The sequence below is a fragment of the Pimephales promelas genome, chromosome 8 (genome assembly GCF_988280905.1).
Source record: "Pimephales promelas chromosome 8, fPimPro1.hap1.1, whole genome shotgun sequence".
NCBI classification, from domain to species: domain Eukaryota; kingdom Metazoa; phylum Chordata; class Actinopteri; order Cypriniformes; family Leuciscidae; genus Pimephales; species Pimephales promelas.
In genome coordinates, this window is record NC_142776.1 from 32,576,471 (window position 1) to 32,648,072 (window position 71,602).

General features: G+C 39.7%; 1 protein-coding gene and 2 pseudogenes across 1 annotated transcript; all 3 read right to left on the reverse strand.

Moving 5' to 3' along the window:
• Window positions 1-2,219: 2,219 nt before the first annotated feature.
• igfn1.4 (immunoglobulin like and fibronectin type III domain containing 1, tandem duplicate 4) lies at window positions 2,220-10,720 on the reverse strand. The gene is made up of 22 exons (XM_089134620.1): window positions 10,684-10,720; window positions 10,096-10,218; window positions 9,741-9,880; window positions 9,504-9,603; window positions 9,321-9,362; window positions 9,178-9,229; window positions 8,893-9,082; window positions 8,569-8,682; window positions 8,286-8,454; window positions 7,909-8,181; window positions 7,455-7,814; window positions 7,200-7,324; window positions 6,986-7,127; window positions 6,572-6,865; window positions 6,185-6,484; window positions 4,918-5,097; window positions 4,599-4,727; window positions 4,435-4,514; window positions 4,164-4,356; window positions 3,407-3,700; window positions 3,000-3,320; window positions 2,220-2,224 (listed from the first exon to the last, which is right to left on the reverse strand). Exons 1-22 carry the CDS (start codon window positions 10,718-10,720, stop codon window positions 2,220-2,222), a joined length of 3,663 nt encoding a protein of 1,220 aa, XP_088990746.1.
• Window positions 10,721-15,521: 4,801 nt separating this feature from the next.
• On the reverse strand, window positions 15,522-24,375 carry LOC148978122 (immunoglobulin-like and fibronectin type III domain-containing protein 1; annotated as a pseudogene).
• A 1,317-nt stretch (window positions 24,376-25,692) lies between these two features.
• On the reverse strand, window positions 25,693-27,638 carry LOC148978123 (immunoglobulin-like and fibronectin type III domain-containing protein 1; annotated as a pseudogene).
• Window positions 27,639-71,602: the final 43,964 nt, after the last annotated feature.

Sequence of the window (71,602 nt, forward strand, 5' to 3'; positions counted from 1 at the left end):
GCTTTCCAAAAGGTTTTATCGTAGTTTTTGTCCAACTCCACAAAACTATGAGGATTTTCATTTGTGAGGATTATCATGAACAAATAGTGTAAAAATCATAAAGTATTGTTGGTCGGTAAACTTTCATGCAATTATCCAAAAGCCAATGGAAAAATCTTATTGGGGTTTTCTTATCAAGGGAACCAGTGTGACCAGTGTAAATATATCATTGCAGCACTATCAATATCAGAAAATATTTTACCAATATTCATGGTAAAAATTTGCTTTACATCTCTCTTTTTTAAAATATATATTATCATTAATCTTCCGGAGACATAACTTCTCTGCCTTGTCTTTGTTTTATTGTTGTCTTGTCCTTTTTTTCTGTTTTTTTTTTGTCCCGGTCCAGCAGTGTTTGCACTGCAGCAAAGCTTTCCTCATTATTTTATTTTCAAATATTATTATTATTATTACATACATCATACATAAAGAAATAGGAACATACAAACAATTCTTCCTATCTCACATTTACCTCAACATTTTTTTTTTTGGTTAACTTAAGTGAGGGGCCAAAGCACAACAGCAAATGCACTGGTTTGATGGAAGGTCATAGAAGCAAGTACATTGTGCGTGGGTGCTGTCTTGTTTTCACTGGATGATGAGAACACTCCACTCATGCACACAGAATACCGGTATCCAGCAGGTGTTGTTGCTTTATAGGAGCAATGACGACGAGGCAGTGTTGATTTCAGGTGAGCGTATCACAAACTGTCAGTCAGTCAGTCAGTAGCAACTGTTGGAGACTGCGCTAACGTACATTGTTCTAGCCCTGTCTAATGAACATTCCTTAATGCGAAAGTTCACTTAAAATGATAGTCATCATTATTGACAACAAATGAAAGTCATACAGTATTTGCTTATGTTGTTCCAAACTATGCATTTTTCTCCCTGTGAAACATGCAAACATTTTATTTTTTGACAAATATCATGCCAAATTTTATTAATGATAGCAAAGGAGGACTCACTTCTACGACAGAGTCCTATGTTTGTGGGTCTCTTTTAGAGTATAACAGCCAGTCTTCATTCACTTACATTATGCTAAAAAAAAGTCGCCCGGATATTCTTTAAAATACCCATATGGAAGAACACCAGTCATTGAAGGGTCACATACAAATCTGAGTTAGTCCCTCCTACAAATTCAGTATAGTTGTAGTAGCCTATGTAAATGTAAGCCCAAACAGTAGGCAATATATGTAACAGGCTGTTGTATTTGTTATTGTTCACGTAACAATATTGTTTTGTTTATTTAATGTATTCATTGAATTATATTTGAAAAAAATCTCAGAATACTGAAAATAAATGGGTTATATTTTTTATTTGGTTAAACTTGCATTCTGGATTATGCTCTACACACTTGCTTTTTAACAGTAGTTTCAGTTTCAACTGCTAAGAAGTCAGGGGTGCCTACTGACATTGGCGTTGTTCATGTAAGGAACCATGCTGAGACTGGAATTGAGTGCTGGGTCATTCCGGATCAACTCTACCTTAGGTCCCCAGCTCAAATTTTTAATTTTATGGTGAATGGCATGCATACTGTATTTGAAGAAGAAAGGAAAAAATATGAAATGTCATGAATGGATATTTTTGAGTAATCTACTATTTTGTTGACTTTTCACCAAATATTTGGAGCCAAATTACTGGGAGGATAAAAATGTATTTAGAAAATGGCATTATATTTTATTTTTACACAGAGACAGGTCGATTAGTAAAATCAGTTGACTTTAGTCATCTTTGTTGCATTATACGGTATGCCAAATTTGGTTGATTTGACATGGAATGACCAAACTGTAATTTGAACCAGAAGGAAGTGGAATATGTGTGCGATTTAAATGTCTGTGAAGCTTTTTCAACCATGTTCAAGAATATTGTCTAGTATAGTTCACTGGTTCAACTGGACTGTATTGAAGATGATTAGCCTACAATTTCAAAGAATAATGGTAGAAACTGTGCTTATCAGAAAATGTATTTGCATATTTAGAAGTCCATAAATACATTCTAATGGCTTATATTTTTAGTTGTACACATTGTGGTATAGTAGCAAATTGTGTGTTCTCAATTACAGTCCATCACAGCTATGTTCATTTACTGTATATGCATGCACTGCTCTAGCTTAAAATGTATGCATGAAATTAGTTGTGGCAGAAGCATATCAAAAATTGCCACGTCCAGCAGAATGAAGATCAATCTGAAATATAGAGAAGAGAAAAGATGAAAGAAGATTAATTTATGAAGAAAATGAATGACTACAACCTAGTCTATGCAAACAAGATTGGTTGATTTAAAAGTTTTTCAGTTTTGTCTTAAACCTTGGTTTCTTTGTAAAAGCTGAATAGAAAATCACATCTGTTCAAGTAATTTGATTTTCATGTGTAATGAGTTGACCATGGCTCTCCATCTACTTTTTCAGAGGGCTTAATTATGCAAATGAGAGTACATTTTTTTGAGTAATTATCAGATTGTAATATTTTCATTTTCAAAACTGAAACCGTTTATGCAAGTATAGTTACTCAAGCTTAATGTTTTGCTGTTGCATTTCAAAATATGTCAGATTGGAATTGATAATGCAATGCAACATCAGCATTCTTAATTTTGTCAAAAGGGACAGTACAGTTATCTGTCTCCTAAGATTGTTTTTTTTTTTAATTACAGACCACTGAGTGCTTCTGAATTCACCATAGAGATTTGCACAGAAAGCGCTCTAATGCATTAAGCGGTGCAGCTAATTTGTCTAAATCAATCTATGACCACATAAAAATGATTGACGGTCCATATTTGCCCCACAGGTCACATTTTGATGGGCTCTAGAATAGGCTAAAGACCAATCTGCCCATTTGCATTACGTAACCATGTTCTAAATTATTAGCAATGTGACTCGATCACAAAGGACAAACCGGTATGTAAATCAGGTGACTCTGGTAAACACTTCTCAAGCCTCGAAGTGATCACTGCACCTGCCATACCTTTCACGTTTAACATTGAAGAACATTCTGCCTTGCCAAATGAGTTGACTGCCACCACTTTGTACTCGCCACTATCTTCAGGACGAACTCTGAGGATGTACATAGAGCAGACACCAAATGCATTTGTGATGTAGTAGTTTTTGTCAGAGTTGATGCAAATCCCGTCATGGTACCATGCAATATATGGGCTGGGGCAGCCGCGTACTGCACAAGTCATGAAGCACTGGTATCCTTTTGGTGGAGTGTGGTATTTCAATGGAACCAGGATGGAAGGTGGCCTTTCTAAACTGATTACAGTCGGCACAGTTGAGGGTGCTACAACTAGTTGGTAAGAAGGAAAGAAAAGTTCTAAGTATTTAGCATTGTGCAATACAATAAGTTACATTAGTAGTGGTCCTGCTACCCACCTTTATTGCTGTTTACACCCCACGTTGGTGAATCTGAAGGATCAGAAATTCCCATATCATTTTTTGCATAGACTTTGAAGTGATATTCTTGACCTGGTTGAATGCCGGTAGTGTAGGTATTACAGAGTAGGTGGTCGGCTATTGTGCGCCAAATGCGTGAGTTGGAGTTATGTTCTTCCACCATGTAGTGCAGTCGGTCATCTCTCTCGTGGTCTGGAGACAGAGCCCACTTGATAATGACTTTACCATAAACCACCTGTTCTAGCTCCACTGGGCCTGGAGGCTTGGGTTCATCTGCAGCCGCATAAAGAGCAATATTATAGTGTTAGGAATATTTACTCAGTAGTTATTTTCACTTATGAGTAACTCTTTGTTTCTTTGACAATGCTCTTTTAGTCTCCCAGGATGTGGTCTCACCTAGGCATAAAGCATGCAAAGTTACTTTGGACCCTGCAATGAATGTTTGCAAAAGAAGATAAAGTTACACTACATTATTTCTGTTTTTGTTGAAATAATTTTCAATTCAATTCTCTTGCTGATTTTATAGACTGTGAAGTTTAGATCCTGTAAAGATGCTATCCAAATTTGCAGATTAGAGTTGAACTTGAATTTTTGTATGCACCACTTTAAGACTAAACCATTTACATATAGTTGCATTCCCATTAATATGAATGAAAGTAAAGCAAAATAAGAAAAAAAAAACAAAACTACTGTAATCACACCTTTTTATAGTTTACATAATGTAGGATGAAATTACCTGTTACTCTGACCTCTATGTCAAAACTGGCTTGCCCCATTGTGTTTTTAGCCACAATGGTGTAGACACCAGAATCGTCATACTTTGAGGAGGGCACGACAAGTGTGCACGTGCCATCAGAATGAATGATCTTGTTCCAGGGAGATACAGGTTCACCATTCTTAAGCCATGTAATGTCTGGTGGTGGAGTGGCCTGTGTGTCAAATATACATTTATGGAAGATGATGATTGACTACATAGAGGACTACATGCAAAAAGTGCACACTTTTACCTCATAATCAATTTTGATTCTGATAGAATATCCTGATCTCACAACCATAAAGTCTTCAGGATCTTTGAAACGGGGCTTCACTGGAAATTGGTCAAAATTAGTAAATATGTTTGCAATTATCTCAGAGATTATCTTGATTTCTTGATAAAATGTCTGTGTCTTACTGTTGGGGTTTTTAGCGCAGACGATCTCAGAGGGACCACTGTGTTCTCCAGCCCCAAACATATTAATGGCTGTTACTCTGAACTCGTACTCTGACCCCTCAGACACATCCTTCACTGCATACTTCAGAGCTGTAAAAAGTAGAGACCACTTAATTTATCTTATATTTTGAGGTCTTTAAACTTCAAGCAAGGGGCTTGCTAAAGGTTATTTATTGATTTGCCCTAGCAATTGTTTTCCAGACTCAAAATTTTTACAGTCTAGAATTGAAAGTCAGTGCTTTTCATTCAAGAAGGAACTTTGAAAAGACAAAGAAAATACCTTGAATGGGTTCACTAACTGGGTTCAGAGTCACCCATTGGTTTGTATCTTTCTTGCATTTCTCTAGCTGGTAGCCCAAGATTTTATTCCCTCCGTCTGTCTCTGGTGGAGTCCATGTTAGGTTAATACAGTTTTTGAACGCACTGACCACTTTCGGTGGGGATGGTGGACCAGGGAACACTGCCAACACATAGTAATATAGACATACATTTCAGATGATTTAAGTCCTTCTTAAAATCAGGGTTGCCAACTCTCACGCATCTTGCGTGACACTCACGCTTTCAGCATCAATCTCACGCACACGCAAGAAATGTCACGCCTAAATAGATTTTTCTCCCCTCTCATTCTGTTAATTTTCTGTTGATGACTTGACCAGCGTATTAATGACAGGAGAGGAGTTTAAGGCCCACAGCTGTAACATCTGCCTACCTGATTTGCTGAAGACCTGATACATCAGTTGCGTGTGAAAAGTTCAGAGAGAGTTCAGAGCACAGGTTCGGAGTCGGAGCCCACTGATGCATGTATGAAAGTTTTGATGAGGTAAGCAGATAATAAAATGGTGTGCCTTGTCACTAGTGACGTAGTCTTGCCTTATCAGTCTGTATGCCGAGAGTACAGACTTTAACTATAGCTGCAACTTGCAAACGTTGTCTGACGTGCGTTATGTGGACTAGCTAATTGCTCAATAAAAATAGTCTTATGGTACAAATTACGTTTTGGCAAATCGGACAGGGGCATTTTAAAATTTCCCAAATTATCAAAGGTTGTCCAGATTGTGTTGAGGCTGCCACACTCAAATGGGGATGCTGAGTGAACCTTTTCAGTTATTAAACAAGACTGACACCACAGACTGTCACTTGATGGCACCCTGTGATGGCATGTTCAGATCATTTTACTTTTTTGGGGGAGGCTTTGTAGGTTTTCTGGGGAGGTGGAATAACTATTACGTGTTCTTTTTGCTTTGAGATTTCTTATTGTTTAGATGTTGTTGTTTTGACATGTTATGTAATCACCTTTATCATTGCTTTTTTAAATAGTGCAATCAATAAATTAATTTAAAGTTTCCATTCTATCTTGGTTGTTGTTGCATAAATCAGGGTTTATACTAAGTAAACAAGGACTCACATTTTTAAAATTAGGGTTAGTGTTTCCAAAAAATTTCTCTGCGCACGTAATGAAATGTTACAGTCTCACTCCAGCCAAAGTCCCAAAGTTGGCAACCCTGTTCAATATGGAAAATTCAGCCGTAAAGACTTAAGGAGTTTACTTAATGAGCCAGCCATGATTTTTTCACTCTCCATCGCCTCACTGATGCCCTCAAGATTCTCAGCATAGATGCGATAGATGTACCTCTTGCCAAGGGACACACTTCTATCTCTGAAGGTTAGATGGTTAGTTGAAATATCCCCAATCTTTTTCCAGGTATTCTGCCCAACCTGTTGACGCTCAATTATGTAGTTTGTCACTGGTGAGCCACCGTCATCCTTCGGAGGATTCCATTTCAATTCAAGAACTGCAGATGTGCTTTCATTGACTTCTAGTGGGCCTCGTGGTGGACCTGGCTTGTCTGTCAGGGGCACAGATGTGTGTTACTTAAAATATAGTAACAGTATACAGTACCTTTAAAGAGGTCAATTGCAAATATCGTTCTCACCTAGTACAATAAGACTTGATAAAGCCTCAATAGAACCAAAAGAGTTTTTTAGCTGGATTTTGATTTGACCAGTATCCGTTCGCAGGCAGTCTTTCATTTGAAGACGACTGTGGTTTGATTCCTTCACCAATTTAACTGAACCCCCATCAAGAAGCTCAGAGCTTTTTTTAAACCATTTAATCTCCAATGAGGCTTGTGGAGGAAATGACATCTTAAAAGATGCACTCTGGCCTGCTTTCACTATCACGGGGTTAGAGAACTTTTGCAACGCGTCTGGGTCGAATTCTGGAAGATCTGGGAAAACAGAAGCAATATACAGCAGAAAACATTATTGCAATTTCCAAACTGACAGTAACTTCATTATGCTTTAGCCAAATGTAAAAAAAAAAAAAAAGAAAATTGAATTGTAATTACCTCCCACTCTCACCATGGCCTCTGTCTTGCAACCATTAACCTCAAAATGATATAGACCTGCATCAGAATCATTGCAGTTCTCTATAATGAGCTTATGTGTACAACCATCTTTAGAGATGACCACTCCATCTTTGGAAGTCAGCTGATGAAAAAAGATTTATGTCAAACTCTGTCAGTCATGTCAGTAATGTACTGCTACGACACACAAGCTTACCTTCTTTCCATCTTTATACCACACACCATCAATTTTGTCAGTATTTAGTTTACACACTAGCTCTGCAGGTTTGCCGCGGAGGGCATTTTTGTCTGATAATCCGCTTGCGAAGTGCACTTTATCATCTGGAACGAATGCATTTGAATGAATTATAATAACTTCACTTTGACTAAGTGGTAAGTTATTCATGGAAATTGAAGTATGAGCTATGTAAAAGGCTGACAGAGTTCTTGTACATTGTTGCCATGAACATACCTGTACCGTCTCCACCTGAACCAACTGCTGATCCATCTGCTCCCAAACCCATTCCAGAACCGTCTCCACTCTCCCCACTTCCTTCTGTACCCTCTCCTCCTCGTCCATACTTCCCTGTTGCATTTCCTCCACTTCCATTTCCCAAGCCAAGTCCTCCACGACCATCCCCTTCATCACCACGGCCATCGGTTCCATCATGGCCATCCTCTCCATCACCACTCCCATCCATAGCCTTGCCTCTCCCAGCTGCTTCATCTTTTTCTCTCTGCGCTCTTGCCTGTTCTTCTGCCAGACTTCTTGCAAGATCACCTGCTCCATCCTTTGCACCACCTTGACCTTTCCCCCTGGCATTAGGATCCTCTGATGTGGCATAGAGAAATGGTTAAACATTATTCTGATTCATATACAATACTACAAATGGTAGCTTGTTTCTTTGTTCCTCTTGAAGACTTACCATCAACAGAAAGGGTGGCCCTGGATGATTTAATCCCAGCAATAGCCGTGTACACACCCTTGTCCCCTTGGCTACAGTTCTTTACTACTAATCTGTGGCTGAGCTTGTCTTCAGAGACTGTGATATTGTACTTGTCTCCATGCTCAAGAGAAATGTCATTGGCACACCATGTGATTTGTGGTACAGGACCAGAAAAAACTCCCTCAAACACTGCATCCTGCCCCTCAACCACTTTAGCATCTTTTAGCATACCATCGAATTCCACATCAGGAACTGTGGGGAAATGATTAATGAAGCAGATATATGCTGAAAATGCTAAAAAAAAAAAAAAAAAAAAAAAAATTGAATAATAATCTAAAAATTAAATGCCTTCTTACTTGCTAAGCTTGTTGAGAAAATGTTGACATCATCAACATCCACTTGGTAAAGTCCACTATCATTTAAGTCAAGTTTGTTGATGCTAAACTTGTACTTATCACCAGTTTTCTTCATATTATGTTTAGATGAATCATCAGTGCCATTACCATAATCAATCATCTCACCGTTCTGGAAAAAGTAAAGAGTTTTAAATTATTATTATTATTATTTTTTTTTTTTTGCTGGATGACATTGTTCGTTGTTGATGTAAAACTTACTTAAATGAACTTGTGATGAACTTACTTTGTACAAATAGATTTTACTGTTTTGGTCCTTAAGCTTCATATCAAACTCAAATTCAGCTCTGCCACTTGTTGTCACTTCAATCTGCTTCATGTTGTCTACGTTTTGAACCACCTGTAAGGCATAAAAGAAATGGGATTTAAAAAGTAAATTGACCACATATTCTTTAAAAAACAACTAAAAATGATTATAGAAATTGACCAAAATCAATGTTGCATTTACAGACGTGTCTCAAGGCAGAGTTTCACTATCGAAATAAATAACGAGTTGAAATTAACTGACAACCCAGCATCAGCATCAGATGATTAAATTCTTGAAAAATACCTTTGCTTGTTCATCCTCCTTCTCCTTTTTCTTCAGATTAAGCTGTTTTAGCATCCAGCGAAAGTCTGTGATTCCAAATTCATGACAGATGCGCTCATAATCTGACTTTTTGGCACTTAGCATCAGTTCCCAGAATTTTGGATCAATCTCTCCCTCTTTCTTGGGTTTTTCTTTTCTCTTCGTGACAATACTAGATGGAAGATTTTAGAGAGTAAGCAGCTGTGCTTTTATAAGAGATATTTCTGATTCTGACAAAACAGGATTACTTATGTGTAAAACAATTACTTGGTTTTCTTAAGCATTTTCCGGAAGTCTTCAGGATCATTGTTTTGGCCATCTTAATTAAAAACAGAAGAAAATAGCATGCATTATCAATAAAAAATCTAAACAGAACACACTCTTTACATTCATTCATCATTTAGGATAACCTTTGTTTGAGGACGTGCTAGTTTTCTTTTTCTTGAATCCAACTAAAAGACAGAGAAAGTAATTAACACGGATTTACAGTGACTGCAGATTATACAACATATTCTAATTGCCTAGTTATGCACATTGACTGTGGTAATATTATTGAATGTTGTCATTTGTTTTAATGAAAATATGTTGCCTACCTGAAAATACACTCAGTGCAGCTGTGCACACTGCTTTCCCAAATGGATTTGTAGCAAAACATTTGTACGTGTCTGCTTGGTCTACTTGGGCATTTTGTATCTGTTTTTTTTTTTTTTTTTTCAACACAACAAATTAAAAAAGTTTTTAACGTATAATGACCCATCGGAATATACTGCACTGTTTGATAATGATGTAATTTCAGATCCAAATCTTTGGAGTTTGGTAGAGTATCTTACCTCTAGAGCATGCTCTCTACTCCTTTCATTATATCTTGTCTTATACGTTTCTGGATCAGACATGTCACCCTTGTTGCGAGCCCATGTTACAGTTGGTGTTGGTTCTCCACTTACCATTGCTTTAAAAATGGCCACCTTGCCTGCAATGGAGAAAGGCAACCCATTCATCATTTCTGAGTTTTATGCTTATGCATCTACTACCAAACTGCTCAACTAACACATAAATGTTCAATCTAATCCACAGTCTGAGCAGATAACAACTGAGCAGAGCAAATCATTTAAATACGGCATATATATATATATATATATATATATATATATATGCTTTTTAACTAGCAACATTTATTATTAATACCTTCTTGAACTGTCAAGGAGATTGGCTTCCTGGTGAAATCAGGTGTAGTTTTTCCACGTGGCAGTTCCTTGACGAACTGGGTGACCATAACCCCAGGCACTCTAGATCTCTTCTTGATCTCCACTTGAATCGTTAAATCATATGATTTATTAAACACACTGTATGTTTTGTATTTGTTTATAAGCCACCCATATACTAAACATGCAAATGTCATTCAAAATTGAACTGCCAGATACACTGCCTTTACAGTTAATTATTCATTTAACCACATGAGGGCAATGTTACCTTTTAAAGTTTGGACCAAAACAAATAAAGGGGTACAGATTACAGAATAAGAAAAAACGTTGAACCTACCTACCATAAATGTTGTAGGCTTGTGTATTTATTATATGAATGTCAAAAGTCAAGACTTGAAACTGCTCTAAAACTGGGTTGTTAACTTAGCAGCTGTTGAGGTTTTGAAGTACTAAAATCTTTAAAACACATGCAATATAGGCCTAGGCATTTTGTTCAGGAAATATTTAATTAACATTTTACATTACATGTAAATAATTGCATTTACAGTATTTTGATTCAAATATAGCTTACCCTGATCACCAGGAATCTCTTCTGCAGGCTGTGACATCTTCAGAATGATTTACCCTTGTTCCAGTATTGTTCCAGAGCTCACTTTATGAATTTATGCTGTAAAAGAAAATATATATAAATATATATAAAAATGATTTTCTGTAAAGAAATAATTTAAATATTTGTATGGCATTAGAACCAAGTTTGGCTTATATTTAGTAAAACAGTAAGGCTTAAAAATCAATCAGTGATTGGCCTTTAATCACGGGGGTACAGAGTCTAGAACACAATGATGATCCCAACCACTTGTACACTTATATTGATACAATGTACACACACTAACTAGAAGTTGTTATGAAACATCCAAGTGAAATGGCATAGAACTGCAAAGTGGAGCATGAATGTTTGTTTCTACTGAATAAGTTAAAGTTCCTGCATAACTATCTGAGGGTTCAGATAATTACTTTGCTGATGCACCAAAAGATTTCTTTGTTTGGTAAATCCTATCCTAAAGTATCATTTTTTTTGCATATATTCTTTTTTGCACTGTTTTCTATTCCTTCTGTGATAACAACAGTAATATTGTGAGTTTTTTGTTTTTCTCTAAATCTGCATATTTTTTCCTCAGAATCTTACTTTAGTTTATTTAAGTTTGTATGTGGTACTAAAGCACTGTCATGATTATCTCTAATGTAATCTTGCTGTTAGTGACTATCATTGATAAAACTGTACTCTCTCTCTCTCTCTCTCTCTCTCTCTCTCTCTCTCTCTCTCTCTCTCTCTCTCTCTCTCTCTCTCTCTCTCTCTCTCTCTCTCTCTCTCATTTTTTGTTTGCTCCTAATGGTCCTCAAAAAGATGCATGATGCTATGACCTTTAAAAAATGATCCAATAAAGATATATTAAGAATTTGATTGGATGCATATCGTTGCGTAATTCTAGACTGGTAAAAGACGTATTGGCATTCCAAGATTCACAGGATCCTCAGCAATGCTTTTACAAGGCCAAAGGGGAAAGAAACAGTTATCCACCATTTGACAGATGCATTATGTGAGCCTTAAAACTAGTCGGTCTGCCTAGCTCAAAAACAAAAAGTCTGACACAATCTTCTGGTGCTTTGTAACGGAAAAGAAGCACATTTGAATTGACTTTCTTCAGCAGCTGAAGCAATGGCCCTCCACTATAATGCTGGTGGGATATAGAGGATCTGGCTTTCTAACCTTAACCCTTTAGTCAGATTGCTCATCTTTCCTGAACATTTGTCAATCGATCTTGCGAGTTCTGGCGTCAAGCTGTAACAGTCTATCCAAAAGCCTCCCCTTTTCACTTTATCTCTCATTTGTCTCTCCAGCACACCAAGACAAATCATATCCAAACAAGATGCCTCTCGAGTGCAATTAAAATAATGCGTCTAGGTTTTTTTGTCGTTGAGATTTTATCTTAAGTTTTATTTAATTTTTTATTTGTTTTGCATCAGTCACCATTCTATATCATTGTAATTGTAAGTTCTGCCTAACTTTTTATGTCTTCCATGGAAGACAGTAAGTCATAGAGATTTGGAAGGATAGGAGGGTGAGTACATTGAGGTTTGGTTAACGTCCGGGCTCTTTCTTCCCTGGACTTCACTTAAACTCACTTTGTTTCACTTCATTCTAATGAAATAGTCCTAAATTATTTCTCAAATAGGTCATTTTGTTTGACAAATTAAAATAATATGTTTTAATAACGAATAATGCAGCGCTGTTTTAGGTCAAAACAATCATAGTAAAATATATTTGAGTGTTGAAAGTTATGTTGTAACGCTACTATGTGCATTTGCTCTGTGGCACTTTTTGTACACTGCAGCAAGCTAGATCGATATTAGAAATATATATCCAACATTTGACAGATAAATTCTAAATATATATTTATATATATTTCTTGACATACTGGGTGATCATAACCCCAGGCACTCTAGATCTCTTCTTGATCTCCACTTGAATGACACGGGCCATTACACTGGTTAAAATAGTTGATTTCTCTGGATTTAAACTTTATTGGAAACTTTTGGGATAATGTAAGTACACAAGTCAACTAAATAACATAGTGTTGTTTTGGATGTTTTAGTTCATTTAAGAGCTGGCATGGATGGGAGTGATTCTCATAGCAGTAATTAATGATGTATGGCAGTAGATGACCACTTACTTGTTAAATGTACATCTGACTTGCCATTGTGTTAATGATATTATGTGCTCAGGTTTGCTCCGAGTGAATGAAAATCATTAGTTTTGACCAAATTTGTTTCCATTATTTGTTCATAGTTCAAGGACTGAAGAAATTCATAACTAGGCGAACTGTGAATTTCTAATGGTGAATTATTCCTGATGTTGCATGTCAAAGAAAATGGAAACTCACCTTTAAAATCCCGCTGCTCCTTCAGCTTCTGCGTTAAGAACATTTGGTGGACTGAATGGAAGACTTCTATGCAGTTGAATCAATCAGCTGTCACATTAAAGCTTTTATTTGAGAAGCTGAGGTGGGGGGATGTCCAGCCCATGAAGCAGATATTCATATTCAAATATCATTTTACGATCCTGACTAAATGTGAAGTTAACTTTTATTGGTTTCTATTATGTCAGTCATTGCAAAACGGTTGTTTACCATCTTATTTTGATGTTTATCTTTTGAATTGAAGCTTATCTCAGTCTTGCTGTTGAAAGTGAAGCATTGTTTAACCAGATTAATAATGAACTCCATCCCAGCAGCCGACTTATTTTGCATTGCTGAAATATTTGAATTATGATTTCAGTTGAACCACAGAGAGAGATTATTTAGCATTAAAGTCATACATGTGTCCTAAATGTAGACACTTGCTCTATACTGGCCTTGCCATTTACAGTAGGATGACGATCTCTTGTAACATGACCGAACATATTGCATGTTTATTGGACAATTAAAATGTAACTTAAATGGCACTTAAAATAAAGACATTAGTTTTTGGTTAAGGTCTTATACGAACAAAGTTATTATGTGATTTTCGACTATTGCATTGCGATTTATGTAAATATGAAGCTTTTACAGATATAATTATTATATTCAGGGGCTTATATTGATATGAACGCTGGGTCTTGTAAAAAATATATATTTATGTGGCAGCATATTTCCCTCACAGCCCCGAGGGAAGGTTTCATTTTACATTGACAGGGATTTACCAAGCTTGACATGCCCAGACAGCTTGTCTCAAAGTCTGGAGCCAGGCAAATTGCAAGGACCAGTTAGCCTGGAGACATCTCTGGACTTCTGGAAACTGAGTACACAAACGTCACCCTACGACCTGAAACACCTCTCAGTACCACAAGGTATGCAGCAAGGTATTTGTTACATTATTTGTTTATTTTTTAGCAACGTCATTGATAACTTCATCACTTTTGTACAAAATCTATTGTACTAGACCCAGGGCAGGTGATATTTGTGGTGGTATGTTAATGTACTTGAATATTTTTTGGTATATAAAATGCATTTTGCATCATATCTTAAAGCTTTTGTTAAATAAAGGGGAAAACTGTAATGACCTGTGCTCAGATTTTCTTTCTTTGATGCTTTTTTTGTTGTTGAAAATCACCATGCAGAGAAGTTGGCAGAAAGCAGTTTATTTACATTAAGCACAGTTCACATTTGAGTCTTATAGCTATCACATAGATTCTGATTTTATCTAATAAAATGATAGATCTATATATCGTCCAGGCCGATACTGTAGTGCTTTTCACCATGCATATTCAAAGTAGCTTTACATAAAATAATTCACTGTATATTGGTTTGCAATACACAAGCTAGCTAAGGGTCAGCACTCTGAATTTCAATCTGTGAATAAATCAAAAAGAATTAAATCAGAATAAAAATTTAATTTATGAAGGCACTTTATTGTAGCAATAACATATTTAGCTGAGCATGTCAAGTGTGAAAATAATCATTACATCTAACATCCTTTTCACTCTTAGTTTGGTGAAACATCCTGCTCTGCCAAATGAGTTGACAGCTACCACTTTGTACTTGCCATTCTGGCCCAACTCGCATAATGTACGTAGAGCAGACGCCATATGCATTTGTGATGTAGTAGGTGTTGTTGGAGTTGATGCAGTTGCCATTGAGGGACCATGTGTGCAGGTCATGTACAACTGATATCAATGAGGTGGACTGAGGACTTTCAGTGGACCAAAATGGAAGTAGGCCTCTCAAAAGTGATTGTAGTTGCCTGGAAAGCGTGTCTAGTGGCATTAGAAATAAGAAAAAAATTACAAAAAAAATTATTTTGCCATTGTTTGCTAATTTATCATGCTGTCTCTAACCTTTAAGAGTTTTTTTTTTTTTTTCAAAATAGATGAAAAATTGAGTGTACTAGTCCTTCCTACTGTACTGCGACCAGATCATTGAATCAATGATTCGTTCAGAGTTTTGTAAATTAGGTAAACTGAGTAATCGAAAAGATCTATAGTAACTTAAAATAATTAATTATTCATGAGACATTTACTGTACTAATATGCACTAAGGAGATTTTAGTAGTTATTGTATGGCTTCAGAAGACTTGGAAAAAAAAACATACATGCATCATATAATGGCACGTTTACTGTACTTTACATCCTTGTTTAATCTTGAAAGCCTCGGGCCACATTTATTGTAATTACATCAAAATGAGCAACGAGTACAAATCTTGAAAATTTCTACTTTTGTGTTACACAGAAAAAAGACAATCATTCAGGTTTGGAATGACATGAGAAATGATGACAATTTTCTTTTTTGGTTAAATCGTTCCTTTCAATCAACAAATTATGGTGATTTACTGTGATGATAAAAAAAATGATATGACAATTGAATGAAATGAGCACTAATTAGTTCGCTTCTGCAACCCACCTCTCAGTTCATTAATACCCCTCATTGGTGATTTAGATGGATCAGAAATATTGTTTTTGGCATAGACTCTGAGTGTTTTTTTCAACTGGATTGGACAGAGGCAGTGCAGTGTTGCAAAACAGACGGTCGGCTTTGTACTCCAAGCACGTGTGTTGGAATCAGGTTCATCTACCAAGTAATACAGTCGATTGTCTTTCTCCTGGTCTGGAGATGGAGCCCATGTGATGATGATTTTATCATAAACAACCTGTTCCAGCTCCACTGGGCCTGGAGGCTTTGGTTCATCTGTAGAGAAAGAAAGGAAGCTTTCATGCTGCAGGGCTTGGCAAACTTGTGAGGCAATGAAAGTAATAAATTGGCCCATGAGTAATCAGGTAAAAACTGCACGCCTGAGGACCTGGTAGCCAGCAGTGGTCCATATTGGGCACATGTTTCATTTAGTCATTTAAACAGCCTCACAGAAATAAACTAATTAAGATGACTTGGCTGAACACAAATTTACAGGGGCACTGCATTTATGGAATTTACAGGATTGCTTGTTGACATGAGGTCATTGCCCCCGCTTAGAGCTGCTCCTGGATGCAGCAAGGCTTACATATTAGTGTGATAAACTGGACAGCATAGTTACATTCACTGTGGCTATTCATTTTGGCTTGCTTTTTTGTTCTTTTTTGTTTTTGATCAATCTATAAATTACAGGAACGTCTGTCTGTTAATCGAATATCTCTCGAACTGTTAGTCCGATGGATTTCAAACTTGACAGGTGTCTTGTTACAGGCACGAGTAAGTGAGATGAGTTTTACATTGTTTGGATTAGAAATGAAAAATATATTGTTATATATCTGTAGAAGTAGCACACATTGAAGTTGTGGTTTGTTTCATACTAAAAATTTATTTTTCATCCATTTTGTTCGGTTTGCTGGGTAAAAATGACAGTGATGAGCACTGCGTTTTATCCAAAGTTCAACATTTTTCAGCTCTCGGCGGCCAGTAAAAAACGCCAGGCGTTCGGTGATCGAGCGTGAATAAAACGCTTGTTTTATTCATGGTGTTTAAAAAACGCAGCGCTCCCATTGAAAACAATTGAAAACATATGCCAGGCGCGTGGAAAAACGCTTTGGTGGACACATGGCCTAAGTCAGCTGCACTTTTCTTCTGATGTAAAAAAGTATTCTTTTTAAAAATGTAGCAATTCTTTTTGGAAAAAGTAGTGATTCTTTTTGGAAAAAGTAGTGATTCTTTTTATAAAAAGTAGTGATTCTTTTTGGGAAAAGTAGCGAATCTTTTCGGAAAAAGTAGCGTTTCTTTTGGAAAAAAGTAGCGATTCTTTTTGGAAAAGTAGCGATTCTTTTCGGATAAAATATCTATTCTTTTTGTAAAAGTAGTGATTCTTTTTATAAAAAGTAGTGATTTTTTTTCTAAAAAGTAGCGATTCTTTTTGGGAAAAGTAGCGAATCTTTTCAGAAAAAGTAGCGATTCTTTTGGAAAAAAGTAGCAATTCTTTTTGGAAAAGTAGCGATTCTTTTCGGATAAAGTATCTATTCTTTTTGTAAAAGTAGCGATTCTTTTCGGAAAAAGTAGCGATTCATTTCGGAAAGAGTAGCGATTCTTTTTGGAAAAAGTAGTGATTCTTTTCGGAAAAAGTAGCGATTCTTTTTGGAAAAAGTAGCGATTCTTTTTTTTTTAAAGTACCGATTCTTTTGAAAAAAGTGCCAATTCTTTTTGGAAAAGTAGCAATTCTTATACATTTATTACAGTGTTTTATACATTTATTACAGTGTAATTATACGTGTATTAATATGTAATTATACATTACAGTGTATCACTGTGCATGCATATATACAAGGAGGGTTGTTGATAAGGCACAATGATTTAAGTGGCTGTAAGGGATTTCTCCAATGGACCATTGCATATGACATACTTAAATCAGTCTCCCATACATTCTCAAACTACTTGTGAATATCTGAATATCTTGCAAAAAAAAAAAAAATGTTCAAATATATTGTATTGTACTTAACCAATGTCCATAAATATATTTTTTATCCTTTGCCCCCTATTTTCATATATCTTTTTTTATTTAAATCTAAATTGAACTTAGGACTGGTAGTTTGTTTAATAGCTTAGAGGTCTTTTTTTCTTGATCCTGTGGACATTTTTAGAGGTGTCTGACCCATTCGCTCGCTAATGCAGGAATGTTTTACCTTCTATTCCGAAAACTGACTTACCTGCCACTCTGACATCTATGTCAAGCTGGACTGCCCTCTAGAGTTCCTTGCCATAACACCTGAGTCTGAATACTTTGATGAAGGTATGACAAGTGTGGATGAGTCCTCAACATTGATGATGTTGACCCAGGGTTCATCATTTTTCAGCCATGTGATGTCAGGTTGTGGAGAGCTCTAAACATAAACAGCTCCTCAACATTGATGATGTTGACCCACAGGTTCATCATTTTTCAGCCATGTGATGTCAGGTTGTGGGGAGCTCTAAACATAAACACAGTTTGAAAGAAAATGATAGACTGAATATTGTGACCGATTATAGACATTAAGCTGAACTGACCCTTGCAGTAAGCCTTGCATCCCCTGGCTAACAGGCTAAAAGTGATAAAAAAAATATAATAGATAATATTTGTATGAGGGCTGGAATGAAGTTTGACATTGCAAATCATTCTATCAGCTGTTAAATTGATTAAATTATGTAGAAACTGCAAACATTTATCACATTTATTATTTTTTTATTGGAGCTAATGTACATATTTTTACTATTTTAAAATGAATGGCTCTCTGTTAGACATGTTAATTTGGGAATGAAGGCTGACACAGCATACACAATAAATCTAAGTACCTCGCTCATAATCGACTTTGATTTTGATATAATTAGTTTCTCTCACAACCATGAAGTCTACAGGATCTTTGAAGATCCTGTAGACCTCACTGCAGTCTTCGCCGGACTGAAAGTAAAGGGTTGGAAAGCAGATAGGAGGACGAAATGTTCAATTCAGCACATTTATAGTCTCTTTTAAGAAACTATTATGATCAGAACTTACTTTTTTTTGCGCAGACCACAGAGCTGTGTTCTCCGGCCCCAGAAATGGCTCATACTCAAACTCATACTCATACTCATACTCTGACCCCTCAGACACATGCTTCACTGTATACTTCAGAGCTGTGTGAAGTAATTACTTTAATTGTCAGAGTTACATCAAGTAAAGCCAGTGACTTGATAACCAACATGTTTGGAGATTCATAATTAGTCTACTGTTGGTGGAGTCAAGACGCACTATTGTACCAATGTGCTCATTAGGACACGTTTGAATCTGGCCCTTATCGTGTGGAGATTATTTTTAGGGGAAATTGTCAGTTTTTATAAAAATGGCATGCAGATGTTTCAAAGAGAGTCCTTTAGTTGTAGGTGAGACTGTGTTAATTCTGTTAGGAGAATGGGGATAAGACTTGATATCAGTGTAGCCTATTCCTGGAATAAATGATAAGTCTGTATACTGGATTTGTGAGGTGTAGACGTGATGAAATAATCAGAACAGGAATTAATTGAGCTTTAATTTAAATAAATATTTCATAAGCTTTTATTAGTAAAATATATTTCAGCTGACGAGACGTTGGTTTATGCAGTTTGGTTGCAGTTGTGATCAAGTCGCTGGATATGATGTGAGGAAATAGAAAGGATGTAAGCACTTGAAACTGATTAGAGGCTTCTATGAGAATGCATTAGAAATCCCTTTGGTAAAGTTAGGCTATTTAGACCCCGACCAGGGGCTATTATAGGATTTCAGTCAGGGGTCTGAGCCTTCTACCTAAAGATGAACTCTTGTGGCTCAGAGGAATATTTCTTTCTTTACGATTTTGCAAATTTGAAACTTGCTCCATTGACTTTTATTTTGAAAACACAAAATAAATGAAGAGTGTATCAATAAGAGTTTGATTTCATTTTCACTGCATGGTGAGTGTTCAGATGAGAGATGGAGTGCATGTCTGAAAGCTTTGTGCAATGGGCTCTCTGTGCCATAAATTTCCATACTGGATACTACTTAATGTAAAGTTGTTTTAAATGTAAAGTCTTTTTATTGTCTCTAATGAGGATTCAGAGGGAAATAACCTCAGATAGCTTACTGCAGCTGCTGTTTTCAGCAAATCTGAATAGAAATAATAATAATCACTGTTTTGTATGTAGGATTTCATGTCAGCAGTCACCAATGTACAAATGTAATGATGACAAGATGCAGCTTGGTGTGCTGAAGTGTTGGTTGGAAAATACTCTAGAAACACATGACAATTGCATATTTATGAGACCCAGAAGAATATGTAAACCATTAGAACAGTCCAACCTCACGATTCTAAACTCTGTAAAGTTTTTGTCATTTAAAAGTTATCCATGTCTTGGAAAACTTCTGAATGAAGTAGTTTTATTTTTAATCATAAACATTATTATATTACTTATATGGTGGTTTTATCAAAACTGAGGCCATTTAATCATAAAACTATTGTTTTCTAATTACATAGTTTAAAGGTACGGAAAAATCATTTCCATTTACTTTGGAATCTTCATCTGCCCACAAATTAATATCCTCTTTCTTGGATTCAAACCCTATAATTCTTGTTTAATTGTAACTTAAAGATAGATGGTAATTACAATCAAGGTTTCTGCTTCACTTGCTATACTGTACATTCAGTGGGTTTATTAGCTGGAAAGTTCACGGCATTTGTCACTTTACCTACAGTATGTCCACTCTTGATTTTTTTTCTTTTTCTTCAACAACTATATAAAGCTGAATTATAGGGTTTGGGAAGTTACAATTAACAATCTTGTGTAAGTGTAATTGAACCAAAAACCCTTTTATTTTGAAAGTGAAGCCCCAAAATGATATTGCATTGCTTGCTTCTTTCAGGTTTTGCAACACTTTCAAACTGATAGAGCAACGCTAAAACCATGTTTAGTTTTATCCAAAACAGATGAACATGAATCTGGCAACACTATTGTGTTGGTTGTTGTACAGTACGTATCGCAGGCAGTTCGGACATGAAATGTCTAAATGGCGCTAAAAGGTCATATAATAATAACGTATACATCCACCATTCAATCTTACAATAAATTAACCAATAGCAAATTTAAGATTAAAATGCATTTGTTGATTCAACCATGTGATTTTAGCTTGCTTCTACAAGTCAGTTCTGACTTTTGTTAAACAAGTAGGGCTATTGTTTAATAGTATTGTGCAAGGAACTGCACTGAAATCTTTATAATCGACAACCTGCCCATATAATCATAATTTGTGTGAATAAAATAAAAGTTGTTGGTGTTTTTCAGTCACTGGTGTTCATTTTATCTGAAAACCGCAGTGGATTGTATGTATTGGTATGTTTTGCAGAGTCACGCTTTTGATGAACCAGTGTTGGGAAAAAAGATACCTTGAATAGGTTCATTAACTGGGTTCAGAGTCACTCACTGGTTTGTATCTTTCTTGTGTTTTTCCAGCTGGTAGCCCAGTATTTTGGTTCCTTCATCTTTCTCAGGTGAAGTCCATGTTAGGTTGATACAATTTTTGAACGCTCTGACTACCATTGGAGGGGGAGGTTGACCAGGCAGAACTGCAACATAGAAGTTTTGATTACTTGCTTAAGAAGTAAAAACAGAGCATATAGTTCGAGGTCCAGTTTCATTTATGTAATTTTTAATTGGTTTATTTATAAAATGTTATTTATGTCCCTTAATGATCAGAGCTCATGCAGTCTCTCACTCAGAGTTCCAGCCATGATGCTTTCCGCCTCCAGAGGATCACTGATACCCAGCGAGTTCCCAGAGTAGATTCAGTATATATTCTTGCCATGGGAAACATTTCTGTCTCGAAAAGACAAGCAGTTGGGTGAACTATGCTATACCTTTTTCTACATGCTCTGCCCTACCTGCTGACGCTCAACAAAGTAGTTTGTCACTTCAGAGCCACCGGTGTCACTTGGTGGATTCCATTTAAGTTCAATGATAGAAGATGAGCTTTCAATCACTTCTACTGGCCCTTGTGGTGGACTTGGTGTGTCTGTAGAGTTATTTGAAATACTCAATGTGTCAGTTTAATGTGAATGTATGAGTCTGTATGTAAAAGGCGGAAGGGTTATAAATATTTATTTCAGAATATTTTCAATATAAAATACAGTTGAGTAGAAACATATCGACCACAATAAGCCTAGAGAAGGCCTCTGCGGTACCAAAAGGGTTTTTAAGATGGATCTTAATTTCCCCAGAGAATTCTTTTATCTGAAGACGGCTCTGGTTTAGTTCCTTTACTACTTTTATCCTGCCTCCATCAAAAAGCTCTGTGTCATCCTTAAACCAGTTGATCTCTGACGAGTCTTGATGTTGGAATGGCATTTTAAAGGAAGTAGTAGTGGGCAATTTTAACCACCACATTTTTGGAGAACTTGTGCAGGTCACCATGGACAAATTTAGGAAGTAAATCTGTAAAATAGTTTTTTTTTTTTTAACACTGATTCAACATAATTACTCTTAGATTTAATATATTAACATTATCCCCTGGTTTCACAAACAAGGCTTAAGTGTAGTCCCAGACTTAACTGTTTTAACCATTTTAACTGAAAGCAACTGGCTCAAAACAATGTTTTTTCTAAGGTATGTTTATAAAAGCTATACTTAAATGTCCTAATTGAACTAAGAACTAAGGGTTAATCCTAGCTTAATCTTAGCCTGGTCTGTGGAACCTGAGCTATGAGTCTGTTTTCTCAATATAATAAACATTTACTTATTGATGTTTATTCTAGTAATATACCATTGTGAAATGAAAAAAGAAATAGCTATACCTCCCGCTGTTGCCATGGCGTCAGTCTTGCACTCAATCACTTCAGCCCGATTCTGTCTTGAGGATAAATCTTTGCAGCTTTGTATTACTAACTCTTGTTTATCTTCAACTTAAGAGTACAACTAGCAAACAGACAGAATTAAATACAAAGAGCAATTACAAAAGACATTTGAACACAAATCGATAATTTATAGTATCATTAATTCACCTTCTCCCTATCCCCGTTGGCTTTGTTGGTGCTCAGGTTACAAAAAAGTTCTGCTGGTTCACATCTGACAATACATTTGACTCATCTCCACTGGTGAAGTGAGTTATATCATCTTTATATCATCAGTAATTATAGAATGCTTTTATGGCTTATTATTGTTTTGTTATTGATTTGAATTATTGAATGTTATTCAGTGCCTTTTCCGCAGCTCATGTTTGCTCACAAACAAATAGGGATCTTGAGCTTAGAATTGGGAGGAGAAATGCAATATTATGAGGGTGGAAGAGAAATGCAATATTATGAAGGTGGAAGAATGCAAGTTTATCAATGATGTTAATGTGGGTTTGAGATGTTTATCTTGTATCAACAGTAGTTATGGTGTTCATTAACAAAGCATGCTGTAAATGGTTGTAAAGTTTATACATAATTATCCAATAACCAGGGAAAAAAAACATGGACTACACAAGCTCTGTCTATAAGAAAAAAACAAACAAGACAACATGAAAAATATGAAAGATTGCAGGTTTACTTACCCGAATTAAATGGAAACGTATTAATACAGTTGGATAGATCAATTATATTTGAGTTATAAATCACTTGCCTAAACTGCCTAAATTACATCCCTTCCCCAGTAAGGCCCATTAATCTTGTCAGTTGAATGTGTAGTGAATAATTGCTTCAAACTGTTGGCATCAGTCTGATCATGTGCTGATCATTCATACAGTGCCACACTGTGGCTAGTGTGAATAAAGCACTGAAATAATGTCAGAGCCACACTTGCTTATATTAATTGAAGGAACCATTCTGCTCAAAAGGAGTGGGCCGAAGCAAAAGAGCTTATAAGCGCCCATCCCCAAAAATTAATACGAAAAAAATTATCATTTCACAATAGTCCAAAGGAACATAGTGCAAAAGCAACAAAACAACAACAAGGAAACAACAGCAAACAAACAAAACATGAATAATATACACTTGCGGTATCTGAGAAACACCCCTAGTGACAAATCATTTCTTCTTCTCTATACTTTTCAAAAATCTTTTGTTTGTATTTATATTAGAAAAGATTGATGTTTGCATCTCCAATTTATTCCACAATTGAACCCCATTAACTATAGGGCTAAACTTTTCAAAGTTGTTCTACTATGTTTCTGCATCCTAAATTTTAATTCATCACCTAATTCATAATTCGTAATCTAACCAGTACGTTCTTGAAACCTTATTTGTATTTGGCTTAGTAAGAATTTGTGCCTTGCTTTGTATAGCATCTGTACTGATTGGAACTCAACAATGTCATAAAACTTAATTTTTTTTTAATTTTAAAAATAATTTCTGGGAGTTTGTGTGGTCCAAAAGTTAATGTTAATGAGGACAATAATGACTTTTGTTGTTGAACAATTATAATTTCTCAAGCATTAAGTACACAGGACAATTTGTTTAGTATATTTTAGCATGTATTAGTATAGTATGTTAGTATAATATTAAGGACAATTTCTCACCTGAAAATCCTGACAGTCAGAGATAAGTTAATAATCAGAGATTTAAGAGTTTATGCACACCTTGATGTCAATTTTGGACACTTATGTCACACCTAAAAAAAAGTATGAATGTCGGTAGTATGAATATCAATTCAAATGGGGTGTCTTTGTGGCAAAAGATACAATTTCCCATATTGAAATGACTTGTGTGGTTCTCCTTTCCCTGTGTCTTTTCCACTAGTGTCTGGTACATTCCTTGCCAGTCTAGTGTCGTCAGAGTCTTCTCTCTTGACCTCTTTCTCTGCATTAGAATCATCTCTAGAATAAGATGGCGAAGCACCGCTGTCCACCGCACCTGCTGCTTCTCTCTCAGTCAGCACTGACTGTTTTGACAGCCACAATTCTTTCATTTCTTTCCTTCTTTAGCTGTTCTGCAGCAATCTTTGCCAAGTCATCTCCTGCCCCTTCGCCTTGGGCTGTTTTTCAGGGTTTCTTTTTGACCTTAGGATCTAGATTATTATCAACTGGGTCGTGACATTAGACAAATGACGAATAGGACATAGCACAACAAAACAACACAAGAAAGCATACAAGAATATAAAATAAGATATATTGTGCACAATATAAGTCTTTTCAGAGTCATTGCTGTAATGTGGACTGTAACAGTGTTTGGGAAACTAATTTACAAGCTACATTTAATTTACTGTAGTTCTGTTAACCTTTTAAAGAAGTAGCTTACAATTTTTTTCTACAATTTTTTAGATGCCACGCCCCCCAAACGTCATCATAAGACTCCCATCCTAAAAGGTTAATATATTATGCTATATTTTGCTTTATAAAGACTCATTGTGAAAAATGAATATTATAAATGTATAAAATATAAGTATTATGTTACGCTCTTGCATTTTCTACTCAATATAACACTGTACTATTAGATTTGTATTGATTTATTTTTTTATTTAATAATGTATTTTAATTAAATTATTGATTTATTTATTATTTAAGTGTTATTTAATTTCGTATTTCTTACATTTTCTTACATATCTTACATTTTTTGCACTTTGTTTCTATAAACTTGTCCACAGATGCTAGCCTTTTGTGGGCCCTTGGTTCCCCAGACCACAGTTTGAAAAACCTGTTTTAAGGTACAATATGGATATAATCATCTAATTACATACATTATTTTAAAAAATAGGATTCATATATCTGGAACAGAAATAATAATCTTTGCTATAGAAATAATGAATCTCATATTAACACCAAGTTCTAAAACACCCAAATTTTAAACTCATTAAAAAACAAAAAAGTGAAAAAGTATCAGTAAATATATCCAAATATTTATGTTTCTAAAAAAAACGAAATTAAATTATATGCTTTTGTAACACAAATGAGTGATGACGCATATGAATCAACTGATTGACTAAAATGAATTAGTTAATAGTTTGTGTGGTTTGTGTCCTCTCTTAACTGGTTGTAAGTACAATATGACATAAAACCTTCATGTTTGGAACATAGTTCACTGGATATGTTATACAAGTGTTTCACAACCGGTGGGTCGCATAGTGTGTAGACAAAGAAACAACAACGAAAAACTTGATTCTAAATGGTTTTCTAATGGGAGACTTATTTTAACTTATTCTAACTTGACCAGAAAGTCCACCATTGGAACTATGAGAAAGTACTTTTGGAAATTTAGTGATCTCTTAATTGTTCTGCATCATAAAAACGGTGGTTGAATGTAACTGTGGAGAACACATTGATGTCCTCTATGTCCAACTGGTAAAGGCTAGCTTCATCTGGGACAAGTTCCCTATTGTGAAGATGTATTTCTTGCTAGTTTCTAGTTCCTAGTAGTTCTTGCACAGTTCAGACTGTGTTTCATTTCTATATCGAGATCATGAGAAAATGGAATCATCTCACCATCCTGAGGGAGAAAACAATCTTGCGGAAATCTTGTGGAGATATGAGCTCAGATGTGTTATAATAACCATTCAATTGACCAGATGAAAATCCTACTGCTGGGATCCAGAAGGTTAAGATCAAAAAGTTGACAAAAAGTTTGCAAAAAGAAGCAGTTCCATCAAGATTCACATCAATGTGTTTGAGGTTGGAAATGCTTTTGATGAACTGTGAGTAGAAATATCCTTACAACATAATTTTGCATAAAAATGTATATGCCCCCCCAAAATTGAAAGTGCACGTCTGCTTGCTCTTGTTCTCTCTCCCTTTTCATCTCATTCAGTTTCTTCAACATCCAGCGGAAGTCAGTCACCCCATATTCTGCACAGATGTGCTCATAATCTTTCTTATCGGAGCTCAGCAAATTCTCCCAGAACTTTGGGTCAATTTCACCATCTTTCCTTACTTCGGTTTTCGTGCAAACCTTACTGCAGGGTTAAAATGTATTTCACAGTTGATTAAAGGAAAGGTAGCTATAGGATATGGGATATATTTTAGGAAAGGGTTCAGAAGGATATCAAACTTTTAAACCTAATTATTACTATATATATTTTCGACCACTAAACTTTATTAAAGCTTTGGGGGACCATGTCTACCTACCTCTCCAAAGCAGTTCATATGTTAGAGAGATGCCGTATTGGCATCCCGTATTGGTAATGCACTAGTCACTGAAATCGCCTAAAATAACTTTCTCTATAATAATGCGATAAGATTTACAACAACTGTTCCCTTTCAGGGCAGCCTTCCTTGAGCTCTTTTGGATCAGTTGCAGCTGAAAAATGCATGAGCTAAAAAAAAAATCAAATCACTGATTTATGTTATTTAAGTAAGTTTCTTTTGATTTATGTAAGTTTCTTACAGTACACAAGGCATCACACATATTATTAATGCAGACTGGACTCCTGGTTTGCTTTGTCTTTCTTGAAACCCGTTAAACCGTAATTTACACACACACACATTACAAATGTTTGGGGTGATGAATTGCTGTGTTGAGAATGGAAAGTTCCTAATTTTCAAACCTAAAATGATGTTCAGAATAACAGTGACCATAACCTTTCCAAATTCCTTAGTAGCAAAACATTTATAGGTGTCTGCTTGGTCTGGAGAAATATTTGGCATCTAGAAATATTTGGCATCTAGAAAAAGAACATGGAGTAGATTTTAAGGAATGCACATTCTGGAATATACGTTTACCTTGTGTGATTAAACGAAAATTCAACTTACCCCAATAGAATTTAGGTCAAATTTAGTTTGATATTTTCTTGGATCATATCCAAGAAAAGGGTCATCACCATTGTTTCTTGCCCATGTTACAGTAGGGGTGGGATCACTTGCTACAATGGCTTTGAAAATATCCAATTTACCTGCAAGTTTACAAAAATATATTTTTTGCTGAAAATGTATATGGTAGATATTGGTATATGCAAATAATTTGATTAATAAGTTGAAATTGTTTTATATTAATAAAAAATAAATTTAGCGTGTGTGTGTGTTTAAAAACAGTTGGAAGCGAGGAAAAGAGCATACAGTACCTTCTTGCATGGTGAGAGCAATAGGTTTGTGGATAAAATCTGGATGGCTTTTTCCCTCAGGGAGTTCTTCTATGAACTGTGCGATCATGACTCCCGGGACTTTAGATTTCATACATATACATATATACACTGAACAAAATTATAAAGGCAACACTTTTGTTTTTGCCCCCATTTTTCATGAGCTGAACTCATGATACTTCGAAAAAGTCTTAGATCTTTGAGTTCAGCTCATGAAAAAATGGGGGCAAAAACAAAAGTGTTACGTTTATTTTTAGAATTTAAATAATATTTATGTATCAATCGAAGATGGTTTTATTAAAATGAAAAAAGAGGAAAAGAATTAAAACATTTAAGCTTTACATTTCCCTATTGCAGTCTGATCAGATAGTTTTGATTTTTTCCTCATTTTGATGATGATATTTACATTGGATTAGGATTTAAAGGAACACTCCGACTTTTTGGGACTTTAGCCTATTCACCTTACCCCCCAGAGTTAGATAAGTCCATACATACCTTTTTCATCTCCGTGCGTGCTATAAGTCTGTTTGACGCACCCACCGCTAGCCTAGCTTAGCACAAAGACTGGATGTGACTGGTTGCAGCTTTCATACTAATCCAAATGAGTGACAAAATAACGCAAACGTTTTCCTATTTACATGTTGTGGTTTGTATAGTCACAGAGTGTGCAAATATCAAGGCCATATGAGACACAGACATCTTTTGACCGTATAAATACTATATTTTCTGAAGGGGAAGCACTGCTACTTGGGCAGAGTGATAACAATCACCTGAGACGCACCGTGACGAGGAGCAGAGAGTTCGCTTCGCTCAGCGTTGGAATAAAGAGTCAGCAATTACTAACGTTAGATAGAAAAGCATAGTTTATCATGGGTGTTTGCTTTATTGTATGAGCTGTGACAATAAACAGGGGAGACCAGGTAATACAGTACCATGTTTCATTGATTTCCAACCAAAAACGCACCCAGATTTATAAATATCACATGAATAAATAATTATTATTACAGGAATCAATATATTTTAAATGCAATTTATTAGCTGAACCAAATGTAGGCTATTTAGCCTATATAATATACAGTATTGCATTACTATAGGATAGAATAAGGGGAAAGTAATAGCACAAATTGTTTTTGCACAATGAACTCACAGCCTATCGTACCCTTTTGCACGCTCAAGTTCGTTATTTCCATGGTTATTTCAAATTTAGGCTACTAGGCGTGCCATGCGCAGGGTGCAAGTTCAACGCGGTGAACGCGCTCGTTTATTTTCCCCAAGCGCGTCCGCACCGCATCAAGATAAAAACATATTCATACCCTAATCATATAATAGTGTCACTAACGTTACATTAGATCTGGCTAAAGGCACTGTTACAGTAGGTCATCTAAAAACATAACGGAACACTTACCTCAGCCGCAGGTGATCCACTTGTCCTGTCTGTGCTATCGATGGGATGGCCGTATCCTTCAGCACATTATGGTCCGTGTGGCAAATTCCATTTTTTCAAAATAGTCGTCCTCATTGAAATGTACCGAGCAAACATAATGTCCCTTGATAATCTTAGGTGTGTTTGGATCAATATCCAGAGTAAGTTAGCCATTTCTTCATCCAGTCAGCATATTTAGTTGGAATTCTGTGAAACATGGTTACCTCCCCTGTTTACAGTCGCAGCTATTTACAATAGAGCGAAAACCCATGACTCTAAACTACGCTTTTACTATTTATAAATTGCTGACTCTATTACCCAAACACCGAGCGAACTCTCCGCTCCTCACCACGGCGTGTCTCCGGTGATGCGGTTATTACGCCGTCAAAGTAGCAGTGCTTCGCCTTCAGAGAATAGTTCCCAGGTTTTATACGGTTAAAAGATGTCTGTGTCTCATTTGACTTTGTTATTTGTACATTATGTGACTATACAAATCACAACATGTAAATAGGAAAACGTTTGCGTTATTTTGCCACTCATTTGGATTAGTATGAAAGCTGCAACCAGTCACATCCAGTCTTTGTGCTAAGCTAGGCTAGCGGTGGGTGCGTCAAACAGACTTATAGCACGCACGGAGATGAAAAAGGTATGTATGGACTTATCTAACTCTGGGGGGTAAGGTGAATAGGCTAAAGTCCCAAAAAGTCGGAGTGTTCCTTTAATGCAGTTGTGTCTGCAAACAGAAATAATAAAGCTAAATGGTTTATTTACAGAAACAATTACAATCTATTTGAAAATTGGCTCTGGAAATATGATTCTTTTGATCGTTTGAATAATTGATGCAAGGTTAGATAATGTGTTAACAAGGAGGCAGGAACCGCCAACATTCAAAGACTTTAATAAATGTAAAATAAATACAAAACGAAAGTAATGGCAGCAGTCCCTCACGGACGAACAGAAACAAACCATCAAATAAAATCCAGACCTGGCCTTTCTCATCCTTCACTGTCGTCGCTCTTCCGTGAGGGATACGAGACTGGTGCAATAATGCCGCTCATTGTCACTCACGCCACCGGCCTCGCGCCATTCTCTCACGGCCCTCGGCCTTGTCCTGCTCGTCACAATTATCTAATGGATGATGGTAACTTAACATGGAAAATGAGAAATGAGTCTTTTTATGTACATTCTGGTTTTATAGCGACAACATGTTTGTAAATAACCTGTAGGTTTGATCACCAGGTTAATGCAAATTTTCAGGTAATTTATCAAACTAGAGCCGTGAACAATTTGTACTTTTGTTTATTTACCAAGAAAATAAATCATTTTTGTTGACAGATGATAAATTGTTTTTAAATTTGCATTTCCAAATAACCACTATGTAGCGGCCATTTATTGGATAGGGATCTGCCTGGTGACAAGGAAAAAAAAAATTGGTCTCTACACTGAAAGTATGACCTATAATTTTTAAAATCGTGTCACTGTCACACCAGAAATTGCTTTGCGGGACAATAGCGAGGCTTCACAGAAGAAATTGTTGTGGCGGAGTCAACATAAAGATTGATAGAAGGTTTTTTTCCCCTTTTTTTGGAAGCCTTCAGTTCACAGAATAAGACCATTTGTGGTCACAGGAAATATTATTATAAAATTTGTCATCTTGCATTCAGGCCTCAAGGAGATTAATGTTTTTATCTCCTTTTTGAAACCACAATATGGTTTGACTAATTTGATAAACATCAGTTCATCTAACCCTGTTTTTTTCAGACTAGACCTTTTTTTCATTTGTAAAAAATAATGTCTATAACCAAAAATACCCCCCACAAAAAACAAACAAAAAAAATCCTTCAACAGATTCTTTTGGTTTACCTGTTTACACACTAATTTATACTGTATAATATTTAAAATAATTTTGAATGATATAAATACAGTTTGAGTAGTTCAAGCCTTAATTTTTCTGATCTGAAGTCCTTGTGAAATCTATTAATGCTAAGTGCTGTTAGCATTTTAAGTAATTTTATGTCTTTCAAACTTGTCCATGTTCATTAAGCCATTCAGACCCTGTGTCTATTACAATGGACTTCAAATGTCAGCCCCCTTTTTTAACTTCTGGAGCATTTCACCTAGTTTAAAGCCTGCAGTCCATGAGATTGGACGTTTGTCATCCAATCAAATGCCAGTAAAGCTCTGCATGTAGTAATAATTATATAAAAAAAACTCTACATTGAAGAGAAGCATTGCAGCACTTCACTCCAAACACAGAAGCAAGCAACATTTTCTAAGGTGTGTTTACATTTTGTATATATTTTTTGACAGTATTTCATAGTTTTTAAAAAAGAAAGATTGAACTTATTAATTAAAGTTAAAAATCGACTGTAGAATTGCATGTTTTAAATCAGGATTTTTTTTAAATGTGTCTGTCCATTAGAATGGACACTAGGTTTGAAAGCCTGTTACTGAAGTCACATTTTTAGTGATGCTGATTGAAATTTCTTTTATAAAAATATATATATCACAGATACATTTTTGAAACTTTTTTATGTGCAGAATATACAGTTCTGAAATGCTTGAACATCCAGAGTTTCAAGAAGATCAGAGCAACTCAAAATTTCTACCCGAAAAAAACGACAGTGGTACCCCTTGCGTTTTTTTTTTTTTTTTTTTTTTTTTGAGAAAAAAATAAGTTTCTCCAATCTTCTTGAAACTCTGGATTCTGAGAGAGGGCCATGGGACTTAGATCTGAGTACAAAAATAGAGGCTCTAGACCCTTCCAGAGCTGAGATATTGAGATATTTATAATGGCATAACGACAGTGGTAGTCCTTTCATTTTTTTTTTTGTGTGCGAAAAAATAAGTTTCTCCAATCTTTTTGCACTCTGGATTCTGAGAGAGGCTCTAGACCCTTCCAGAGCTGAGATATTGAGATATTTATAATGGCATAAATGTTACGTGGGATCTCAATATCTCAGCTCTGGAAGGGTCTAGAGCCTCCATTTTTGCGCTCAGGTCTAAGTCCAATGGCCCTCTATCAGAATCCAGAGTTTCAAGAAGATTGGAGAAACTTTTTTTTTTCGCACAAAAAAAAAAAACAAAACGAAAGGGGTACCACTGTCGTTTTTTTATTTTTTCGGGTCGAAATATGGCATTATAAATATCTCAATATCTCAGCTCTGGAAGGGTCTAGAGCAGTGTTTCCCAACCCTGTTCCTGGCGGCACACCAACACTGCGTGTTTTCTTTGTCTCCCTTATCAAACACACCTGACTCAACCCATCAGCTCATAATCAGGTGGGTTAATGAGCTGATGGGTTGAATCGGGTGTGTTTGATTAGGGAGACAAAGAAAACACGCAGTGTTGGTGTGCCGCCAGGAACAGGGTTGGGAAACACTGGTCTAGAGCCTCCAATTTTGCACTCGGGTTTAAGTCTCATGGCCCTCTATCAGAATCCAGAGTTTTAAGAAGATTGGAGAAACTTAATTTTTCACCCGAAAAAAAAAAAAAAAACCAAAGGGGTACCACTGTCGTTTTTTTTTCGGGTTGAATTTTTGAGTTTCGATATCTCAGCTCTGGAAGGGGCTAGAGCCTCCATTTTTGCACTCAGGTCTAAGTCTCATTGCCCTCTACCAGAATCCAGAGTTTTGGGAAGATTGGAGAAACTTAATTTTTCACCCGAAAAAAAAAAAACGTAAGGGGTACCACTGTCGTTTTTTTTTTTTGGGCCGAATTTTTGAGTTTCGATATCTCAGCTCTGGAAGGGGCTAGAGCCTCCATTTTTGCACTCAGGTCTAAGTCTCATGGCCCTCTATCAGAATCCAGAGTTTTGAGAAGATTGGGGAAACTTAATTTTTCGCCCGAAAAAAAAAAACGTAAGGGGTACCACTGTCGTTTTTTTTCGGGCCGAATTTTTGAGTTTCGATATCTCAGCTCTGGAAACTTAATTTTTCGCCCGAAAAAAAAACAAAACGTAAGGGCTACCACTGTCGTTTTTTTTTCGGGCCGAATTTTTGAGTTTAGATATCTCAGCTCTGGAAGGGGCTAGAGCCTCCATTTTTGCACTCAGGTCTAAGTCTCTTGGCCCTCTACCAGAATCCAGAGTTTTGGGAAGATTGGAGAAACTTAATTTTTCGCCCGAAAAAAAAAACGTAAGGGGTACCACTGTTGTTTTTTTTTTTCGGGCCGAATTTTTGAGTTTCGATATCTCAGCTCTGGAAGGGGCTAGAGCCTCCATTTTTGCACTCAGGTCTAAGTCTCATGGCCCTCTATCAGAATCCAGAGTTTTGGGAAGATAAGAGAAACTTAATTTTTCGCCCGAAAAAAAAAAAACGTAAGAGGTACCACTGTCGTTTTCTTTTCGGGCCGAATTTTTGAGTTTCGATATCTCAGCTCTGGAAGGGGATAGAGCCTCCATTTTTGCACTCAGGTCTAAGTCTCATGGTCCTCTACCAGAATCCAGAGTTTTGGGAAGATTGGAGAAACTTAATTTTTTACCCGAAAAAAAAAAACGTAAGGGGTACCACTGTCGTTTTTTTTTTTCGGGCCGAATTTTCGAATTTCGATATCTCAGCTCTGGAAGGGGCTAGAGCCTCCATTTTTGCACTCAGGTCTAAGTCTCATGGCCCTCTATCAGAATCCAGAGTTTTTGGAAGATTAGAGAAACTTAATTTTTCGCCCGAAAAAAAAAAACGTAAGGGGTACCACTGTCGTTTTTTTTTCCGGGCCGAATTTTCGAGTTTCGATATCTCAGCTCTGGAAGGGGCTAGAGCCTCCATTTTTGCACTCAGGTCTAAGTCTCATGGCCCTCTATCAGAATCCAGAGTTTTTGGAAGATTAGAGAAACTTAATTTTTCGCCCGAAAAAAAAAACGTAAGGGGTACCACTGTCGTTTTTTTTTCGGGCCGAATTTTTGAGTTTCGATATCTCAGCTCTGGAAGGGGCTAGAGCCTCCATTTTTGCACTCAGGTCTAAGTCTCATGGCACTCTATCAGAATCCAGAGTTTTGGGAAGATTGGAGAAACTTAATTTTTCGTCCGAAAAAAAAAAACGTAAGGGGTACCACTGTCGTTTTTTTTTTTCGGGCCGAATTTTTGAGTTTCGATATCTCAGCTCTGGAAGGGGCTAGAGCCTCCATTTTTGCACTCAGGTCTAAGTCTCATGGCCTCTATCTGAATCCAGAGTTTTGGGAAGATTGGAGAAACTTAATTTTTCGCCCGAAAAAAAAAAAACGTAAGGGGTACCACTGTCATTTTTTTTTCGGGCCGAATTTTCGAGTTTCGATATCTCAGCTCTGGAAGGGGCTAGAGCCTCCATTTTTGCACTCAGGTCTAAGTCTCATGGCCCTCTATCAGAATCCAGAGTTTTGGGAAGATTGGAGAAACTTAATTTTTCGGGCCGAATTTTTGAGTTTCGATATCTCAGCTCTGGAAGGGGCTAGAGCCTCCATTTTTGCACTCAGGTCTAAGTCTCATGGCCCTCTATCAGAATCCAGAGTTTTGGGAAGATTGGAGAAACGTAATTTTTCGCCCGAAAAAAAAAAACGTAAGGGGTACCACTGTCGTTTTTTTTTCGGGCCGAATTTTCGAGTTTCGATATCTCAGCTCTGGAAGGGGCTAGAGCCTCCATTTTTGCACTCATGTCTAAGTCTCATGGCCCTCTATCAGAATCCAGAGTTTTGGGAAGATTGGAGAAACTTAATTTTTCGCCCGAAAAAAAAAACGTAAGGGGTACCACTGTCGTTTTTTTTCCGGGCCGAATTTTCGAGTTTCGATATCTCAGCTCTGGAAGGGGCTAGAGCCTCCATTTTTGCACTCAGGTCTAAGTCTCATGGCCCTCTATCAGAATCCAGAGTTTTTGGAAGATTGGAGAAACTTAATTTTTCGCCCGAAAAAAAAAAAACGTAAGGGGTACCACTGTCGTTTTTTTTTCGGGCCGAATTTTTGAGTTTCGATATCTCAGCTCTGGAAGGGGCTAGAGCCTCCATTTTTGCACTCAGGTCTAAGTCTCATGGCACTCTATCAGAATCCAGAGTTTTGGGAAGATTGGAGAAACTTAATTTTTCGCCCGAAAAAAAAAAACGTAAGGGGTATCACTGTCGTTTTTTTTTTCGGGCCGAATTTTTGAGTTTCGATATCTCAGCTCTGGAAGGGGCTAGAGCCTCCATTTTTGCACTCAGGTCTAAGTCTCATGGCCTCTATCAGAATCCAGAGTTTTGGGAAGATTGGAGAAACTTAATTTTTCGCCCGAAAAAAAAAAACGTAAGGGGTACCACTGTCATTTTTTTTTCGGGCCGAATTTTCGAGTTTCGATATCTCAGCTCTGGAAGGGGCTAGAGCCTCCATTTTTGCACTCAGGTCTAAGTCTCATGGCCCTCTATCAGAATCCAGAGTTTTGGGAAGATTGGAGAAACTTAATTTTTCGCCCGAAAAAAAAAAAAGTAAGGGGTACCACTGTCATTTTTTTTTCGGGCCGAATTTTTGAGTTTTGATATCTCAGCTCTGGAAGGGGCTAGAGCCTCCATTTTTGCACTCAGGTCTAAGTCTCATGGCCCTCTATCAGAATCCAGAGTTTTGGGAAGATTGGAGAAACTTAATTTTTCGCCCGAAAAAAAAAACGTAAGGGGTACCACTGTCGTTTTTTTTTCGGGCCGAATTTTCGAGTTTCGATATCTCAGCTCTGGAAGGGGCTAGAGCCTCCATTTTTGCACTCAGGTCTAAGTCACATGGCCCTCTATCAGAATCCAGAGTTTTGAGAAGATTGGAGAAACTTAATTTTTCGCCCGAAAAAAAAAACGTAAGGGGTACCACTGTCGTTTTTTTTTCGGGCCGAATTTTTTAGTTTCGATATCTCAGCTCTGGAAGGGGCTAGAGCCTCCATTTTTGCACTCAGGTCTAAGTCTCATGGCCCTCTATCAGAATCCAGAGTTTTGGGAAGATTGGAGAAACTACATTTTTCGCCCGAAAAAAATAACGTAAGGGGTACCACTGTCGTTTTTTTTTCGGGCCGAATTTTCAAGTTTCGATATCTCAGCTCTGGAAGGGGCTAGAGCCTCCATTTTTGCACTCAGGTCTAAGTCTCATGGCCCTCTATCAGAATCCAGAGTTTTGGGAAGATTGGAGAAACTTAAATTTTCGCCCGAAAAAAAAAAACGTAAGGGGTACCACTGTCGTTTTTTTTTCGGGCCGAATTTTCGAGTTTCGATATCTCAGCTCTGGAAGGGGCTAGAGCCTCCATTTTTGCACTCAGGTCTAAGTCTCAAGGCCCTCTATCAGAATCCAGAGTTTTGGGAAGATTGGAGAAACTTAATTTTTCGCCTGAAAAAAAAAACGTAAGGGGTACCACTGTCGTTTTTTTTTCGGGCCGAATTTTCGAGTTTCGATATCTCAGCTCTGGAAGGGGCTAGAGCCTCCATTTTTGCACTCAGGTCTAAGTCTCATGGCCCTCTATCAGAATCCAGAGTTTTGGGAAGATTGGAGAAACTAAATTTTTCGCCCGAAAAAAAAAACGTAAGGGGTACCACTGTCGTTTTTTTTTCGGGCCGAATTTTTGAGTTTCGATATCTCAGCTCTGGAAGGGGCTAGAGCCTCCATTTTTGCACTCAGGTCTAAGTCTCATTGCCCTCTATCAGAATCCAGAGTTTTGGGAAGATTGGAGAAACTAAATTTTTCGCCCGAAAAAAAAAACGTAAGGGGTACCACTGTCGTTTTTTTTTCGGGCCGAATTTTCGAGTTTCAATATCTCAGCTCTGGAAGGGGCTAGAGCCTCCATTTTTGCACTCAGGTCTAAGTCTCATGGCCCTCTATCAGAATCCAGAGTTTTGAGAAGATTGGAGAAACTAAATTTTTCGCGCGAAAAAAAAAACGTAAGGGGTACCACTGTCGTTTTTTTTTCGGGCCGAATTTTTGAGTTTCGATATCTCAGCTCTGGAAGGGGCTAGAGCCTCCATTTTTGCACTCAGGTCTAAGTCTCATGGCCCTCTATCAGAATCCAGAGTTTTGGGAAGATTGGAGAAACTTAATTTTTCGCCCGAAAAAAAAAACGTAAGGGGTACCACTGTCGTTTTTTTTTCGGGCCGAATTTTTTAGTTTCGATATCTCAGCTCTGGAAGGGGCTAGAGCCTCCATTTTTGCACTCAGGTCTAAGTCTCATGGCCCTCTATCAGAATCCAGAGTTTTGGGAAGATTGGAGAAACTACATTTTTCGCCCGAAAAAAATAACGTAAGGGGTACCACTGTCGTTTTTTTTTCGGGCCGAATTTTCAAGTTTCGATATCTCAGCTCTGGAAGGGGCTAGAGCCTCCATTTTTGCACTCAGGTCTAAGTCTCATGGCCCTCTATCAGAATCCAGAGTTTTGAGAAGATTGGAGAAACTTAATTTTTCGCCCGAAAAAAAAAACGTAAGGGGTACCACTGTCGTTTTTTTTTCGGGCCGAATTTTCGAGTTGCGATATCTCAGCTCTGGAAGGGGCTAGAGCCTCCATTTTTGCACTCAGGTCTAAGTCTCATGGCCCTCTATCAGAATCCAGAGTTTTGGGAAGATTGGAGAAACTTAATTTTTCGCCCGAAAAAAAAAAACGTAAGGGGTACCACTGTCGTTTTTTTTTTCGGGCCGAATTTTCGAGTTTCGATATCTCAGCTCTGGAAGGGGCTAGAGCCTCCATTTTTGCACTCAGGTCTAAGTCTCAAGGCCCTCTATCAGAATCCAGAGTTTTGGGAAGATTGGAGAAACTTAATTTTTCGCCCGAAAAAAAAAACGTAAGGGGTACCACTGTCGTTTTTTTTTCGGGCCGAATTTTCGAGTTTCGATCTCTCAGCTCTGGAAGGGGCTAGAGCCTCCATTTTTGCACTCAGGTCTAAGTCTCATGGCCCTCTATCAGAATCCAGAGTTTTGGGAAGATTGGAGAAACTAAATTTTTCGCCCGAAAAAAAAAACGTAAGGGGTACCACTGTCGTTTTTTTTTCGGGCCGAATTTTTGAGTTTCGATATCTCAGCTCTGGAAGGGGCTAGAGCCTCCATTTTTGCACTCAGGTCTAAGTCTCATTGCCCTCTATCAGAATCCAGAGTTTTGGGAAGATTGGAGAAACTAAATTTTTCGCCCGAAAAAAAAAACGTAAGGGGTACCACTGTCGTTTTTTTTTCGGGCCGAATTTTCGAGTTTCAATATCTCAGCTCTGGAAGGGGCTAGAGCCTCCATTTTTGCACTCAGGTCTAAGTCTCATGGCCCTCTATCAGAATCCAGAGTTTTGAGAAGATTGGAGAAACTAAATTTTTCGCCCGAAAAAAAAAACGTAAGGGGTACCACTGTCGTTTTTTTTTCGGGCCGAATTTTTGAGTTTCGATATCTCAGCTCTGGAAGGGGCTAGAGCCTCCATTTTTGCACTCAGGTCTAAGTCTCATGGCCCTCTATCAGAATCCAGAGTTTTGGGAAGATTGGAGAAACTTAATTTTTCGCCCGAAAAAAAAAAAACGTAAGGGGTACCACTGTCGTTTTTTTTTCGGGCCGAATTTTCGAGTTTCGATATCTCAGCTCTGGAAGGGGCTAGAGCATGGGTCACCAAACTAAGGCCCGCGGGCCGAATCAGGCCCGCCACACCCCTTTGACTGGCCCCCCAACCCCTCTGCCCCCCACTACTTGAACCGGCAATCCCCAAAAGTCGTCATGGCCTATTTTTTTAAATTGCTTTTTGGAAAATAATAACATGTCTGCATTTGGTATTTTGTTGTTTATTGAGCATGCTCACCTGGATAGGCATAAGAGCTGACTAGTTCTATTACTCATGTTGTTGTTATAATTTCAATGTTTATTTATTTATTTTATAGGCCTATTTATTTGACCTTTATTAAGTGCTGTACACAATTATTATAAATAGTAACAGGCCTACCTATAATTTATAATTTTTCATTCATCCTTACCAGTGCCACTCACCTCAACTAGGCAGATGTTTCTTACCTTGACAGGTTTGATGTTATTTGTATTCGAAAATAAATAAATGGAAAATCTGTGGTATTTCAAATTAAAACAAAGTGTGAAGACTCGATTACTACTTTTGCAAACAACTATTAATGATAAACAAATATGGCTGTGCCAGGCTAGTAATCTCTACTATGAGGCCTGCTGGTGGTCAGTTTGGTCTTGGTCACACAATTCTATTTTATATAGCCCGGCCCCCCATCACAGTCAGGAACGATAATGTGGCCCCCAGAGAAAAAAGTTTGGTGACCCCTGGGCTAGAGCCTCCATTTTGCACTCAGGTCTAAGTCTCATTGCCCTCTATCAGAATCCAGAGTTTTGGGAAGATTGGAGAAACTTAATTTTTCGCCCGAAAAAAAAAACGTAAGGGGTACCACTGTCGGTTTTTTTTCGGGCCGAATTTTTGAGTTTCGATATCTCAGCTCTGGAAGGGGCTAGAGCCTCCATTTTTGCACTCAGGTCTAAGTCTCATGGCCCTCTATCAGAATCCAGAGTTTTGGGAAGATTGGAGAAACTAAATTTTTCGCCCGAAAAAAAAAACGTAAGCGGTACCACTGTCGTTTTTTTTTTCGGGCCAAATTTTCGAGTTTCGATATCTCAGCTCTGGAAGGGGCTAGAGCCTCCATTTTTGCACTCAGGTCTAAGACTCATGGCCCTCTATCACAATCCAGAGTTTTGGGAAGATTGGAGAAACTTAATTTTTCGCCCGAAAAAAAAAACGTAAGGGGTACCACTGTCGTTTTTTTTTTTCGGACCGAATTTTCGAGTTTCGATATCTCAGCTCTGGAAGGGGCTAGAGCCTCCATTTTTGCACTCAGGTCTAAGTCTCATGGCCCTCTATCAGAATCCAGAGTTTTGGGAAGATTGGAGAAACTTAATTTTTCGCCCGAAAAAAAAACGTAAGGGGTACCACTGTCGTTTTTTTTTCGGGCCGAATTTTTGAGTTTCGATATCTCAGCTCTGGAAGGGGCTAGAGCCTCCATTTTTGCACTCAGGTCTAAGTCTCATGGCCCTCTATCAGAATCCATAGTTTTGGGAAAATTGGAGAAACTAAATTTTTCGCCCGAAAAAAAAAACGTAAGGGGTACCACTGTCATTTTTTTTTCGGGCCAAATTTTCGAGTTTCGATATCTCAGCTCTGGAAGGGGCTAGAGCCTCCATTTTTGCACTCAGGTCTAAGTCTCATTGCCCTCTATCAGAATCCAGAGTTTTGGGAAGATTGGAGAAACTTAATTTTTCGCCTGAAAAAAAAAAAACGTAAGGGGTACCACTGTCGTTTTTTTTTCGGACCGAATTTTCTAGTTTCGATATCTCAGCTCTGGAAGGGGCTAGAGCCTCCATTTTTGCACTCAGGTCTAAGTCTCATGGCCCTCTATCAGAATCCAGAGTTTTGGGAAGATTGGAGAAACTAAATTTTTCGCCCGAAAAAAAAAACGTAAGGGGTACCACTGTTGTTGTTTTTTCGGGCCAAATTTTTGAGTTTCGATATCTCAGCTCTGGAAGGGGCTAGAGCCTCCATTTTTGCACTCATGTCTAAGTCTCATGGCCCTCTATCAGAATCCAGAGTTTTGGGAAGATTGGAGAAACTGAATTTTTCGCCCGAAAAAAAAAAAACGTAAGGGGTACCACTGTCGTTTTTTTTTTCGGGCCGAATTTTTGAGTTTCGATATCTCAGCTCTGGAAAGGGCTAGAGCCTCCATTTTTGCACTCAGGTCTAAGTCTCATGGCCCTCTATCAGAATCCAGAGTTTTGGGAAGATTGGAGAAACTTAATTTTTCGCCCGAAAAAATAAAAACGTAAGGGGTACCACTGTCGTTTTTTTTTTCGGGCCGAATTTTCGAGTTTCGATATCTCAGCTCTGGAAGGGGCTAGAGCCTCCATTTTTGCACTCAGGTCTAAGTCTCATGGCCCTCTATCAGAATCCAGAGTTTTGGGAAGATTGGAGAAACTAAATTTTTCGCCCGAAAAAAAAAACGTAAGGGGTACCACTGTCGTTTTTTTTTCGGGCTGAATTTTTGAGTTTCGATATCTCAGCTCTGGAAGGGGCTAGAGCCTCCATTTTTGCACTCAGGTCTAAGTCTCATGGCCCTCTATCAGAATCCAGAGTTTTGGGAAGATTGGAGAAACTTAATTTTTCGCCCGAAAAAAAAAAACGTAAGGGGTACCACTGTCGTTTTTTTTTTCGGGCCGAATTTTCGAGTTTCGATATCTCAGCTCTGGAAGGGGCTAGAGCCTCCATTTTTGCACTCAGGTCTAAGTCTCATGGCCCTCTATCAGAATCCAGAGTTTTGGGAAGATTGGAGAAACTAAATTTTTCGCCCGAAAAAAAAAACGTAAGGGGTACCACTGTCGTTTTTTTTTCGGGCCGAATTTTCGAGTTTCGATATCTCAGCTCTGGAAGGGGCTAGAGCCTCAATTTTTGCACTCAGGTCTAAGTCTCATGGCCCTCTATCAGAATCCAGAGTTTTGGGAAGATTGGAGAAACTTAATTTTTCGCCCGAAAAAAAAAAACGTAAGGGGTACCACTGTCGTTTTTTTTTCGGGCCGAATTTTCGAGTTTCGATATCTCAGCTCTGGAAGGGGCTAGAGCCTCCATTTTGCACTCAGGTCTAAGTCTCATGGCCCTCTATCAGAATCCAGAGTTTTGGGAAGATTGGAGAAACTTAATTTTTCGCCCGAAAAAAAAAACCGTAAGGGGTACCACTGTCGTTTTTTTTTTCTGGTCGAATTTTTGAGTTTCGATATCTCAGCTCTGGAAGGGGCTAGAGCCTCCATTTTTGCACTCAGGTCTAAGTCTCATGGCCCTCTATCAGAATCCAGAGTTTTGGGAAGATTGAAGAAACTAAATTTTTCGCCCGAAAAAAAAAACGTAAGGGGTACCACTGTCGTTTTTTTTTCGGGCCAAATTTTCGAGTTTCGATATCTCAGCTCTGGAAGGGGCTAGAGCCTCCATTTTTGCACTCAGGTCTAAGACTCATGGCCCTCTATCAGAATCCAGAGTTTTGGGAAGATTGGAGAAACTTAATTTTTCGCCCGAAAAAAAAAAACGTAAGGGGTACCACTGTCGTTTTTTTTTCGGGCCGAATTTTCGAGTTTCGATATCTCAGCTCTGGAAGGGGCTAGAGCCTCCATTTTTGCACTCAGGTCTAAGTCTCATGGCCCTCTATCAGAATCCAGAGTTTTGAGAAGATTGGAGAAACTAAATTTTTCGCCCGAAAAAAAAAACGTAAGGGGTACCACTGTCGTTTTTTTTTCGGGCCGAATTTTCGAGTTTCGATATCTCAGCTCTGGAAGGGGCTAGAGCCTCCATTTTTGCACTCAGGTCTAAGTCTCATGGCCCTCTATCAGAATCCAGAGTTTTGGGAAGATTGGAGAAACTTAATTTTTCGCCCGAAAAAAAAAAACCGTAAGGGGTACCACTGTCGTTTTTTTTTCGGACCGAATTTTCGAGTTTCGATATCTCAGCTCTGGAAGGGGCTAGAGCCTCCATTTTTGCACTCAGGTCTAAGTCTCATGGCCCTCTATCAGAATCCAGAGTTTTGGGAAGATTGGAGAAACTTAATTTTTCGCCCGAAAAAAAAACCGTAAGGGGTACCACTGTCGTTTTTTTTTCTGGTTGAATTTTTGAGTTTCGATATCTCAGCTCTGGAAGGGGCTAGAGCCTCCATTTTTGCACTCAGGTCTAAGTCTCATGGCCCTCTATCAGAATCCAGAGTTTTGGGAAGATTGAAGAAACTAAATTTTTCGCCCGAAAAAAAAAACGTAAGGGGTACCACTGTCATTTTTTTTTCGGGCCAAATTTTCGAGTTTCGATATCTCAGCTCTGGAAGGGGCTAGAGCCTCCATTTTTGCACTCAGGTCTAAGACTCATGGCCCTCTATCAGAATCCAGAGTTTTGGGAAGATTGGAGAAACTTAATTTTTCGCCCGAAAAAAAAAACGTAAGGGGTACCACTGTCGTTTTTTTTTCGGGCCGAATTTTCGAGTTTCGATATCTCAGCTCTGGAAGGGGCTAGAGCCTCCATTTTTGCACTCAGGTCTAAGTCTCATGGCCCTCTATCAGAATCCAGAGTTTTGAGAAGATTGGAGAAACTAAATTTTTCGCCCGAAAAAAAAAACGTAAGGGGTACCACTGTCGTTTTTTTTTCGGGCCGAATTTTCGAGTTTCGATATCTCAGCTCTGGAAGGGGCTAGAGCCTCCATTTTTGCACTCAGGTCTAAGTCTCATGGCCCTCTATCAGAATCCAGAGTTTTGGGAAGATTGGAGAAACTTAATTTTTCGCCCGAAAAAAAAAAACGTAAGGGGTACCACTGTCGTTTTTTTTTCGGACCGAATTTTCGAGTTTCGATATCTCAGCTCTGGAAGGGGCTAGAGCCTCCATTTTTGCACTCAGGTCTAAGTCTCATGGCCCTCTATCAGAATCCAGAGTTTTGGGAAGATTGGAGAAACTTAATTTTTCGCCCGAAAAAAAAAACGTAAGGGGTACCACTGTCGTTTTTTTTTTCGGGCCGAATTTTCGAGTTTCGATATCTCAGCTCTGGAAGGGGCTAGAGCCTCCATTTTTGCACTCAGGTCTAAGTCTCATGGCCCTCTATCAGAATCCAGAGTTTTGGGAAGATTGGAGAAACTTAATTTTTCGCCCGAAAAAAAAAACATAAGGGGTACCACTGTCGTTTTTTTTTCGGGCCAAATTTTTGAGTTTCGATATCTCAGCTCTGGAAGGGGCTAGAGCCTCCATTTTTACACTCATGTCTAAGTCTCATGGCCCTCTATCAGAATCCAGAGTTTTGGGAAGATTGGAGAAACTTAATTTTTCGCCCAAAAAAAAAACCGTAAGGGGTACCACTTTCGTTTTTTTTTCGGGCCGAATTTTTGAGTTTCGATATCTCAGCTCTGGAAGGGGCTAGAGCCTCCATTTTTGCACTCAGGTCTAAGTCTCATGGCCCTCTATCAGAATCCAGAGTTTTGAGAAGATTGGAGAAACTAAATTTTTCGCCCGAAAAAAAAAACGTAAGGGGTACCACTGTCGTTTTTTTTTCGGGCCGAATTTTCGAGTTTCGATATCTCAGCTCTGGAAGGGGCTAGAGCCTCCATTTTTGCACTCAGGTCTAAGTCTCATGGCCCTCTATCAGAATCCAGAGTTTTGGGAAGATTGGAGAAACTTAATTTTTCGCCCGAAAAAAAAAAAACGTAAGGGGTACCACTGTCGTTTTTTTTTCAGACCGAATTTTTGAGTTTCGATATGTCAGCTCTGGAAGGGGCTAGAGCCTCCATTTTTGCACTCAGGTCTAAGTCTCATGGCCCTCTATCAGAATCCAGAGTTTTGGGAAGATTGGAGAAACTTAATTTTTCGCCCGAAAAAAAAAAACGTAAGGGGTACCACTGTCGTTTTTTTTTTCAAACCGAATTTTCGAGTTTCGATATCTCAGCTCTGGAAGGGGCTAGAGCCTCCATTTTTGCACTCAGGTCTAAGTCTCATGGCCCTCTATCAGAATCCAGAGTTTTGGGAAGATTGGAGAAACTTAATTTTTCGCCCGAAAAAAAAAACGTAAGGGGTACCACTGTCGTTTTTTTTTCGGGCCAAATTTTCGAGTTTCAATATCTCAGCTCTGGAAGGGGCTAGAGCCTCCATTTTTGCACTCATGTCTAAGTCTCATGGCCCTCTATCAGAATCCAGAGTTTTGGGAAGATTGGAGAAACTTAATTTTTCGCCCGAAAAAAAAAAACGTAAGGGGTACCACTGTCGTTTTTTTTTCGGGCCGAATTTTCGAGTTTCGATATCTCAGCTCTGGAAGGGGCTAGAGCCTCCATTTTTGCACTCAGGTCCAAGTCTCATGGCCCTCTATCAGAATCCAGAGTTTTGGGAAGATTGGAGAAACGTAATTTTTCGCCCGAAAAAAAAAACGTAAGGGGTACCACTGTCGTTTTTTTTTCGGGCCGAATTTTTGAGTTTCGATATCTCAGCTCTGGAAGGGGCTAGAGCCTCCATTTTTGCACTCAGGTCTAAGTCTCATGGCCCTCTATCAGAATCCAGAGTTTTGGGAAGATTGGAGAAACTTAATTTTTCACCCGAAAAAAAAAACGTAAGGGGTACCACTGTCGTTTTTTTTTCGGGCCGAATTTTTGAGTTTCGATATCTCAGCTCTGGAAGGGGCTAGAGCCTCCATTTTTGCACTCAGGTCTAAGTCTCATGGCCCTCTATCAGAATCCAGAGTTTTGGGAAGATTGGAGAAACTTATTTTTTCGCCTGAAAAAAAAAAACGTAAGGGGTACCACTGTCATTTTTTTTTCGGGCCGAATTTTTGAGTTTCGATATCTCAGCTCTGGAAGGGGCTAGAGCCTCCATTTTTGCACTCAGGTCTAAGTCTCATGGCCCTCTATCAGAATCCAGAGTTTTGGGAAGATTGGAGAAACTAAATTTTTCGCCCGAAAAAAAAAACGTAAGGGGTACCACTGTCGTTTTTTTTTTCGGGCCGAATTTTTGAGTTTCGATATCTCAGCTCTGGAAGGGGCTAGAGCCTCCATTTTTGCACTCAGGTCTAAGTCTCATGGCCCTCTATCAGAATCCAGAGTTTTGGGAAGATTGGAGAAACTTAATTTTTCACCCGAAAAAAAAAACGTAAGGGGTACCACTGTCGGTTTTTTTTCGGGCCAAATTTTCGAGTTTCGATATCTCAGCTCTGGAAGGGGCTAGAGCCTCCATTTTTGCACTCAGGTCTAAGTCTCATGGCCCTCTATCAGAATCCAGAGTTTTGGGAAGATTGGAGAAACTTAATTTTTCGCCCGAAAAAAAAAACGTAAGGGGTACCACTGTCGTTTTTTTTTCGGGCCGAATTTTTGAGTTTCGATATCTCAGCTCTGGAAGGGGCTAGAGCCTCCATTTTTGCACTCAGGTCTAAGTCTCATGGCCCTCTATCAGAATCCAGAGTTTTGGGAAGATTGGAGAAACTTAATTTTTCGCCCGAAAAAAAAAACGTAAGGGGTACCACTGTCGTTTTTTTTTCGGGCCGAATTTTTGAGTTTCGATATCTCAGCTCTGGAAGGGGCTATAGCCTCCATTTTTGCACTCAGGTCTAAGTCTCATGGCCCTCTATCAGAATCCAGAGTTTTGGGAAGATTGGAGAAACTTAATTTTTCGCCCGAAAAAAAAAACGTAAGGGGTACCACTGTCGTTTTTTTTTCGGGCCGAATTTTTGAGTTTCGATATCTCAGCTCTGGAAGGGGCTAGAGCCTCCATTTTTGCACTCAGGTCTAAGTCTCATGGCCCTCTATCAGAATCCAGAGTTTTGGGAAGATTGGAGAAACTTAATTTTTCGCCCGAAAAAAAAAAACGTAAGGGGTACCACTGTCGTTTTTTTTTCGGGCCGAATTTTCGAGTTTCGATATCTCAGCTCTGGAAGGGGCTAGAGCCTCCATTTTTGCACTCAGGTCTAAGTCTCATGGCCCTCTATCAGAATCCAGAGTTTTGGGAAGATTGGAGAAACTTAATTTTTCGCCCGAAAAAAAAAACGTAAGGGGTACCACTGTCGTTTTTTTTTCGGGCCGAATTTTTGAGTTTCGATATCTCAGCTCTGGAAGGGGCTAGAGCCTCCATTTTTGCACTCAGGTCTAAGTCTCATTGCCCTCTATCAGAATCCAGAGTTTTGGGAAGGTTGGAGAAACTTAATTTTTCGCCCGAAAAAAAAAAACGTAAGGGGTACCACTGTCGTTTTTTTTTTCGGACCGAATTTTCTAGTTTCGATATCTCAGCTCTGGAAGGGGCTAGAGCCTCCATTTTTGCACTCAGGTCTAAGTCTCATGGCCCTCTATCAGAATCCAGAGTTTTGGGAAGATTGGAGAAACTTAATTTTTCGCCCGAAAAAAAAAAACGTAAGGGGTACCACTGTCGTTTTTTTTTCGGGCCGAATTTTTGAGTTTCGATATCTCAGCTCTGGAAGGGGCTAGAGCCTCCATTTTTGCACTCAGGTATAAGTCTCATGGCCCTCTATCAGAATCCAGAGTTTTGGGAAGATTGGAGAAACTAAATTTTTCGCCCGAAAAAAAAAACGTAAGGGGTACCACTGTCGTTTTTTTTTTCGGGCCAAATTTTCGAGTTTCGATATCTCAGCTCTGGAAGGGGCTAGAGCCTCCATTTTTGCACTCAGGTCTAAGTCTCATGGCCCTCTATCAGAATCCAGAGTTTTGGGAAGATTGGAGAAACTTAATTTTTCGTCCGAAAAAAAAAACGTAAGGGGTACCACTGTCGTTTTTTTTTCGGGCCGAATTTTCGAGTTTCGATATCTCAGCTCTGGAAGGGGCTAGAGCCTCCATTTTTGCACTCAGGTCTAAGTCTCATGGCCCTCTATCAGAATCCAGAGTTTTGGGAAGATTGGAGAAACTAAATTTTTCGCCCGAAAAAAAAAACGTAAGGGGTACCACTGTCGTTTTTTTTTCGGGCCAAATTTTCGAGTTTCGATATCTCAGCTCTGGAAGGGGCTAGAGCCTCCATTTTTGCACTCAGGTCTAAGTCTCATGGCCCTCTATCAGAATCCAGAGTTTTGGGAAGATTGGAGAAACTTAATTTTTCGCCCGAAAAAAAAAACGTAAGGGGTACCACTGTCGTTTTTTTTTCGGGCCGAATTTTTGAGTTTCGATATCTCAGCTCTGGAAGGGGCTAGAGCCTCCATTTTTGCACTCAGGTCTAAGTCTCATGGCCCTCTATCAGAATCCAGAGTTTTGGGAAGATTGGAGAAACTAAATTTTTCGCCCGAAAAAAAAAACGTAAGGGGTACCACTGTCGTTTTTTTTTCGGGCCGAATTTTCGAGTTTCGATATCTCAGCTCTGGAAGGGGCTAGAGCCTCCATTTTTGCACTCAGGTCTAAGTCTCATGGCCCTCTATCAGAATCCAGAGTTTTGGGAAGATTGGAGAAACTTAATTTTTCGCCCGAAAAAAAAAAACGTAAGGGGTACCACTGTCGTTTTTTTTTCGGGCCGAATTTTTGAGTTTCGATATCTCAGCTCTGGAAGGGGCTAGAGCCTCCATTTTTGCACTCAGGTCTAAGTCTCATGGCCCTCTATCAGAATCCAGAGTTTTGGGAAGATTGGAGAAACTAAATTTTTCGCCCGAAAAAAAAAACGTAAGGGGTACCACTGTCGTTTTTTTTTTCGGGCCAAATTTTCGAGTTTCGATATCTCAGCTCTGGAAGGGGCTAGAGCCTCCATTTTTGCACTCAGGTCTAAGTCTCATGGCCCTCTATCAGAATCCAGAGTTTTGGGAAGATTGGAGAAACTTAATTTTTCGTCCGAAAAAAAAAACGTAAGGGGTACCACTGTCGTTTTTTTTTCGGGCCGAATTTTCGAGTTTCGATATCTCAGCTCTGGAAGGGGCTAGAGCCTCCATTTTTGCACTCAGGTCTAAGTCTCATGGCCCTCTATCAGAATCCAGAGTTTTGGGAAGATTGGAGAAACTAAATTTTTCGCCCGAAAAAAAAAACGTAAGGGGTACCACTGTCGTTTTTTTTTCGGGCCAAATTTTCGAGTTTCGATATCTCAGCTCTGGAAGGGGCTAGAGCCTCCATTTTTGCACTCAGGTCTAAGTCTCATGGCCCTCTATCAGAATCCAGAGTTTTGGGAAGATTGGAGAAACTTAATTTTTCGCCCGAAAAAAAAAACGTAAGGGGTACCACTGTCGTTTTTTTTTCGGGCCGAATTTTTGAGTTTCGATATCTCAGCTCTGGAAGGGGCTAGAGCCTCCATTTTTGCACTCAGGTCTAAGTCTCATGGCCCTCTATCAGAATCCAGAGTTTTGGGAAGATTGGAGAAACTAAATTTTTCGCCCGAAAAAAAAAACGTAAGGGGTACCACTGTCGTTTTTTTTTCGGGCCGAATTTTCGAGTTTCGATATCTCAGCTCTGGAAGGGGCTAGAGCCTCCATTTTTGCACTCAGGTCTAAGTCTCATGGCCCTCTATCAGAATCCAGAGTTTTGGGAAGATTGGAGAAACTAAATTTTTCGCCCGAAAAAAAAAACGTAAGGGGTACCACTGTCGTTTTTTTTTCGGGCCGAATTTTCGAGTTTCGATATCTCAGCTCTGGAAGGGGCTAGAGCCTCCATTTTTGCACTCAGGTCTAAGTCTCATGGCCCTCTATCAGAATCCAGAGTTTTGGGAAGATTGGAGAAACGTAATTTTTCGCCCGAAAAAAAAAACGTAAGGGGTACCACTGTCGTTTTTTTTTCGGGCCGAATTTTTGAGTTTCGATATCTCAGCTCTGGAAGGGGCTAGAGCCTCCATTTTTGCACTCAGGTCTAAGTCTCATGGCCCTCTATCAGAATCCAGAGTTTTGGGAAGATTGGAGAAACTAAATTTTTCGCCCGAAAAAAAAAACGTAAGGGGTACCACTGTCGTTTTTTTTTTCGGGCCAAATTTTTGAGTTTCGATATCTCAGCTCTGGAAGGGGCTAGAGCCTCCATTTTTGCACTCAGGTCTAAGTCTCATGGCCCTCTATCAGAATCCAGAGTTTTGGGAAGATTGGAGAAACTTAATTTTTCGCCCGAAAAAAAAACGTAAGGGGTACCACTGTCGTTTTTTTTTCGGGCCGAATTTTTAAAAATTCGATATCTCAGCTCTGGAAGGGGCTAGAGCCTCCATTTTTGCACTCAGGTCTAAGTCTCATGGCCCTCTATCAGAATCCAGAGTTTTGGGAAGATTGGAGAAACTTAATTTTTCACCCGAAAAAAAACAACATAAGGGGTACGTACCACTGTTGTTTTTTTTCGGGCGAAAAATTTAGTTTCTCCAATCTTCTCAAAACTCTGGATTCTGATAGAGGGCCATGAGACTTAGACCTGAGTGCAAAAATGGAGGCTCTAGCCCCTTCCAGAGCTGAGATATCGAAACTCGAAAATTCGGCCCGAAAAAAAAAACGACAGTGGTACCCCTTACGTTTTTTTTTTCGGGCGAAAAATTAAGTTTCTCCAATCTTCCCAAAACTCTGGATTCTGATAGAGGGCCATGAGACTTAGACCTGAGTGCAAAATGGAGGCTCTAGCCCCTTCCAGAGCTGAGATATCGAAACTCAAAAATTCAGCCCGAAAAAAAAACGACAGTGGTACCCCTTACGTTTTTTTTTTCGGGCGAAAAATTTAGTTTCTCCAATCTTCCCAAAACTCTGGATTCTGATAGAGGGCCATGAGACTTAGACCTGAGTGCAAAAATGGAGGCTCTAGCCCCTTCCAGAGCTGAGATATCGAAACTCGAAAATTCGGCCCGAAAAAAAAAACGACAGTGGTACCCCTTACGTTTTTTTTTTTCGGGTGAAAAATTAAGTTTCTCCAATCTTCCCAAAACCCTGGATTCTGATAGAGGGCCATGAGACTTAGACCTGAGTGCAAAAATGGAGGCTCTAGCCCCTTCCAGAGCTGAGATATCGAAACTCGAAAATTCGGCCCGAAAAAAAAACGACAGTGGTACCCCTTACGTTTTTTTTTTTGGGCGAAAAATTAAGTTTCTCCAATCTTCCCAAAACTCTGGATTCTGATAGAGGGCCATGCGACTTAGACCCGAGTGCAAAAATGGAGGCTCTAGCCCCTTCCAGAGCTGAGATATCGAAACTCAAAAATTCGGCCCGAAAAAAAAACGACAGTGGTACCCCTTACGTTTTTTTTTTCGGGCGAAAAATTAAGTTTCTCCAATCTTTCCAAAACTCTGGATTCTGATAGAGGGCCATGAGACTTAGACCTGAGTGCAAAAATGGAGGATCTAGCCCCTTCCAGAGCTGAGATATCGAAACTCAAAAATTCGGCCCGAAAAAAAAAACGACAGTGGTACCCCTTACGTTTTTTTTTTCGGGCGAAAAATTAAGTTTCTCCAATCTTCCCAAAACTCTGGATTCTGATAGAGGGCCATGAGACTTAGACCTGAGTGCAAAAATGGAGGCTCTAGCCCCTTCCAGAGCTGAGATATCGAAACTCGAAAATTCGGCCCGAAAAAAAACGACAGTGGTACCCCTTACGTTTTTTTTTTCTGGCGAAAAATTAAGTTTCTCCAATCTTCCCAAAACTCTGGATTCTAAAAGAGGGCCACGAGACTTAGACCTGAGTGCAAAAATGGAGGCTCTAGCCCCTTCCAGAGCTGAGATATCGAAACTCAAAAATTCAGCCCGAAAAAAAAACGACAGTGGTACCCCTTACGTTTTTTTTTTTCGGGCGAAAAATTTAGTTTCTCCAATCTTCCCAAAACTCTGGATTCTGATAGAGGGCCATGAGACTTAGACCTGAGTGCAAAAATGGAGGCTCTAGCCCCTTCCAGAGCTGAGATATCGAAACTCAAAAATTCGGCCCGAAAAAAAAACGACAGTGGTACCCCTTACGTTTTTTTTTTTCGGGCGAAAAATTAAGTTTCTCCAATCTTCCCAAAACTCTGGATTCTGATAGAGGGCCATGAGACTTAGACCTGAGTGCAAAAATGGAGGCTCTAGCCCCTTCCAGAGCTGAGATATCGAAACTCAAAAATTCAGCCCGAAAAAAAAAACGACAGTGGTACCCCTTACGTTTTTTTTTTCGGGCGAAAAATTTAGTTTCTCCAATCTTCCCAAAACTCTGGATTCTGATAGAGGGCCATGAGACTTAGACCTGAGTGCAAAAATGGAGGCTCTAGCCCCTTCCAGAGCTGAGATATCGAAACTCGAAAATTCGGCCCGAAAAAAAAACGACAGTGGTACCCCTTACGTTTTTTTTTTTCGGGCGAAAAATTAAGTTTCTCCAATCTTCCCAAAACTCTGGATTCTGATAGAGGGCCATGAGACTTAGACCTGAGTGCAAAAATGGAGGCTCTAGCCCCTTCCAGAGCTGAGATATCGAAACTCGAAAATTCAGCCCGAAAAAAAAAACGACAGTGGTACCCCTTACGTTTTTTTTTTCGGGCGAAAAATTTAGTTTCTCCAATCTTCCCAAAACTCTGGATTCTGATAGAGGGCCATGAGACTTAGACCTGAGTGCAAAAATGGAGGCTCTAGCCCCTTCCAGAGCTGAGATATCGAAACTCGAAAATTCGGCCCGAAAAAAAAAACGACAGTGGTACCCCTTACGTTTTTTTTTTTCGGGTGAAAAATTAAGTTTCTCCAATCTTCCCAAAACTCTGGATTCTGATAGAGGGCCATGAGACTTAGACCTGAGTGCAAAAATGGAGGCTCTAGCCCCTTCCAGAGCTGAGATATCGAAACTCGAAAATTCGGCCCGAAAAAAAAACGACAGTGGTACCCCTTACGTTTTTTTTTTTTGGGCGAAAAATTAAGTTTCTCCAATCTTCCCAAAACTCTGGATTCTGATAGAGGGCCATGCGACTTAGACCCGAGTGCAAAAATGGAGGCTCTAGCCCCTTCCAGAGCTGAGATATCGAAACTCAAAAATTCGGCCCGAAAAAAAAACGACAGTGGTACCCCTTACGTTTTTTTTTTCGGGCGAAAAATTAAGTTTCTCCAATCTTTCCAAAACTCTGGATTCTGATAGAGGGCCATGAGACTTAGACCTGAGTGCAAAAATGGAGGCTCTAGCCCCTTCCAGAGCTGAGATATCGAAACTCAAAAATTCGGCCCGAAAAAAAAAACGACAGTGGTACCCCTTACGTTTTTTTTTTCGGGCGAAAAATTAAGTTTCTCCAATCTTCCCAAAACTCTGGATTCTGATAGAGGGCCATGAGACTTAGACCTGAGTGCAAAAATGGAGGCTCTAGCCCCTTCCAGAGCTGAGATATCGAAACTCGAAAATTCAGCCCGAAAAAAAAACGACAGTGGTACCCCTTACGTTTTTTTTTTCGGGCGAAAAATTTAGTTTCTCCAATCTTCCCAAAACTCTGGATTCTGATAGAGGGCCATGAGACTTAGACCTGAGTGCAAAAATGGAGGCTCTAGCCCCTTCCAGAGCTGAGATATCGAAACTCGAAAATTCGGCCCGAAAAAAAAACGACAGTGGTACCCCTTACGTTTTTTTTTTTCGGGTGAAAAATTAAGTTTCTCCAATCTTCCCAAAACTCTGGATTCTGATAGAGGGCCATGAGACTTAGACCTGAGTGCAAAAATGGAGGCTCTAGCCCCTTCCAGAGCTGAGATATCGAAACTCGAAAATTCGGCCCGAAAAAAAAACGACAGTGGTACCCCTTACGTTTTTTTTTTTGGGCGAAAAATTAAGTTTCTCCAATCTTCCCAAAACTCTGGATTCTGATAGAGGGCCATGCGACTTAGACCCGAGTGCAAAAATGGAGGCTCTAGCCCCTTCCAGAGCTGAGATATCGAAACTCAAAAATTCGGCCCGAAAAAAAAACGACAGTGGTACCCCTTACGTTTTTTTTTTCGGGCGAAAAATTAAGTTTCTCCAATCTTTCCAAAACTCTGGATTCTGATAGAGGGCCATGAGACTTAGACCTGAGTGCAAAAATGGAGGCTCTAGCCCCTTCCAGAGCTGAGATATCGAAACTCAAAAATTCGGCCCGAAAAAAAAAACGACAGTGGTACCCCTTACTTTTTTTTTTCGGGCGAAAAATTAAGTTTCTCCAATCTTCCCAAAACTCTGGATTCTGATAGAGGGCCATGAGACTTAGACCTGAGTGCAAAAATGGAGGCTCTAGCCCCTTCCAGAGCTGAGATATCGAAACTCGAAAATTCGGCCCGAAAAAAAACGACAGTGGTACCCCTTACGTTTTTTTTTTCTGGCGAAAAATTAAGTTTCTCCAATCTTCCCAAAACTCTGGATTCTGATAGAGGGCCACGAGACTTAGACCTGAGTGCAAAAATGGAGGCTCTAGCCCCTTCCAGAGCTGAGATATCGAAACTCGAAAATTCGGCCCGAAAAAAAACGACAGTGGTACCCCTTACGTTTTTTTTTTTCGGGCGAAAAATTAAGTTTCTCCAATCTTCCCAAAACTCTGGATTCTGATAGAGGGCCATGCGACTTAGACCTGAGTGCAAAAATGGAGGCTCTAGCCCCTTCCAGAGCTGAGATATCGAAACTCGAAAATTCGGCCCGAAAAAAAAACGACAGTGGTACCCCTTACGTTTTTTTTTTTTCGGGCGAAAAATTTAGTTTCTCCAATCTTCCCAAAACTCTGGATTCTGATAGAGGGCCATGAGACTTAGACCTGAGTGCAAAAATGGAGGCTCTAGCCCCTTCCAGAGCTGAGATATCGAAACTCGAAAATTCGGCCCGAAAAAAAAACGACAGTGGTACCCCTTACGTTTTTTTTTTTTGGGCGAAAAATTAAGTTTCTCCAATCTTCCCAAAACTCTGGATTCTGATAGAGGGCCATGAGACTTAGACCTGAGTGCAAAAATGGAGGCTCTAGCCCCTTCCAGAGCTGAGATATCGAAACTCGAAAATTCGGCCCGAAAAAAAAAAACGACAGTGGTACCCCTTACGTTTTTTTTTTTCGGGCGAAAAATTAAGTTTCTCCAATCTTCCCAAAACTCTGGATTCTGATAGAGGGCCATGAGACTTAGAACTGAGTGCAAAAATGGAGGCTCTAGCCCCTTCCAGAGCTGAGATATCGAAACTCAAAAATTTAGCCCGAAAAAAAAACGACAGTGGTACCCCTTACGTTTTTTTTTTCGGGCGAAAAATTTAGTTTCTCCAATCTTCCCAAAACTCTGGATTCTGATAGAGGGCCATGAGACTTAGACCTGAGTGCAAAAATGGAGGCTCTAGCCCCTTCCAGAGCTGAGATATCGAAACTCGAAAATTCGGCCCGAAAAAAAAACGACAGTGGTACCCCTTACGTTTTTTTTTTTTGGGCGAAAAATTAAGTTTCTCCAATCTTCCCAAAACTCTGGATTCTGATAGAGGGCCATGAGACTTAGACCTGAGTGCAAAAATGGAGGCTCTAGCCCCTTCCAGAGCTGAGATATCGAAACTCAAAAATTCGGCCCGAAAAAAAAACGACAGTGGTACCCCTTACGTTTTTTTTTTTTTCGGGCGAAAAATTAAGTTTCTCCAATCTTCCCAAAACTCTGGATTCTGATAGAGGGCCATGAGACTTAGACCTGAGTGCAAAAATGGAGGCTCTAGCCCCTTCCAGAGCTGAGATATCGAAACTCAAAAATTCAGCCCGAAAAAAAAAACGACAGTGGTACCCCTTACGTTTTTTTTTTCGGGCGAAAAATTTAGTTTCTCCAATCTTCCCAAAACTCTGGATTCTGATAGAGGGCCATGAGACTTAGACCTGAGTGCAAAAATGGAGGCTCTAGCCCCTTCCAGAGCTGAGATATCGAAACTCGAAAATTCGGCCCGAAAAAAAAACGACAGTGGTACCCCTTACGTTTTTTTTTTTCGGGCGAAAAATTAAGTTTCTCCAATCTTCCCAAAACTCTGGATTCTGATAGAGGGCCATGAGACTTAGACCTGAGTGCAAAAATGGAGGCTCTAGCCCCTTCCAGAGCTGAGATATCGAAACTCAAAAATTCAGCCCGAAAAAAAAAACGACAGTGGTACCCCTTACGTTTTTTTTTTCGGGCGAAAAATTTAGTTTCTCCAATCTTCCCAAAACTCTGGATTCTGATAGAGGGCCATGAGACTTAGACCTGAGTGCAAAAATGGAGGCTCTAGCCCCTTCCAGAGCTGAGATATCGAAACTCGAAAATTCGGCCCGAAAAAAAAACGACAGTGGTACCCCTTACGTTTTTTTTTTTCGGGCGAAAAATTAAGTTTCTCCAATCTTCCCAAAACTCTGGATTCTGATAGAGGACCATGAGACTTAGACCTGAGTGCAAAAATGGAGGCTCTAGCCCCTTCCAGAGCTGAGATATCGAAACTCGAAAATTCAGCCCGAAAAAAAAACGACAGTGGTACCCCTTACGTTTTTTTTTTTCGGGTGAAAAATTAAGTTTCTCCAATCTTCCCAAAACTCTGGATTCTGATAGAGGGCCATGAGACTTAGACCTGAGTGCAAAAATGGAGGCTCTAGCCCCTTCCAGAGCTGAGATATCGAAACTCGAAAATTCGGCCCGAAAAAAAAACGACAGTGGTACCCCTTACGTTTTTTTTTTTTGGGCGAAAAATTAAGTTTCTCCAATCTTCCCAAAACTCTGGATTCTGATAGAGGGCCATGAGACTTAGACCCGAGTGCAAAAATGGAGGCTCTAGCCCCTTCCAGAGCTGAGATATCGAAACTCAAAAATTCGGCCCGAAAAAAAAACGACAGTGGTACCCCTTACGTTTTTTTTTTTTGGGCGAAAAATTAAGTTTCTCCAATCTTCCCAAAACTCTGGATTCTGATAGAGGGCCATGAGACTTAGACCTGAGTGCAAAAATGGAGGCTCTAGCCCCTTCCAGAGCTGAGATATCGAAACTCGAAAATTCGGCCCGAAAAAAAACGACAGTGGTACCCCTTACGTTTTTTTTTTCTGGCGAAAAATTAAGTTTCTCCAATCTTCCCAAAACTCTGGATTCTGATAGAGGGCCACGAGACTTAGACCTGAGTGCAAAAATGGAGGCTCTAGCCCCTTCCAGAGCTGAGATATCGAAACTCAAAAATTCAGCCCGAAAAAAAAACGACAGTGGTACCCCTTACGTTTTTTTTTTTCGGGCAAAAAATTTAGTTTCTCCAATCTTCCCAAAACTCTGGATTCTGATAGAGGGCCATGCGACTTAGACCTGAGTGCAAAAATGGAGGCTTTAGCCCCTTCCAGAGCTGAGATATCGAAACTCGAAAATTCGGCCCGAAAAAAAAACGACAGTGGTACCCCTTACGTTTTTTTTTTTCGGGTGAAAAATTAAGTTTCTCCAATCTTCCCAAAACTCTGGATTCTGATAGAGGGCCATGAGACTTAGACCTGAGTGCAAAAATGGAGGCTCTAGCCCCTTCCAGAGCTGAGATATCGAAACTCGAAAATTCGGCCCGAAAAAAAAACGACAGTGGTACCCCTTACGTTTTTTTTTTTTGGGCGAAAAATTAAGTTTCTCCAATCTTCCCAAAACTCTGGATTCTGATAGAGGGCCATGAGACTTAGACCCGAGTGCAAAAATGGAGGCTCTAGCCCCTTCCAGAGCTGAGATATCGAAACTCAAAAATTCGGCCCGAAAAAAAAAAACGACAGTGGTACCCCTTACGTTTTTTTTTTCGGGCGAAAAATTAAGTTTCTCCAATCTTTCCAAAACTCTGGATTCTGATAGAGGGCCATGAGACTTAGACCTGAGTGCAAAAATGGAGGCTCTAGCCCCTTCCAGAGCTGAGATATCGAAACTCAAAAATTCGGCCCGAAAAAAAAACGACAGTGGTACCCCTTACGGTTTTTTTTTCAGGCGAAAAATTAAGTTTCTCCAATCTTCCCAAAACTCTGGATTCTGATAGAGGGCCATGAGACTTAGACCTGAGTGCAAAAATGGAGGCTCTAGCCCCTTCCAGAGCTGAGATATCGAAACTCGAAAATTCGGCCCGAAAAAAAACGACAGTGGTACCCCTTACGTTTTTTTTTTCTGGCGAAAAATTAAGTTTCTCCAATCTTCCCAAAACTCTGGATTCTGATAGAGGGCCACGAGACTTAGACCTGAGTGCAAAAATGGAGGCTCTAGCCCCTTCCAGAGCTGAGATATCGAAACTCAAAAATTCAGCCCGAAAAAAAAACGACAGTGGTACCCCTTACGTTTTTTTTTTTCGGGCGAAAAATTTAGTTTCTCCAATCTTCCCAAAACTCTGGATTCTGATAGAGGGCCGTGCGACTTAGACCTGAGTGCAAAAATGGAGGCTCTAGCCCCTTCCAGAGCTGAGATATCGAAACTCGAAAATTCGGCCCGAAAAAAAAACGACAGTGGTACCCCTTACGTTTTTTTTTTTCGGGTGAAAAATTAAGTTTCTCCAATCTTCCCAAAACTCTGGATTCTGATAGAGGGCCATGAGACTTAGACCTGAGTGCAAAAATGGAGGCTCTAGCCCCTTCCAGAGCTGAGATATCGAAACTCGAAAATTCGGCCCGAAAAAAAAACGACAGTGGTACCCCTTACGTTTTTTTTTTTGGGCGAAAAATTAAGTTTCCCCAATCTTCCCAAAACTCTGGATTCTGATAGAGGGCCATGAGACTTAGACCTGAGTGCAAAAATGGAGGCTCTAGCCCCTTCCAGAGCTGAGATATCGAAACTCAAAAATTCGGCCCGAAAAAAAAACGACAGTGGTACCCCTTACGTTTTTTTTTTTCGGGCGAAAAATTAAGTTTCTCCAATCTTCCCAAAACTCTGGATTCTGATAGAGGGCCATGAGACTTAGACCTGAGTGCAAAAATGGAGGCTCTAGCCCCTTCCAGAGCTGAGATATCGAAACTCAAAAATTCAGCCCGAAAAAAAAACGACAGTGGTACCCCTTACGTTTTTTTTTTTCGGGCGAAAAATTTAGTTTCTCCAATCTTCCCAAAACTCTGGATTCTGATAGAGGGCCGTGCGACTTAGACCTGAGTGCAAAAATGGAGGCTCTAGCCCCTTCCAGAGCTGAGATATCGAAACTCGAAAATTCGGCCCGAAAAAAAAACGACAGTGGTACCCCTTACGTTTTTTTTTTTCGGGTGAAAAATTAAGTTTCTCCAATCTTCCCAAAACTCTGGATTCTGATAGAGGGCCATGAGACTTAGACCTGAGTGCAAAAATGGAGGCTCTAGCCCCTTCCAGAGCTGAGATATCGAAACTCGAAAATTCGGCCCGAAAAAAAAACGACAGTGGTACCCCTTACGTTTTTTTTTTTTGGGCGAAAAATTAAGTTTCCCCAATCTTCCCAAAACTCTGGATTCTGATAGAGGGCCATGAGACTTAGACCTGAGTGCAAAAATGGAGGCTCTAGCCCCTTCCAGAGCTGAGATATCGAAACTCAAAAATTCAGCCCGAAAAAAAAACGACAGTGGTACCCCTTACGTTTTTTTTTTTCGGGCGAAAAATTTAGTTTCTCCAATCTTCCCAAAACTCTGGATTCTGATAGAGGGCCGTGCGACTTAGACCTGAGTGCAAAAATGGAGGCTCTAGCCCCTTCCAGAGCTGAGATATCGAAACTCGAAAATTCGGCCCGAAAAAAAAACGACAGTGGTACCCCTTACGTTTTTTTTTTTCGGGTGAAAAATTAAGTTTCTCCAATCTTCCCAAAACTCTGGATTCTGATAGAGGGCCATGAGACTTAGACCTGAGTGCAAAAATGGAGGCTCTAGCCCCTTCCAGAGCTGAGATATCGAAACTCGAAAATTCGGCCCGAAAAAAAAACGACAGTGGTACCCCTTACGTTTTTTTTTTTTGGGCGAAAAATTAAGTTTCCCCAATCTTCCCAAAACTCTGGATTCTGATAGAGGGCCATGAGACTTAGACCTGAGTGCAAAAATGGAGGCTCTAGCCCCTTCCAGAGCTGAGATATCGAAACTCAAAAATTCAGCCCGAAAAAAAACGACAGTGGTACCCCTTACGTTTTTTTTTTTCGGGCGAAAAATTTAGTTTCTCCAATCTTCCCAAAACTCTGGATTCTGATAGAGGGCCGTGCGACTTAGACCTGAGTGCAAAAATGGAGGCTCTAGCCCCTTCCAGAGCTGAGATATCGAAACTCGAAAATTCGGCCCGAAAAAAAAACGACAGTGGTACCCCTTACGTTTTTTTTTTTCGGATGAAAAATTAAGTTTCTCCAATCTTCCCAAAACTCTGGATTCTGATAGAGGGCCATGAGACTTAGACCTGAGTGCAAAAATGGAGGCTCTAGCCCCTTCCAGAGCTGAGATATCGAAACTCGAAAATTCGGCCCGAAAAAAAAACGACAGTGGTACCCCTTACGTTTTTTTTTTTTGGGCGAAAAATTAAGTTTCCCCAATCTTCCCAAAACTCTGGATTCTGATAGAGGGCCATGAGACTTAGACCTGAGTGCAAAAATGGAGGCTCTAGCCCCTTCCAGAGCTGAGATATCGAAACTCAAAAATTCGGCCCGAAAAAAAAACGACAGTGGTACCCCTTACGTTTTTTTTTTCGGGCGAAAAATTTACTTTCTCCAATCTTCCCAAAACTCTGGATTCTGATAGAGGGCCATGAGACTTAGACCTGAGTGCAAAAATGGAGGCTCTAGCCCCTTCCAGAGCTGAGATATCGAAACTCGAAAATTTGGCCCGAAAAAAAAAACGACAGTGGTACCGCTTACGTTTTTTTTTTTCGGGCGAAAAATTTAGTTTCTCCAATCTTCCCAAAACTCTGGATTCTGATAGAGGGCCATGAGACTTAGACCTGAGTGCAAAAATGGAGGCTCTAGCCCCTTCCAAAGCTGAGATATCGAAACTCGAAAATTCGGCCCGAAAAAAAAACGACAGTGGTACCCCTTACGTTTTTTTTTTTCGGGCGAAAAATTAAGTTTCTCCAATCTTCCCAAAACTCTGGATTCTGATAGAGGGCCATGAGACTTAGACCTGAGTGCAAAAATGGAGGCTCTAGCCCCTTCCAGAGCTGAGATATCGAAACTCAAATTCGGCCCGAAAAAAAAAACGACAGTGGTACCCCTTACGTTTTTTTTTTCGGGCGAAAAATTAAGTTTCTCCAATCTTCCCAAAACTCTGGATTCTGATAGAGGGCCATGAGACTTAGACCTGAGTGCAAAAATGGAGGCTCTAGCCCCTTCCAGAGCTGAGATATCGAAACTCGAAAATTCGGCCCGAAAAAAAAAACGACAGTGGTACCCCTTACGGTTTTTTTTTTTGGGCGAAAAATTACGTTTCTCCAATCTTCCCAAAACTCTAGATTCTGATAGAGGGCCATGAGACTTAGACCTGAGTGCAAAAATTGAGGCTCTAGCCCCTTCCAGAGCTGAGATATCGAAACTTGAAAATTCGGCCCGAAAAAAAAACGACAGTGGTACCCCTTACGTTTTTTTTTTCGGGGCGAAAAATTAAGTTTCTCCAATCTTCCCAAAACTCTGGATTCTGATAGAGGGCCATGAGACTTAGACCTGAGTGCAAAAATGGAGGCTCTAGCCCCTTCCAGAGCTGAGATATCGAAACTCGAAAATTCAGCCCAAAAAAAAAAACGACAGTGGTACCCCTTACGTTTTTTTTTTTTGGGCGAAAAATTAAGTTTCTCCAATCTTCCCAAAACTCTGGATTCTGATAGAGGGCCATGAGACTTAGACCCGAGTGCAAAAATGGAGGCTCTAGCCCCTTCCAGAGCTGAGATATCGAAACTCAAAAATTCGGCCCGAAAAAAAAACGACAGTGGTACCCCTTACGTTTTTTTTTTTTGGGCGAAAAATTAAGTTTCTCCAATCTTCCCAAAACTCTGGATTCTGATAGAGGGCCATGAGACTTAGACCTGAGTGCAAAAATGGAGGCTCTAGCCCCTTCCAGAGCTGAGATATCGAAACTCGAAAATTCGGCCCGAAAAAAAACGACAGTGGTACCCCTTACGTTTTTTTTTTCTGGCGAAAAATTAAGTTTCTCCAATCTTCCCAAAACTCTGGATTCTGATAGAGGGCCACGAGACTTAGACCTGAGTGCAAAAATGGAGGCTCTAGCCCCTTCCAGAGCTGAGATATCGAAACTCAAAAATTCAGCCCGAAAAAAAAACGACAGTGGTACCCCTTACGTTTTTTTTTTCGGGCAAAAAATTTAGTTTCTCCAATCTTCCCAAAACTCTGGATTCTGATAGAGGGCCACGCGACTTAGACCTGAGTGCAAAAATGGAGGCTTTAGCCCCTTCCAGAGCTGAGATATCGAAACTCGAAAATTCGGCCCGAAAAAAAAACGACAGTGGTACCCCTTACGTTTTTTTTTTTCGGGTGAAAAATTAAGTTTCTCCAATCTTCCCAAAACTCTGGATTCTGATAGAGGGCCAAGAGACTTAGACCTGAGTGCAAAAATGGAGGCTCTAGCCCCTTCCAGAGCTGAGATATCGAAACTCGAAAATTCGGCCCGAAAAAAAAACGACAGTGGTACCCCTTACGTTTTTTTTTTTTGGGCGAAAAATTAAGTTTCTCCAATCTTCCCAAAACTCTGGATTCTGATAGAGGGCCATGAGACTTAGACCCGAGTGCAAAAATGGAGGCTCTAGCCCCTTCCAGAGCTGAGATATCGAAACTCAAAAATTCGGCCCGAAAAAAAAAAACGACCGTGGTACCCCTTACGTTTTTTTTTTCGGGCGAAAAATTAAGTTTCTCCAATCTTTCCAAAACTCTGGATTCTGATAGAGGGCCATGAGACTTAGACCTGAGTGCAAAAATGGAGGCTCTAGCCCCTTCCAGAGCTGAGATATCGAAACTCAAAAATTCGGCCCGAAAAAAAAATGACAGTGGTACCCCTTACGGTTTTTTTTTCGGGCGAAAAATTAAGTTTCTCCAATCTTCCCAAAACTCTGGATTCTGATAGAGGGCCATGAGACTTAGACCTGAGTGCAAAAATGGAGGCTCTAGCCCCTTCCAGAGCTGAGATATCGAAACTCGAAAATTCGGCCCGAAAAAAAACGACAGTGGTACCCCTTACGTTTTTTTTTTCTGGCGAAAAATTAAGTTTCTCCAATCTTCCCAAAACTCTGGATTCTGATAGAGGGCCACGAGACTTAGACCTGAGTGCAAAAATGGAGGCTCTAGCCCCTTCCAGAGCTGAGATATCGAAACTCAAAAATTCAGCCCGAAAAAAAAACGACAGTGGTACCCCTTACGTTTTTTTTTTTCGGGCGAAAAATTTAGTTTCTCCAATCTTCCCAAAACTCTGGATTCTGATAGAGGGCCGTGCGACTTAGACCTGAGTGCAAAAATGGAGGCTCTAGCCCCTTCCAGAGCTGAGATATCGAAACTCGAAAATTCGGCCCGAAAAAAAAACGACAGTGGTACCCCTTACGTTTTTTTTTTTCGGGTGAAAAATTAAGTTTCTCCAATCTTCCCAAAACTCTGGATTCTGATAGAGGGCCATGAGACTTAGACCTGAGTGCAAAAATGGAGGCTCTAGCCCCTTCCAGAGCTGAGATATCGAAACTCGAAAATTCGGCCCGAAAAAAAAAACGACAGTGGTACCCCTTACGTTTTTTTTTTTTGGGCGAAAAATTAAGTTTCCCCAATCTTCCCAAAACTCTGGATTCTGATAGAGGGCCATGAGACTTAGACCTGAGTGCAAAAATGGAGGCTCTAGCCCCTTCCAGAGCTGAGATATCGAAACTCAAAAATTCGGCCCGAAAAAAAAACGACAGTGGTACCCCTTACGTTTTTTTTTTCGGGCGAAAAATTAAGTTTCTCCAATCTTCCCAAAACTCTGGATTCTGATAGAGGGCCATGAGACTTAGACCTGAGTGCAAAAATGGAGGCTCTAGCCCCTTCCAGAGCTGAGATATCGAAACTCAAAAATTCGGCCCGAAAAAAAAACGACAGTGGTACCCCTTACGTTTTTTTTTTCGGGCGAAAAATTTAGTTTCTCCAATCTTCCCAAAACTCTGGATTCTGATAGAGGGCCATGAGACTTAGACCTGAGTGCAATAATGGAGGCTCTAGCCCCTTCCAGAGCTGAGATATCGAAACTCAAAAATTCGGCCCGAAAAAAAAAACGACAGTGGTACGTACCCCTTACGTTCTTTTTTTCGGGCGAAAAATTAAGTTTCTCCAATCTTTCCAAAACGCTGGATTCTGATAGAGGGCCATGAGACTTAGACCTGAGTGCAAAAATGGAGGCTCTAGCCCCTTCCAGAGCTGAGATATCGAAACTTGAAAATTCGGCCCGAAAAAAAAAACGACAGTGATACCCCTTACGTTTTTTTTTTCTGGCGAAAAATTAAGTTTCTCCAATCTTCCCAAAACTCTGGATTCTGATAGAGGGCCATGAGACTTAGACCTGAGTGCAAAAATGGAGGCTCTAGCCCCTTCCAGAGCTGAGATATCGAAACTCCAAATTTCGGCCCGAAAAAAAAACGACAGTGGTACCCCTTACGTTTTTTTTTCGGGCGAAAAATTTAGTTTCTCCAATCTTCCCAAAACTCTGGATTCTGATAGAGGGCCATGAGACTTAGACCTGAGTGCAAAAATGGAGGCTCTAGCCCCTTCCAGAGCTGAGATATCGAAACTCGAAAATTCAGCCCGAAAAAAAAACGACAGTGGTACCCCTTACGTTTTTTTTTTCGGGCGAAAAATTACGTTTCTCCAATCTTCCCAAAACTCTGGATTCTGATAGAGGGCCATGAGACTTAGACCTGAGTGCAAAAATGGAGGCTCTAGCCCCTTCCAGAGCTGAGATATCGAAACTCAAAAATTCGGCCCGAAAAAAAAACGACAGTGGTACCCCTTACGTTTTTTTTTTCGGGCTAAAAATTAAGTTTCTCCAATCTTCCCAAAACTCTGGATTCTGATAGAGGGCCATGAGACTTAGACCTGAGTGCAAAAATGGAGGCTCTAGCCCCTTCCAGAGCTGAGATATCGAAACTCGAAAATTTGGCCCGAAAAAAAAAACGACAGTGGTACCCCTTACGTTTTTTTTTTCGGGCGAAAAATTTAGTTTCTCCAATCTTCCCAAAACTCTGGATTCTGATAGAGGGCCATGAGACTTAGACCTGAGTGCAAAAATGGAGGCTCTAGCCCCTTCCAGAGCTGAGATATCGAAACTCAAAAATTCAGCCCGAAAAAAAAACGACAGTGGTTCCCCTTACGTTTTTTTTTTCGGGCGAAAAATTTAGTTTCTCCAATCTTCCCAAAACTCTGGATTCTGATAGAGGGCCATGAGACTTAGACCTGAGTGCAAAAATGGAGGCTCTAGCCCCTTCCAGAGCTGAGATATCGAAACTCGAAAATTCGGCCCGAAAAAAAAAAACGACAGTGGTACCCCTTACGTTTTTTTTTTCGGGCGAAAAATTAAGTTTCTCCAATCTTCCCAAAACTCTGGATTCTGATAGAGGGCCATGAGACTTAGACCTGAGTGCAAAAATGGAGGCTCTAGCCCCTTCCAGAGCTGAGATATCGAAACTCGAAAATTCGGCCCGAAAAAAAAAACGACAGTGGTACCCCTTACGTTTTTTTTTTCAGGCGAAAAATTAAGTTTCTCCAATCTTCCCAAAACTCTGGATTCTGATAGAGGGCCATGAGACTTAGACCTGAGTGCAAAAATGGAGGCTCTAGCCCCTTCCAGAGCTGAGATATCGAAACTCAAAAATTCGGCCCGAAAAAAAAACGACAGTGGTACCCCTTACGTTTTTTTTTTCGGGCGAAAAATTTAGTTTCTCCAATCTTCCCAAAACTCTGGATTCTGATAGAGGGCCATGAGACTTAGACCTGAGTGCAATAATGGAGGCTCTAGCCCCTTCCAGAGCTGAGATATCGAAACTCAAAAATTCGGCCCGAAAAAAAAACGACAGTGGTACCCCTTACGTTTTTTTTTTCGGGCGAAAAATTAAGTTTCTCCAATCTTTCCAAAACGCTGGATTCTGATAGAGGGCCATGAGACTTAGACCTGAGTGCAAAAATGGAGGCTCTAGCCCCTTCCAGAGCTGAGATATCGAAACTCGAAAATTCGGCCCGAAAAAAAAAAAACGACAGTGGTACCCCTTACGTTTTTTTTTTTCGGGCGAAAAATTAAGTTTCTCCAATCTTCCCAAAACTCTGGATTCTGATAGAGGGCCATGAGACTTAGACCTGAGTGCAAAAATGGAGGCTCTAGCCCCTTCCAGAGCTGAGATATCGAAACTCAAAAATTCGGCCCGAAAAAAAAAACGACAGTGGTACCCCTTACGTTTTTTTTTTTCGGGCGAAAAATTTAGTTTCTCCAATCTTCCCAAAACTCTGGATTTTGATAGAGGGCCTTGAGACTTAGACCTGAGTGCAAAAATGGAGGCTCTAGCCCCTTCCAGAGCTGAGATATCGAAACTCAAAAATTCGGCCCGAAAAAAAACCGACAGTGGTACCCCTTACGTTTTTTTTTTCGGGCGAAAAATTAAGTTTCTCCAATCTTTCCAAAACTCTGGATTCTGATAGAGGGCCATGAGACTTAGACCTGAGTGCAAAAATGGAGGCTCTAGCCCCTTCCAGAGCTGAGATATCGAAACTCAAAAATTCGGCCCAAAAAAAAAACGACAGTGTTACCCCTTACGTTTTTTTTTTTCAGGCGAAAAATTTAGTTTCTCCAATCTTCCCAAAACTCTGGATTCTGATAGAGGGCCATGAGACTTAGACCTGAGTGCAAAAATGGAGGCTCTAGCCCCTTCCAGAGCTGAGATATCGAAACTCAAAAATTCGGCCCGAAAAAAAAAACGACAGTGGTACCCCTTACGTTTTTTTTTTTTTGGGCGAAAAATTAAGTTTCTCCAATCTTTCCAAAACTATGGATTCTGATAGAGGGCCATGAGACTTAGACCTGAGTGCAAAAATGGAGGCTCTAGCCCCTTCCAGAGCTGAGATATCGAAACTCAAAAATTCGGCCCGAAAAAAAAACGACAGTGGTACCCCTTACGTTTTTTTTTTTCGGGCGAAAAATTTAGTTTCTCCAATCTTCCCAAAACTCTGGATTCTGATAGAGGGCCATGAGACTTAGACCTGAGTGCTAAAATGGAGGCTCTAGCCCCTTCCAGAGCTGAGATATCGAAACTCGAAAATTCGGCTCGAAAAAAAACGACAGTGGTACCCCTTACGTTTTTTTTTTCGGGCGAAAAATTAAGTTTCTCCAATCTTCCCAAAACTCTGGATTCTGATAGAGGGCCATGAGACTTAGACCTGAGTGCAAAAATGGAGGCTCTAGCCCCTTCCAGAGCTGAGATATCGAAACTCGAAAATTCGCCCGAAAAAAAACGACAGTGGTACCCCTTACGTTTTTTTTTTTCGGGCGAAAAATTAAGTTTCTCCAATCTTCCCAAAACTCTGGATTCTGATAGAGGGCCATGAGACTTAGACCTGAGTGCAAAAATGGAGGCTCTAGCCCCTTCCAGAGCTGAGATATCGAAACTCAAAAATTCAGCCCGAAAAAAAAACGACAGTGGTACCCCTTACGGTTTTTTTTTTTCGGGCGAAAAATTTAGTTTCTCCAATCTTCCCAAAACTCTGGATTATGATAGAGGGCCATGAGACTTAGACCTGAGTGCAAAAATGGAGGCTCTAGCCCCTTCCAGAGCTGAGATATCGAAACTCGAAAATTCGGCCCGGAAAAAATGACAGTGGAACCCCTTACGTTTTTTTTTTCGGGCGAAAAATTAAGTTTCTCCAATCTTCCCAAAACTCTGGATTCTGATAGAGGGCCATGAGACTTAGACCTGAGTGCAAAAATGGAGGCTCTAGCCCCTTCCAGAGCTGAGATATCGAAACTCAAAAATTCAGCCCGAAAAAAAAACGACAGTGGTACCCCTTACGTTTTTTTTTTCGGGCGAAAAATTAAGTTTCTCCAATCTTCCCAAAACTCTGGATTCTGATAGAGGGCCATGAGACTTAGACCTGAGTGAAAAAATGGAGGCTCTAGCCCCTTCCAGAGCTGAGATATCGAAACTCGAAAATTCGCCCGAAAAAAAACGACAGTGGTACCCCTTACGTTTTTTTTTTTCGGGCGAAAAATTAAGTTTCTCCAATCTTCCCAAAACTCTGGATTCTGATAGAGGGCCATGAGACTTAGACCTGAGTGCAAAAATGGAGGCTCTAGCCCCTTCCAGAGCTGAGATATCGAAACTCAAAAATTCGGCCCGAAAAAAAAACGACAGTGGTACCCCTTACGTTTTTTTTTTCGGGCGAAAAATTTAGTTTCTCCAATCTTCCCAAAACTCTGGATTCTGATAGAGGGCCATGAGACTTAGACCTGAGTGCAATAATGGAGGCTCTAGCCCCTTCCAGAGCTGAGATATCGAAACTCAAAAATTCGGCCCGAAAAAAAAACGACAGTGGTACCCCTTACGTTTTTTTTTTCGGGCGAAAAATTAAGTTTCTCCAATCTTTCCAAAACGCTGGATTCTGATAGAGGGCCATGAGACTTAGACCTGAGTGCAAAAATGGAGGCTCTAGCCCCTTCCAGAGCTGAGATATCGAAACTCGAAAATTCGGCCCGAAAAAAAAAAAACGACAGTGGTACCCCTTACGTTTTTTTTTTTCGGGCGAAAAATTAAGTTTCTCCAATCTTCCCAAAACTCTAGATTCTGATAGAGGGCCATGAGACTTAGACCTGAGTGCAAAAATGGAGGCTCTAGCCCCTTCCAGAGCTGAGATATCGAAACTCAAAAATTCGGCCCGAAAAAAAAAACGACAGTGGTACCCCTTACGTTTTTTTTTTCGGGCGAAAAATTTAGTTTCTCCAATCTTCCCAAAACTCTGGATTTTGATAGAGGGCCTTGAGACTTAGACCTGAGTGCAAAAATGGAGGCTCTAGCCCCTTCCAGAGCTGAGATATCGAAACTCAAAAATTCGGCCCGAAAAAAAACCGACAGTGGTACCCCTTACGTTTTTTTTTTCGGGCGAAAAATTAAGTTTCTCCAATCTTTCCAAAACTCTGGATTCTGATAGAGGGCCATGAGACTTAGACCTGAGTGCAAAAATGGAGGCTCTAGCCCCTTCCAGAGCTGAGATATCGAAACTCAAAAATTCGGCCCAAAAAAAAAACGACAGTGTTACCCCTTACGTTTTTTTTTTTCAGGCGAAAAATTTAGTTTCTCCAATCTTCCCAAAACTCTGGATTCTGATAGAGGGCCATGAGACTTAGACCTGAGTGCAAAAATGGAGGCTCTAGCCCCTTCCAGAGCTGAGATATCGAAACTCAAAAATTCGGCCCGAAAAAAAAAACGACAGTGGTACCCCTTACGTTTTTTTTTTTTGGGCGAAAAATTAAGTTTCTCCAATCTTTCCAAAACTATGGATTCTGATAGAGGGCCATGAGACTTAGACCTGAGTGCAAAAATGGAGGCTCTAGCCCCTTCCAGAGCTGAGATATCGAAACTCAAAAATTCGGCCCGAAAAAAAAACGACAGTGGTACCCCTTACGTTTTTTTTTTTCGGGCGAAAAATTTAGTTTCTCCAATCTTCCCAAAACTCTGGATTCTGATAGAGGGCCATGAGACTTAGACCTGAGTGCTAAAATGGAGGCTCTAGCCCCTTCCAGAGCTGAGATATCGAAACTCGAAAATTCGGCTCGAAAAAAACGACAGTGGTACCCCTTACGTTTTTTTTTTTCGGGCGAAAAATTAAGTTTCTCCAATCTTCCCAAAACTCTGGATTCTGATAGAGGGCCATGAGACTTAGACCTGAGTGCAAAAATGGAGGCTCTAGCCCCTTCCAGAGCTGAGATATCGAAACTCGAAAATTCGCCCGAAAAAAAACGACAGTGGTACCCCTTACGTTTTTTTTTTTCGGGCGAAAAATTAAGTTTCTCCAATCTTCCCAAAACTCTGGATTCTGATAGAGGGCCATGAGACTTAGACCTGAGTGCAAAAATGGAGGCTCTAGCCCCTTCCAGAGCTGAGATATCGAAACTCAAAAATTCAGCCCGAAAAAAAAAACGACAGTGGTACCCCTTACGGTTTTTTTTTTCGGGCGAAAAATTTAGTTTCTCCAATCTTCCCAAAACTCTGGATTATGATAGAGGGCCATGAGACTTAGACCTGAGTGCAAAAATGGAGGCTCTAGCCCCTTCCAGAGCTGAGATATCGAAACTCGAAAATTCGGCCCGGAAAAAATGACAGTGGAACCCCTTACGTTTTTTTTTTCGGGCGAAAAATTAAGTTTCTCCAATCTTCCCAAAACTCTGGATTCTGATAGAGGGCCATGAGACTTAGACCTGAGTGCAAAAATGGAGGCTCTAGCCCCTTCCAGAGCTGAGATATCGAAACTCAAAAATTCAGCCCGAAAAAAAAACGACAGTGGTACCCCTTACGTTTTTTTTTTTCGGGCGAAAAATTAAGTTTCTCCAATCTTCCCAAAACTCTGGATTCTGATAGAGGGCCATGAGACTTAGACCTGAGTGAAAAAATGGAGGCTCTAGCCCCTTCCAGAGCTGAGATATCGAAACTCAAAAATTCGCCCGAAAAAAAACGACAGTGGTACCCCTTACGTTTTTTTTTTTCGGGCGAAAAATTAAGTTTCTCCAATCTTCCCAAAACTCTGGATTCTGATAGAGGGCCATGAGACTTAGACCTGAGTGCAAAAATGGAGGCTCTAGCCCCTTCCAGAGCTGAGATATCGAAACTCAAAAATTCAGCCCGAAAAAAAAACGACAGTGGTACCCCTTACGGTTTTTTTTTTTTTCGGGCGAAAAATTTAGTTTCTCCAATCTTCCCAAAACTCTGGATTCTGATAGAGTGCCATGAGACTTAGACCTGAGTGCTAAAATGGAGGCTCTAGCCCCTTCCAGAGCTGAGATATCGAAACTCAAAAATTCAGCCCGAAAAAAAAACGACAGTGGTACCCCTTACGGTTTTTTTTTTTTGGGCGAAAAATTTAGTTTCTCCAATCTTCCCAAAACTCTGGATTATGATAGAGGGCCATGAGACTTAGACCTGAGTGCAAAAATGGAGGCTCTAGCCCCTTCCAGAGCTGAGATATCGAAACTCGAAAATTCGGCCCGAAAAAAAAACGACAGTGGAACCCCTTACGTTTTTTTTTTCGGGCGAAAAATTAAGTTTCTCCAATCTTCCCAAAACTCTGGATTCTGATAGAGGGCCATGAGACTTAGACCTGAGTGCAAAAATGGAGGCTCTAGCCCCTTCCAGAGCTGAGATATCGAAACTCAAAAATTCAGCCCGAAAAAAAAACGACAGTGGTACCCCTTACGTTTTTTTTTTTCGGGCGAAAAATTAAGTTTCTCCAATCTTCCCAAAACTCTGGATTCTGATAGAGGGCCATGAGACTTAGACCTGAGTGAAAAAAAAGGGAGGCTCTAGCCCCTTCCAGAGCTGAGATATCGAAACTCGAAAATTCGGCCCGAAAAAAAAAAACGACAGTGGTACCCCTTACGTTTTTTTTTTTCGGGCGAAAAATTAAGTTTCTCCAATCTTCCCAAAACTCTGGATTCTGATAGAGGGCCATGAGACTTAGACCTGAGTGCAAAAATGGAGGCTCTAGCCCCTTCCAGAGCTGAGATATCGAAACTCGAAAATTCGTCCGAAAAAAAACGACAGTGGTACCCCTTACGTTTTTTTTTTCGGGCGAAAAATTAAGTTTCTCCAATCTTCCCAAAACTCTGGATTCTGATAGAGGGCCATGAGACTTAGACCTGAGTGCAAAAATGGAGGCTCTAGCCCCTTCCAGAGCTGAGATATCGAAACTCAAAAATTCAGCCCGAAAAAAAAACGACAGTGGTACCCCTTACGTTTTTTTTTTTCGGGCGAAAAATTACGTTTCTCCAATCTTCCCAAAACTCTGGATTCTGATAGAGGGCCATGAGACTTAGACCTGAGTGCAAAAATGGAGGCTCTAGCCCCTTCCAGAGCTGAGATATCGAAACTCAAAAATTCAGCCCGAAAAAAAAACGACAGTGGTACCCCTTACGTTTTTTTTTTTCGGGCGAAAAATTAAGTTTCTCCAATCTTCCCAAAACTCTGGATTCTGATAGAGGGCCATGAGACTTAGACCTGAGTGCTAAAATGGAGGCTCTAGCCCCTTCCAGAGCTGAGATATCGAAACTCAAAAATTCAGCCCGAAAAAAAAAAAACGACAGTGGTACCCCTTACGGTTTTTTTTTTTTCGGGCGAAAAATTTAGTTTCTCCAATCTTCCCAAAACTCTGGATTCTGATAGAGTGCCATGAGACTTAGACCTGAGTGCTAAAATG

Excerpts from the sequence above, each read along its gene's own strand:
- igfn1.4 (XM_089134620.1), bottom strand. The coding sequence starts at position 10,720 with ATGTCACAGCCTGCAGAAGAGATTCCTGGTGATCAGG. Across the intron at positions 7,325-7,454 it reads TTCAGGTGGAGACGGTACAG|ATGATAAAGTGCACTTCGCA; the intron begins GTATGTTCATGG and ends CATTCGTTCCAG. Across the intron at positions 3,701-4,163 it reads CATAGAGGTCAGAGTAACAG|ATGAACCCAAGCCTCCAGGC; the intron begins GTAATTTCATCC and ends ATGCGGCTGCAG.